This window comes from Eptesicus fuscus, chromosome 20, assembly GCF_027574615.1.
Source record: "Eptesicus fuscus isolate TK198812 chromosome 20, DD_ASM_mEF_20220401, whole genome shotgun sequence".
NCBI classification, from domain to species: Eukaryota; Metazoa; Chordata; class Mammalia; order Chiroptera; family Vespertilionidae; genus Eptesicus; species Eptesicus fuscus.
This window is the reverse complement of record NC_072492.1, coordinates 15,024,341-15,096,429: the sequence shown is the minus strand read 5'-3', so window position 1 is coordinate 15,096,429 and position 72,089 is coordinate 15,024,341. Positions and strand designations below refer to the sequence as shown.

The 72,089-nt window shown below is 44.8% G+C and overlaps 5 protein-coding genes and 2 pseudogenes across 5 annotated transcripts; 4 read left to right on the top strand and 3 right to left on the bottom strand.

Annotated features, from left to right (window-relative positions):
- The first annotated feature begins 2,177 nt into the window (after positions 1-2,177).
- On the top strand, positions 2,178-4,566 carry LOC103304439 (olfactory receptor 139-like). The gene is given in 4 exon segments (XM_008161336.3): positions 2,178-2,212; positions 3,647-3,684; positions 3,687-4,234; positions 4,237-4,566. Coding segments are annotated over 4 exon segments (951 nt in total).
- Positions 4,567-21,764: 17,198 nt separating this feature from the next.
- On the top strand, positions 21,765-23,353 carry LOC103295921 (D-3-phosphoglycerate dehydrogenase-like). The gene is given in 2 exon segments (XM_054709708.1): positions 21,765-23,322; positions 23,325-23,353. Coding segments are annotated over 2 exon segments (1,587 nt in total).
- A 13,685-nt stretch (positions 23,354-37,038) lies between these two features.
- On the top strand, positions 37,039-37,983 carry LOC103304437 (olfactory receptor 1E5). The gene has a single exon (XM_008161335.2). The coding sequence runs from the start codon at positions 37,039-37,041 to the stop codon at positions 37,981-37,983; it is 945 nt and encodes a 314-aa protein (XP_008159557.2).
- A 4,388-nt stretch (positions 37,984-42,371) lies between these two features.
- On the top strand, positions 42,372-42,958 carry LOC103304428 (N-alpha-acetyltransferase 20-like; annotated as a pseudogene).
- A 2,443-nt stretch (positions 42,959-45,401) lies between these two features.
- On the bottom strand, positions 45,402-46,352 carry LOC103304436 (olfactory receptor-like protein DTMT). The gene has a single exon (XM_008161334.2). The coding sequence runs from the start codon at positions 46,350-46,352 to the stop codon at positions 45,402-45,404; it is 951 nt and encodes a 316-aa protein (XP_008159556.2).
- Positions 46,353-54,911: 8,559 nt separating this feature from the next.
- On the bottom strand, positions 54,912-55,587 carry LOC103304435 (nascent polypeptide-associated complex subunit alpha-like; annotated as a pseudogene).
- Positions 55,588-63,479: 7,892 nt separating this feature from the next.
- On the bottom strand, positions 63,480-64,424 carry LOC103299937 (olfactory receptor 1E2). The gene has a single exon (XM_028133012.2). It carries the CDS (start codon positions 64,422-64,424, stop codon positions 63,480-63,482), a length of 945 nt encoding a protein of 314 aa, XP_027988813.2.
- Positions 64,425-72,089: the final 7,665 nt, after the last annotated feature.

Below are 72,089 nucleotides of genomic sequence, written 5' to 3'. Positions count from 1 at the left end.
GATGCCGTGTCTCCTAAAATCTCTGAAATCCATGATTCTTGTTGTGTCACTTTCTGGGTCTAATTATAGATCTAGATCTAAACTCATTCAATAAATGCTACCTGCATTGACATATCAATGGGAGCCAAACATTTCCCACACATATCAAATAATTAAAGAATAATTAAACTGCCTTCCAATTGCCCTCCCAAATTCACTCTAACTTGAGTTATAAGGTTTCACACTCTTTATTTCATACCTCCCTATCTTTGCTCAAACTGTTTATTTTATCTGGAATGTTCTCTCACTAACTACAAGTGCTCAAATTCTTTAAGATTCAACTAAAGTGTTTCTCTTCTATAAAAGTTGCCCTGATCCTTCTCCATATCAAACTCCGCTCCCTAAACTCCTGCAACACTTTACTTGTATACTTCATAGTGCTTATATCTGCTAACCTCTCTAGAGCACCCCACTAATCCTTTACCCACTCTAAGTGGTTTCAGGACAGACTTTTGCCTGACCCAGCTCTGCATTCTCAATGCTCATCATCACACTTTGCATACAGTAGGTGCTCAATATTTCTGAAATAAATAAATGGATGAACTTGGCAACTAAGACCATAAGACAAACAAGTTTTCAGTGAAAGGGAGTATCAGATTGGGCTATCAGTTAGGAAAGGCTTTCTGGATGAGCTGGCATTTATGCAAGACAATGAAGAAGTGGTATGATTTAAGGGAGGTATAATTCTGAGTAAAAGGCCAGAAGTACTGCTGTAGGACTTTCCACTGCCTTTGTCTAGATGGGGCATCAGGAATAATTCAGACAGCAGTTAAAACAATCCATCCACTGACATCTGTCTTTTTTTAAAAAACAGCCCAAAAGAATTTGGCAGCTAGGAAGGGATAGCCTCTATGAATAAATAAGTAAGGCTAGGCAAGAAGAGGACACCCCACAGAAATGCCATATAACCTCACTCTATAGAGATGAAGCTTCTAACAAGATTCTAGGGTCACCAACAAGATTCTAGGGTGACCACTGGCCTCTCATCTAAGAAGTCCATCTTAAACAAATCCCCTTGGTGAACTTAACTGAAGAGGTTACCCTAGATTACCGTTCAGATGTCCAGAATGAGCCCAGGCTGCCTGATCTGATGTTCCAGCTAAATCCTTTATACTTCTGATGATGAAGAATCAATCAGGGCCTCTGATGTAGGGTGTGGCCCACAGTTGCTACCTGAGGAATGGGTCCAGCAGGAAGGTTCAATTTGATGAATGTCCTCATACTCACTGATAAAAACAGAAAGCAGACTTCATCCAAGAATGAGAGGCATTGGCAAAGTGGTCTGGCATAGAAGCGTTCCAGCTTTTCCTCACTTGATGCATTACTCTGAGCAAGACCCTTTTCCCCTACTGAATCCTTTGTGAACTAGGTTTCACTTACTTTGTAACAACTCAAGTTCCTTCTCTAGTATTAGGGAGCTGAAGGGGGCCCTGGAGTTGACTCACCTTGTTACGGGTATAGAGCGAGAGAGGTTTCTGGTGCAGGGAAAGGAAGAGGGTGAGGCACTGTGGGGGCCTGAGCCGCAGGGAGCTAAGAAGGGCCATATGTAAGAAAATGAGTGAAAGAGAGATGAGATCATCTCTGTTGTGAGGTGCTACTCTCTACAGTACCATCGCCTGGGGACCTCAAAATTAGCCCTCTCAGGAAAAGTTGGGGGTTTGGGGAGCCACAGACCTAGAAACAACCCAGCCCTTAATGAACCCAGTAATGATGCTTCACAACTTTGTGATGCTTTTCATTTTCTCAAAAAGGCTTCACATCCAGCTTTACTCCACCTCTCATATTGGTTTCATGGGGTGACTAGGAAGTGTTATTAATCTCATTTATCTCACAAGGACAGTGCAAAGTTCATCCATATTCTCAAAGTCACCCTTGGCGCTAATAGTGGAGCTGGGACTCAACCACAGTCCAGACTGAGTGCTTTGCTCTCCCAGATTCCTGGCCCAGAGAAAGGCTCTGAGCAGATAGCAGCCCACCCCAAAGCTTCCTTGACCTGGAGATGAGAGGAGGCACAAGAAAAGAAGCCTTCTCCACAAAGTTTCCTAATGAGTCGTCAAGAATGCAATGTCTTCCCCATTAGGGCCTTGTTAGTGGGGGCCACTAGGGTTGTATCTTTGAGGGGAGGGGGGTGTCCCATAATGATTCTGGAAGTGACCGTGGAAAAACTGGGTGTGTAAGAAGGGACCATGAGATCTCCAGAGATGTCATCCCCCACTCTGATTTTCTAGTCTAGGCCCTTAGAAGTTGAGGGTCCAAGTGATGAGATTAATGAATGTATTGAGGTGTCTAGCCCTCCCTCACTGTTCTACTCCTTGATGAAACAGTTACTGCTCACCAAATACTTGTAGATCTTGTATTTCCTTAGTTGCAGAACCCTAACTTCTCATACTTTGCTAGGGCAGCTTGGTGTGATAAGAAAAGCATGGGCATGATGTATAGTTCAATTATTAATGTGTGACTTAGGACCAGATATTAAACTCCTCTGGACTTCAGTTTTCTTATCTGTGAAATGAGAACAATATCTCTGACCACACAAAATTGGTCTGAAAATTAAATTAAAACATGTTACAGTACTTGGTAGGCGCAGTGGTTGGCAAACTGTGGCTCGCGGGCCACATGTGGCTCGAGAGCCGCAGTTTGCCGCTCTGTTGACTAATGAGTTTGCCGACCACTGACCTAGATTCTCAATTCCAATAATTACAGGCTGTTGTTGTTCCTTGTGATTAAGCCCCTATCCCAGTGGTCGGCAAACTGAGGCTCTGTTGACTAATGAGTTTGCCGACCACTGGGATAGGGGCTTAATCACAAGGAACAACAACAGCCTGTAATCGGCAAACTGAGGCTCTGTTGACTAATGAGTTTGCCGACCACTGTGGTAGAGGATCAACAAATTAATAATAATAGTGATCACTTATATTTATTGTACTTTAGTGCATGATCTCACTTAGTCCTCCCAATAACTCTTTGATGTGGTTTCATTATTTGCCCCACTTTGCAGAGGAGGAAACGAGGCTCAGAGAGATTTAGTAACTCATCTGATGTACATCTAGAATGTAGCAGAGCTGGAACATTTGTGTTTCCTCTTCTGTGAACTCCTTGTTCACATCTTTTGTCTATTTTCCACTGGGTTTCTCGCATTGTTCTTATTAGTTGTAGACATTTTGGATATATTCTGGATACTCCAGGACAGCTATATGTGCTGCAAACCTCTTCTAATTTGTTGTTTTCTTTCCACTTAAAAAGTGTTGTCCTATGATGAGTAGGGGTTTTAAATTTTTAAGAGGGCAAATTTCTTATGGTTAATACTTTTTGGACTTCTTTAAGAATGATTGAACTCATAGAAGATCATGAAGATATTTCATAGATTATTTTAAAGATTTTATATCTTTATTCTTCAATGTCTGGCATGGTAGGGGCCTCCAGGAGCCTGCTAAGCTCTAGGCTGGTATCTATTCTGATTGGTAGGTGCTCAGGGCACATAATCTCAGCATTCAGTAGACACAAATTAAGTTCCACTGTGTGCCTCTCGCCCCCTTTGGCAGGTTCAAGTCGCCTCCCACTACCACTCTCAGCAGTGGCCTATGGAGCCAGGTGCCTGAGGGAACAGGACACGTGTCATTGAGTTCATCCTTCTTGGCCCAACAGAAGACTGCAACCCATCCTTTTTGCTGTCTTCCTCTTTGCCTATGTAGTCACCGTCAGGGGCAATGTTAGCATTCTGGCTGCCATCTCTGTGGAGCCCAAATTCTACACTCCCATGTACTACTTCCTGGGGAGCCTGTCTCTGCTAGACATTGAGTGCATCACTATCACCATTCCCCCAATGCTGGCATATCTCCTAGCCCACCAATGCAGAGTTCCCTATGCATCCTGCATTTCACAGCTCTTCTTTTTCCACCTTCTGGCCAGTGTGGACTGTCATCTCTTGACAGCCATGGCCTATGACCATTACCTGGCCATCTGCCAGCCCCTCATCTATAGCAGCCGCATGAGCTGTGAAATCCAGGGTGCCCTGGTGGGCATTTGCTACACCATCTCCTTCATCAATGCTCTGACGCACACAGTGGCTATGTCCATGCTTGAATTCTGCGGCCCTAACGTGGTCAACCATTTCTATTGTGACCTCCTACCTCTTTTCCAGCTCTCTTGCTCCAGCATTCACCTCAACAGGCAACTGCTTTTTTGTTGGGGGGTGGGGGTATTTTCATGGGGTTGGTCCCCATGATCCTCTTCTCAGTGTCTTATGCCCACATCCCAGCTGCTGTGCTGAGAATCCGCTCAGCTGAGGGGAGGAAGGCCTTCTTCACATGTGGCTCCCACCTCACTGTGGTCTGTATCTTTTATGGAACCAGTTTCTTCAGTTACACGCGTCTGGGCTCAGTCTCAGCCTTAGACAAGGAAAAGGGGATTGGGATCCTCAATACTATCTTCAGCCAGATGCTGAACCCAGTCATCTACAGCCTCCAGAACCCTGATGTGCAGGGTGCCCTGAAGAGGGTGCTGACAGGAAAGAGGCCCCCTGAATGAGAAGGCATTCAGACACCTCTTCCTCCTTGGACACACCCCACTTTCTTATGCTGAAAGCCTGATGTGGGCAGGGGGAATTTCAGGGGTGGGCTGAGGGATACGAGGAAGGTAGATAGTATGGGCCAGGGTAGAATATGGTTTGCCCTAGAGCAGGGAGAAAGGCTAATGCTTAAGTAAAAGCATGTATAAGTTGCTGATAGAAGATGAATTAAATACAGATGGGAGAACATTATAATGTGGGTCAGGAAATAGGACACAAGTGAACTAGTTTGTATTTTTTTAATTTAATGACTGTGCAATTGAAATATATTTGAAATCTTAATAAAAACAAATTGTTTGCCCTTCCCTTTTAAGATAAAATATATTTGTACCAGAATATGGGGTCTGGTCTTTAACCCTTTGCACTCGCTTGCTTTTTTCTCGATTCCTGTATTCTAATGCTAACCGTGTCGAGTCACACTCGACATCCGAGTGCAAAAAGTTAAAGATTGTTCTTCAGAAAATAAACATGGGCCCTGGCCAGTGTGGCTCAGTTGATTGAAGCATTGTCCCATACACCAAAAAGGTGGCAGGTTCAATTCCTGATCATACCCAGGTTTTGGGTTTGATCCCCAGTGGGGGCATGTGTGGGAGGCAATTGATCCATCTTTCTCTCTCACATCAATATTCCTCTTTCTCTCTCTCTAAAATCAATTTTTACAAAAATATATTATAAAATAAACCTGAGATTGTGGAATTAAATCGGGGTTTAACATACCTAGGAGCAGGGTACTGGGGCATGTCAGCATCTTCTTCAGAGCAATGTTATCAAATATCTGTTCCCAAAACCAATGTCCCCTTCCTGACCGATCATCAGTAAGAACACATTTTCCTTTCACTTCATGGAATGACTCTCACAACTTTCCACCAAAAACATGAGAATGTATAATCCTGTGTGTCATGAGAAGAAGCATTCAGAATAGTAAGTTTTGTTTTTATTTTTAGTGGAAAATACACTGGTTTATATTGGACATTCTGTTTAATATGTATGTATAGGTGATTACTAAAGTGGGTGGGGGGGGGGCTGTTAAGAAAAGAAAAATTGAGGGAGATATTTTTTGGAATTTACCAGTGAATAAATAGTGGAAATCAAGATTTTACCAAAAGGATGAAACTAAGGCAATCCAGAGATTTCACGTGCTTTTGAGACCGTTTCTATAATTTTTCTGAGAACCATTTCAGGCACTTCCCAGCCAAGAAGTTGGAAGTCTAAGAAGAGTGACCTTACCCAACAAGCTTATTAATTGCTTGAGGAGGGAGACATGGAACCCTTAAGGCTGCCTGAAGCCAAAGCCGAAGACATGTCTCCTTCTTGCAAAGAATCTTCTTGCAAAGAGTCTTCTGCTAACAAAGGCTGAGCATAGAGCACCAGGGTGCAAATCCTCTAATCTCCAAAGGCTGGGAGCCATTCACGTGAAGCACACTGCAGAGGTGGTACCTAAGAGTAACTGAGTGGTCACAAGTCACCACAAGGTGTTCGTCTTTCCTTAGGTCGTGTTCTGAAGTGAATGGTTTTTAACTCTGCTATGCGAATATGAGTAACTCATGTTTCATGTAAATAACTTCAGTAAAAGGTATATTTTTGTTTAAAAATAATTAAAGTGTTGACATGAAAAGGTGTATAGCACATATTGCTACCTTTAGAAAGTGATGATAATGTGGCATGTATATGTGTGGGGAGAGAAGGTCCCCAGATCAACCCCAAACTGTGGATGGATGGTGATTCTCTGTGGAGGGGAATGGCACTGGGAAGATGGGAAATGGAGAAGGTATTTTGGTTTCTACTTCATTCCCTCTTATTTGAAGTCTTTCACTGAATTCTGTAATTTGAAAAACAAAGAATAAATTTTAACAAGTGTTAATGGTGAACATATGGAGGGTGGGGGTAAGGTGACTTGACTGTAGTGTTTTCTCTCCAGCCTTCAAAGTGTCCTCTGTCACCCTCATCCTGTCCATCCAATAGAAGGCTGCTGGGTTCACTTGATCAAGAATCAGAGGCTTGGGAGAGATATAAAGCTGTCACTGGTCATCTTGTCCACCCCTTCTCTTCTGAGTTATGACCCAAACTGAGCCATCTAAGAAATTCTCCCAGTGGACCCATCCCCCTCCTTCCTCCCCTGGCCCTGAAAGTACTAATTTAAGCCTCCCTTCCACACCAACCCTCATCCTGAACCACCTGCAACATCTCTGCCCCCAACACCTTTGCCACTGTTGCTTGATTTTGAATCTTTTTTTATGTAATTCCAGTTAACGGTAGTGACTAATCTTGGTGAGGACTGATGTAGACTTTTTACAATTCCCTGTGCCACAAACATAGGTTTGTGGCCTCCTGGCACTAAAAGAAATTTCCAGCGATATTCTGGTCCAGCCACCCTGACTTCAGATAACTGGTAAAAAACAAAACAAAAAAAACAAAACAAAAACATGTGTCAATGTGTTGTATCAGTCTTCAGCACACCTGTGAACTTTTAATAAAATTTATTTTAAATTTTCAATTACAGTTGACATTCAATATTATATTAGTTTTATGGATACAGCATAGTGGTTAGACAATTATATAACTTACAAAGTGATTCCTCACCCCCCAACACACCTGTGAACCTTTGAGGACATCCAGGCTTCATATGTCAAGTTCAGTAGACACCTACATATGTCTACTTGGAGATGCCCTCATACACATCTCAACAATGCCTCCTACCCCCACATCCATTCTACCAGCTGCAGGCTTACACGTGTTCAGCACAGAGAAAGGCACTCTTATGACTGAAGATAATTATAACTAAGTATGGTTTCTCTTGTTATTCCATTAGTATTTACAAAGCACTTTGACATCTATGTTCTCATTTGAATATTGCAACTGCACAGCTGAGTGCCACCCACAACCAGGGCCAGGATTAGACAGTAAGAAGGCCAGCTTTTATTATCCTCACTTTGCAGTTAAAAAAGCAGAGGTACAGAGTGGCTGAATGATTTTTCAAAGTCTATAGAGTTAGTAGATAGGACAGCCTCCAAGGGCTGAGTCCTAGCCCAGTATTTTTGCCTCCCTGCCTGCCTGTCTCTAGTAAATCGCCAAAGAATTCTAAACTAACAGAGTAATCAATACTGACTCTGGATGCAATAAGTCTCAGAAACGAAACTCTGAAAGTAGAAATGCAATACAGTTGAGTGAAGAGGGCCTTGGACAGGACATCTGGAGACCTGAGTTCTAACCAGTCTCTTCTACTTACTAGTAAGTCTACATGAACATTTTCTCTAAGTATTAATGCCTTTATCCATAAAATTAGTCCCTTGCGTGTATCTTGAGCTTTTCTTAAAATATATTTTATTGATTTTTTACAGAGAGGAAGGGAGAGGAATAGAGAGTTAGAAACATTGATGAGAGAGAAACATCGATCAGCTGCCTCCTGCACACCCCTAATGGGGATGTGCCCGCAACCAAGGTACATGCCCTTGACCGGGACCCTTCAGTCCACAGGCTGACGCTCTATCCACTGAGCCAAACCGGTTAAGGCTATCTTGAGCTTTTTCTCATTCACCAACTACATAGTTAATACTCAATCATACAGGATACAGAAGGCTGGAGGGAAATAATGGGCCATGGGCAATTAAACAGACAGGCAATAAGGTTGCGAACAGGTTTAAACCCAGGAACGATTCATGCACAGTGGATCTCTGATGGGGAAAAGTGGGCTCTTGGGCTTTGGCAACTGGAGAGATGCCCAGACTGGAGGTGGGAGCAGTGACCCAGGCAGAGATGTGAAGGCCTGGGAGGTAATAATAATAAACTGAAAGAAGTGAGCTTGGGAAGGAAACTCGGAACATCAGCCAGAAAATATCTACCCTTGTTTTCAGAGATTAAGTTTGTAGGATCTGAGGAAATAATAGCAAGGCCTTAAAAGTCTAAACCTTTATTTGGTATTTACAGGTAGTTGTCTCAGCCAGGATATAAGGAAAAGCAAATACGAATCAAGCATCTCCTATGTGCCAGGCAGCGAGCTGAGAAGCCCATGCATTAATGCAGCTGTGGTCAAGTGCAGATGGCATTGGACTGAAGAACCGGCAGACCTGACTTGTGGGATACCAATGCTTCTGGCTAGCTGTGTGACACTGGGCAGGCATTTCCTCTCTGTGAGTTCAGTTTTCTCATCTATAAAATGGGAATCATAATATTTCAAATGATTATTCTGAGGAGTAAATGAATTGAAATGCAGAATTATTGAGTGGACAAGTATAATGTAAAAGATGTTAAACTTATGTTGGATTTCAAGTAAGATTTGCCATATTCTGGAGTTTGTGCTCTCTCTCTAATAAGGACCAAAGCATTAATTTACACACACACACACCCCACCCACCCACTCAAAACTCCACTCTTCCCGGCCAGCATTATGCCCTTTGAATCACACTGGCCCTCACTTTCCTTATCATTAGCTAGTGAAGGACTCAGATCTGTAGAAGCTGCTGCCCCACCCCTCCCTCCCATAATTAATCTCTTGGGCCCCCAAACATTTCAGTAACTTTTGGTCTGTTAGACAAGAGGCTGCTATGTGATAAACTTTGCTAACTTCCATGGCTCCACAGGGTCTCAGGAGGCACTTGCCTCCGGAAAACTTTTCTAATGAAGGTTCCCACAGTAACAGCCAGGGCCAGGATTGGGGAATGAAGTCCTTGCAAGTTCCACAAACAGAATCCTCTAATTAGCTTCCAAACGTGAGTTCAGGATAATTGGTCTAGGGGCTGGGGAGACTGGGGATTTGCTAATTGACTTTGGCATTTCTGCTAATAAGGCCAGAGGGAAGGGATGCCAGGGGGAAGAAAATTGCTTTCTTTTTGGTCCTTTAGACTGAAAGGAACTAGACCTTAGAGAGGAGAGTGTAGGAGGCCAATTAGTGATGAGTGGTTTTAATAGCATCCTTAGCAGACTCATTAGCAAACTTGTGAAGTGAGGGAATATGAGCATGCGTCTCAGCCTCCCAGCAAACACTGGGCTCCCATTTCTTCACTCTGGGTCTGATTTTTGGCTTTGTGTTCTTCCACCCTTCTTCACACCCCAGAACCCTCCTGTTCTCCCACACCTCCTCCCATCCCAGCCTAGCCTTTCTTCAATTCCATATTAAATAAACGCACCTGCTTCCTTGTTTGTGTGGCTGTATCACTATAACTGCATCAACATTTCTTTAATCAAGCCCTCCATCTGGAACCTTCAGGTTGTTCCCAGGTTTCACTATTAAAGGCAAAGCTTTGATATGTCTTTGCATAGCTATTTCCTTGAATGGACCAAATATATACATATGCATGTATATATTTTCAAGACTTTTATTGTTACAGAGATTCGGAACAATCAAACAATGCAGGAGGAGAGTTTGGAGAGACTCACTTTATTCACCGCAGTGGGCTTAGAGAAAATGAATTCAAATTCTAAGCAAAGCTACAAGCAGAATTTCCTTTTTTAGGAAATTTTAGGAAATTTTAACCCTATGTGCATTAGTGGTTATCTCACTGCTGGCCTTGAAAACAACACAGTTCTATCCAATTAAAAAGTACACCTGGCATTGCATTGAGATTATGGGCATATTTAGTGTCTGGCCTACAAGGTCAGGCAGCTAAGTTTATCTTTCTCATTATTCAAGTAGGCTAAAGCAAAGTTATTTTTTTTTTTAATTCCAAACAGTAGTTTTACAAAATAGGGGTTTTCCTTCTCATTATGAATATTGACAAATTATCAGCTAGACAGATTGAACAATTGCCTAACCCCAACCAACCTTAGTTATTATCATCTCTAAAAAATCTTTACAATGTGAATCACTATTTCTATTGCTGTTTTAGTTTGCATTTCTTTGATTGTAAGAAGACTGAGCTTTTCTTATGTTGATGCAAGTGTTAACTCTTTTTCATATATACTGCAAAGATTTTCTTTCTATGTATGTGTGTCTCATTAATACTAGTGCTGTTTTTGACATCCTCACTGTTTTATTTTATGTAACCAAGTACTAAAATATTTTACTTTATGACTTCTGTCTTTGCTGTGACACTTAAATTATTTTCCCCATCGCAACTATATAAATACTCATATATATTTTCTACTGCTTATTTTCTGATTTTATTTTATGCTTTACATTTTTGACATCCAAAATTCATTTTAGCACATGAAGTGACAAGGAATACAACATTGTGTTTATAACTCTAGAGCTTGTGTCCCAAGACCATTCCCAGTCATTTGAAGTACCTCCTTTTGTCAAACATGAAATGTTTTTATACACTTGTGTCTGTTTCTGAACTTTATATTCTGTTGTGCCTTTCTGTGTTTGTACCACAGTGCTTCAGCCACTGGAGCTTTAGAGTAAATATTCACATTTCATTCTGGAATATTCTATTCACATCCCACCCTCACAATCTCATCACCACTCTCTTTCCTCCCCCACATGTACTTGACTAGTCTCACATGTTTTCCCTGACTTTTTAACTATAGACTCATTTTTCTGATTAAAATCTTCTACCAAGGGAATTTTAATGAGAATGCATTAAATTTATAGATAATTTGAGAATAATTGACAGCTTTACAATATCAGATCCTTCCAGATAAAAACGTGGTATGGTCTGTCCATTTATTCAAGTATTACTTCTAGGGAAGAGTTTTATAGGCTTTGAAAAAGAGAGTTTCCACCTTTTTTTCCTGTCCCAATTATGCCCCAATTAATTGATTATCTGTCTAGACTTAGTGGGACAAATGCAGGTGACCGGGAGTCAGCAATAACAGCCTATCCCCCTGGTACTTCAATGTCTAGACAGCTGAGCCGAACCGGAACACATGACACACAAGACAGAATTAGTATGCAATCACACAGGGTTTATTTACCTATTCCTAGTGGGTCCTAGGCTCCAGCAAAGGCCACCCGGCGATGCACACTGAAGGACAGACAACGAAAACAGAGACAAGCAGGCGGCCACAGTTAGTTCAGGCTCACACAGCAGAGCAGTCAGGGGCTTGTCTCTCGGAGCCACGGAGCCACGTGGAGTCCTTCTCTTATCGGGCAGGAGATCTCCACTGAAGAGAGTCTCAGGGTTATATAGACAGTGGTAAAAAACAAAACAAAAAACTTGTGTCCTTATCAGTGTGGGCCAGACGGTGTGCCTTATGCTGGGAGCAGGGCGTTTACACTTAAAGGGCTCAGAGCTTTTACATCAAGATAGTGGGGTGTTCATTAATTTTGGAAGTTACAGAGTAGTGGGGGTTTCCATACAGCAAACATTTCACACAATAATTATTCATACACTAGAGGGTTACATTATTATAACATTTCCCCAATGCGTTTCTTTTATTTTGTTTTTATTATTATTTTTATTGTTGATACTATTACAGATGTCCCCCATTCCCACCATCTTTGTCCACCTCCATCCAGCCATCCCTCCCCTCCACTTGCCTTCACTAGATTTCTACCTTTTTATTAAATTTATTTCTACGTATATAATAGGGGTATTTTTACTACTATGAGTAGATTTTTAAAAATATTTTTCTTTATTTCAGAGAGGAAGGGAGAGAGAGAGAGATAGAAACATCAATGATGAGAGAGAATCATTGATTGACTGCCTCCTTCTGGGGATTGAGCCCACAACCCAGGCATGTGCCCTGACCAGGAATGGAACCATGACCTCCTGGTTCATAGGTTGATGCTCAACAGCAAGCCGGCCAGGCTGAAGTAGATATTTTAATGTGAGATATAAGTATTTTAGGACTCTAAGTACTTGTTTTTTTAAGAAACAACAGCCCCTGGTGGAGTTTAAATGGGAATTTTAGAGGTAAAATAGGACAGGTTTAGGAAATTTTATAAATTAAGGGGATCATGAAGGAAACATGGTCTATATTTCCATAGAATAGGGGAGCTGAAAGGCTGCAACAGGTACATTTCCATAGAATGAGGGAGCTGGGGACAGCAAAAGGTCTATATTTTTTTTTTAATTTCTTTATTGATTAAGGTGTCACATATTTGTCCTCATCCCCCCATTCCCATCCCACCCCTCTCCCCACGCATGCCCCAATCCCCTGTTGAACTTAACCGTTGGATAGGCTTATATGCATGCATACAGGTCCTTTGGTTGAACTCTCCCCCTCCCCCCCACCCTCCCCCTACCCTCCCCTATCCTCCCTCTGAGGCCCGATAGTCCGATCGATGCCTCCTTGCTTCTGGTTCTGTTCTTGTTCCTCAGTCTATGTTGTTCATCATTTCCCCTAGATGAGCGAGATCATATGTCACTAGATATATACTAATAAGAACTGAATGTGAGACGAGCAATAATAGTTATGCTGACAGGCAAATGAATCAATCTGTAGCGAGCTTCCCCCTGGACCAACAGTTCTTTTGAGACCCAATTTCAATGTCCAGTAGTTCCTTATGTGTACATGTCAGCACTGACCCCTCAGCTCTGGATGGTGGACAAATGGTGGTAATGGAGGTCCGACTCCCTCTGGTTTGGTCTCGGCCGAACCCAGGGGCACGGCGTCACCCGGACTAAGGGGCACGTGGCCTCACCCATACCCAAGGGGCGCGTGGTCTCACCCGGGCCTGGGACCCAGCCTCACCCGGATGGATCCAGGGGCGCATGGCCTCACCCGGACCCAGGATCTGGCTTCACCCGTACCCAGGGATGCTTGGCCTCTCCCAGACCCAGGGGCACTTGGCCTCACCCGGGCCTAGGTGCACGAGGCCTCACCTGGTTCCAGGGACACATGGTCTCTCCCGGACCCAGGGACGCTTGGCCTCTCCCAGACCCAGGGCCACTTGGGCTCACCCGGGCCTAGGTGCACGAGGCCTCATCCGGATCCAGGGACGCATGGTCTCACCCGGACCCAGGGACGCTTAGCCTCTCCCAGACCCAGGGGTACGTGGCCTCACCCGGGCCTAGGTGCACGAGGCCTCATCCGGATCCTGGGACACATGGTCGCACCTGGACCCAGGGACGCTTGGCCTCTCCCAGACCCAGGGCCACTTGGGCTCACCCGGGCCTAGGTGTACGAGGCCTCACCCGGATCCAGGGACACATGGTCTCCCCCGGACCCAGGGACGCTTGGCCTCTCCCAGACCCAGGGCCACTTGGGCTCACCCGGGCCTAGGTGCATGAGGCCTCATCCGGATCCAGGGACGCATGGTCTCACCCGGGCCCAGGGACGCTTGGCCTCTCCCAGACCCAGGGGCACGTGGCCTCACCCGGGGCCTAGGTGCACGAGGCCTCACCCGGATCCAGGGACACATGGTCTCACCCGGACCCAGGGATGCTTGGCCTCTCCCAGACCCAGGGCCACTTGGGCTCACCCGGGCCTAGGTGCACGAGGCCTCACCCGGATCCAGGGACACATGGTCTCACCCGGACCCAGGGACGCTTGGCCTCTCCCAGACCCAGGGCCACTTGGGCTCACCCGGGCCTAGGTGCACGAGGCCTCACCCGGATCCGGGGACACATGGTCTCACCCGGACCCAGGGAAGCTTGGCCTCTCCCAGACCCAGGGGCACGTGGCCTCACCCGGGCCTAGGTGCACGAGGCCTCACCCGGATCCAGGGACACATGGTCTCACCCGGATCCAGGGACGCTTGGCCTCTCCCAGACCCAGGGCCACTTGAGCTCACCCGGGCCTAGGTGCACGAGGCCTCACCCGGATCCAGGGACACATGGTCTCACCCGGACCCAGGGACGTTTGGCCTCTCCCAGACCCAGGGCCACTTGGCCTCACCCGGGCCTAGGTGCATGAGGCCTCACCCGGATCCTGGGACACATGGTCTCACCCAGACCCAGGGACGCTTGGCCTCTCCCAGACCCAGGGCCACTTGGGCTCACCCGGGCTAGGTGCACGAGGCCTCACCCGGATCCAGGGACACATGGTCTCACCCGGATCCAGGGACGCTTGGCCTCTCCCAGACCCAGGGCCACTTGGGCTCACCCGGGCCTAGGTGCACAAGGCCTCACCCGGATCCTGGGACACATGGTCTCACCCGGACCGAGGGACGCTTGGCCTCTCCCAGACCCAGGGCCACTTGGGCTCACCCGGGCCTAGGTGCACGAGGCCTCATCCGGATCCAGGGACGCATGGTCTCACCCGGACCCAGGGACGCTTGGCCTCTCCCAGACCCAGGGGCACGTGGCCTCACCTGGGCCTAGGTACACGAGGCCTCACCCGGATCCAGGGACACATGGTCTCACCCGGACCCAGGGACGCTTGGCCTCTCCCAGACCCAGGGCCACTTGGGCTCACCCGGGCCTAGGTGCACGAGGCCTCACCCGGATCCAGGGACACATGGTCTCACCCGGACCCAGGGACGCTTGGCCTCTTCCAGACCCAGGGCCACGTGGGCTCACCCGGGCCTAGGTGCACGAGGCCTCACCCGGATCCGGGGACACATGGTCTCACCCGGACCCAGGGACGCTTGGCCTCTCCCAGACCCAGGGGCACGTGGCCTCACCCGGGCCTAGGTGCACGAGGCCTCATCCGGCTCCAGGGACATATGGTCGCACCCGGACCCAGGGACGCTTGGCCTCTCCCAGACCCAGGGCCACTTGGGCTCACCCGGGTCTAGGTGCACGCGTCCTCACCCGGATCCAGGGACACATGGTCTCACCCGGACCCAGGGACGCTTGGCCTCTCAGACCCCAGGGCACGTGACCTCACCCATGCCTAGGTGCACGAGGTCTCACCCGGATCCAGGGACACACGGTCTCACCCGGACCCAGGGACGCCTGGCCTCCCCCAGACCCAGGGGCATGTGGCCTCACCCGGGCCTAGGCGCACGAGGCCTCACCCGGATCCAGGGACACACGGTCTCACCCGGACCCAGTGACGCCTGGCCTCCCCCAGACCCAGGGGCACGTGGCCTCACCCGGGCTTAGGCGCACGAGGCCTCACCCGGATCCAGGGACACACGGTCTCACCCGGATCCAGGGATGCCTGGCCTCCCCCAGACCCAGGGGCACGCGGCCCCACCCGGGCCTAGGTGCACGAGGCCCCACCCGGATCCAGGGACACATGGTCTCGCCCGGACCCAGGGACGCTTGGCCTCTCCCCGACCCAGGGGCACGTGGCCTCACCTGGACCTAGGTGCACGAAGCCACCCGGACCCAGGGGCGCGTTACCTCTCTCAGACCCCTGGTCGCGTGGTCTCACCCGGATCCAGGGGCGCACGGCCTCACCCGTACTCGGGACCCAGCCTTACCCGGATCCAGGGGCCCACGGCCTCACCCGGACCCAGGGTTCAGATTCGCCCGGACTCAGGGGCACATGGCCTCACCCGAACCCGGAATCCAGCTTCACCTGGACCCAGGGGCGCGTGGCCTCACCCAAACCCAGGGGCGTGAGACCTCACCTAGACCCAGAGGCGTGTGACCACATCTGAGCCCAGAGGCTCGCAGGCTCGCCTGGACTCGGGTCTCAGCAGGGTTTCGTCTTCTTGATCCCAATTCCTGTTGGTCAATTCCCTCTCAGCAATTCCTTCGGTCATTTTCTCAGAGCTCCAGGGCGGCTGCCGCAGAACTCGTTGGGCGGCGGGCTCGGCAAGGCTCTGGTGTGCCCGGTGCCCGGCGGTGGACTGGTCCGGTGTCGCTGCGTCGGCCCTTGGGTCTGCAACGGTGGCCAGTCGCTGAGCGTGCGCACCTGGCCACTTCGGGGCATTGAGATTCTTGAAGGACTCGGAGGTCAGCAAGCACGGAGTCTCCCTCCCCATGTCTCCCAGGGGCTCGTCTGTCTGTGCTCGGCAGCGAGTGGAGCCGTCCCCTCAGCCGGAGACCACCGGGGGAACTGCGCCGAGCACTTTCCAGGCCACCATTGTGTCGCCTGAGCCATAGTTCTTAAAGTGTGAACTTTGGGTCACCGGCATCAGCATCATCCTGCGTACCCCTCTCTTTTATTCTAGTTGTAGAGCATCTGCTCAGCCAGCCCCCCGGTCTTTCTGGCTGGTGTCTGCTCTGCTCTCCCGTCGTAGTCTCAATATTGTTGTGGTAGGCATCGATCAGGCTGCCGCCCTATGTCTCCATCTTGGTCCTCCTTTGTACAGTTAAGTCTTGATTGTTGTTGGTGTCACTGGGAGGGATTGTCCTCCAGGCCAATTGGCCGTGAGGACCCTCTTTGTCTATATAGAAAGAGTTGCTGTGCAGGAGACATGTTTGCGGGCCGGGTCTTGATGCAGCAATGCCTTGGCGCTCACTGAGTCTGCCTCTAGAATGCCTCCCTTATGCAAGTGATTGAAATCTGGTGTCATCTCCCACCAACCACTAGATGCCCTCGTTTCTGGGTCTCCAATGTAGTGTGGGTCAGCCACTACCTGAGGCACTCAGCAGGAAAAAGCTTCTGCTCAGCTTGGCTGGGGCGGAGCTACAGGGTGGAGCCTACAACCTTGGCTTCCTGTCAGCCCCGCCCTATGAGGCTCCTGTGTCTGTGTCCCTCTGTATTCCTTGCAAACACCTCTGAGAGAAACGCGCCCTGGAGTTTCGCCCACTGCCAAACAGTCCAGTCCCTCCCCTAATGAATCTGGACTCCCAGATTCTCGCCTGGAACTGGGTTTCAGTGTAGTTGGAACTGGGTCTCAGCGCAGTCTGGCGTCCCTGTCTCCTTCCCAGCAGGGCCACCCAGTGGCGCAGGCAAAAGTCCGTCCTCTGCGCACCTTCCAGTGCGCGCGTCTGGAGCCGCCGCTTCTCTGTGCCTCCGCCACCACAGCCCAAATTCATTCCCCCAGCGTGCGCCTGGCTTTTCAGGGTTTCGCCCGGAACTGGGGTTCAGTGCAGTCGGAACTGGGGTTCAGCACGGTCCTGAGCTTATGTCTCCTTCCCGCTAGGGCAGTTCAGTGGCGCAGGCAACAGTCCGTCCTTTGCGCCCCTTCCCGTGCGCGCCTCTGGAGCTCTGCCTTCCCCCGCTCCTCTGTGCCTGCGCCCCACAGCCCAGATTCATTCCCCCAGCCTGCACCTGGCTTCCCAGGGTTTCGCCCGGAACTGGCGCTCAGTGCAGTCGGAGCCGGCGCTTAGCACACTCCGGAGCCTTTATCTCCTTCCTGCCAGTGAACGCCGGCCAGGCCGTCAGCCGCCCCTTCCTCTCCGGCTCCATCCTCCCCGCAGGCGCGCGTGCTCGTGTCTCCGCCAGTTTCTCCATACCTCAGGCTTTTACGGCTCCCCCGATTGTCCCCGTGGCCTTCTCCTTCCCCCCAGCTGTGGGCATTTCAGTCCGCCAGCTCTCCTGTGGTTCTGGACGATGTCCGTTCTGACCTCTAGTTGTGCCTTTGAAATTGTTGTGCCCGGCTGCAGGTTAGGTGTTTCACCTCTGCCGCCATCTTGGTTTCTCCCAAAAGGTCTATATTTACAAAATAAAGAGAAGGAAGCCCTTCATCCAGAAGAAGAAAGCCCAAAGGGAATATGAAAACAATAAGGAAGGAGTGGGGGGAAACCCATGTGAGGTTCAATCTTTGAGCTCAGGAGTTACTACAATAACAAGTCTAAGGGAATAGTGACCAATCAAAGGGGGTATCAAGGCACCAAGATCTGTAGCCTTTATAAGCCATAGGGGAAAGGAACTCAGTGGGACTCTTTTCCCCTCCCTACATGGGAGTCTATTCTGTGGCACTCTTTCCCTCTCCCCACGTAGGAGTCTATACTTGTTCCTCAATAAATCTCCACCTTTGCTATACCACCTTCTGTCCATGGATTCATTCTTAGACTCTGGCAGACAAAGAATCGGGGTTCCAGTCCAAAAATTCTGCTTCAGAGTCACTGCCCCAGGACAGCAAACTAAGACAATTGCAGTTTCAGCTGCTCACAGGAATGAGACTTGAAGCAGTCAGTCTGGAACTTTCTGATCAATGCTGGTGAGGTAATCTGTGTGACAAGACCCTTGCCCAAAGGAAGTGACCTTGCCTGAAACAGTCCTCTCTCTTATTTTTGCTAATAACTCTAGTCCCACCCAGTTCTGCTCATAAAAACCTTCCATTTTATACAGCTTCTCAGAGCACCTCTATTTACTAGGTGGGGTGCTTGCCTAATAATTGACTTCATTCATTCATTAAAGTCAATTAGATCTTTAAATTCACTAGGTTGAATCTTTTTTAATTGAATTTATTGGGGTGACATTGGTTCACAAAACCATACAGATTTCAAGTGTACAACTCAACAAAATATCACACTGAATCGTATGCCCATCGCCCAAAGCAACGTCTCTTTCCATCCCCATTTATGTCCCCTTTGTACTGTGTTGTATCTTTATTCATCAACAATATACATTGTTGATGTGGGGGTGGAAGGATCAGAAGAGACAAACCAAAGAACTTATATACCTACTAGAGGCCCGGTGCACGGGTTCATGCACATTGAAAGAAAATTAATTAGAAGGTGGCCAGTGGGGTGGGACTGGGCGAGAAGGGCTGGACACACCCTGGAGCCAAACTCCCACTGTCCCTCCCCAGCAGGCTGCACCTGAAGCGGCACTGGGGCTCAAGGGACATCTGCAGAGTGAGCAGGGTCCCTCTGGCAGGTGGGGTCCCTCAGCCTGGCCTGCAGGGATCAGACCAAAACCAGCAGTTCGACATCCCCTGAGGGGTCCCAGAGTGCGCGAGGGCACTCTGCAAAGTTGCTGTTGCTCTGCAGCTCCTGTGTTGAGCATCTTCCCCTGGTGGTCAGTGTGTGTCATACCTACTGGCTGGTCGCTTAGGCATATATATATATATAAATTGCCCATGGACTCTGGCAATAGGATTGTGAAGATCTGGTGGGGAGGGGAGAGGGGCAAGGAGGAGGGGAATAAATGTGGGGGGGGGGGGAATGGGAGGTATCTGTAATGCTATCAACAATAAAAAATAGACATAAAAAAATACATATTTCTAAACTACTGTTAATAAAATTACAGAAAAAATTAAAAGAGAGTTTTATTCATATACTAGTAGCCCGTTTGCATGAAGATTTGTGCAATAGACCTTCATTCACCTGGCTGCCTGCACCAGTTTTCTGCCGGCACCGGGGACCCAGGCCTTGGCTGTGGCCACCGCCTTCTGCCTTCTTTCAGGGTCGGGGCTTGGCCCCGGGTGGTGGCCTTGGGCTCGGCCGCACCCAACATCCCTGCTACCGATCGCAGGAGCCGACCCCCTGTGGTTTCCTGCGATCGGCGCAGGCTCCCCGCTGGTGCCCAAGGCCGGGAAAGCCTCGGGCGGCTTTCCCGGCCTTGGGCTCCGCCACACCCCAACGTCCCTGCAACGGTTTCCTGGTGGGCGTGGCTGGTGGGCGTGGCTTGGTTGGTGGGCGTGGCTTGGGCGTAGCGAAGGTGCGGTCAATTTGCATATTTGTACATTATAAGGTAAGATGATCTGCAAATCAAGGACGTAGCCTTCAGTATGAACTGAAGACACTTTCTGGAGTGGGAGGTAGAATTAAGTTTCTAAAGGCAAAGTTGCAAGGAGCTAAAGACATGGTTTGGTAAGGGAAACAAGATCTCAAACTTATCATTCATTTTCAGTTTGGTAGGGACAATGGTCAGTTGACTCAGTGGTAAAGCAAGTGGTGTTTATGAGATGAGAACAATGGGTAATACACATATTATTAAGCATTTATGAGCATCCTAGTTTCAGCCCAGGCCTGCAGAACGAGGGCTTTTTTTTCTCTCTTTAAATCTTTATTGTTGAAAGTATTATATATGTTCCCTTCCTCCCTCTCCCTCCCCCCCCCCATTGACCTCTTCTAGCCCTCCCTGGCCTCCCACCCCAGGCCTTTACAAAATGCTTTTTTTTTTAAATAAAACAATTATAGTACAGGAAGTATTATTTATCAAGGATATAAGGAGTACAATTTCTCAAACAGCACAATCAGCATAGGGTGGGGCTGCTTGCCCTACAGGTGGTTTTGGAGACCAAAAGGGCAAAGTCATGTCTTGTAAGCAGCTTCAGAGTTCAAGTTGCAAAATCCAAATGTTGGACCATAATTTATGATACTAAAGTTTTTATAAATCTGCACTACCAACAAAAAAGTGGTAACTTAGTCCCCATTTAAAAATGATTCATGTCCATTTCACCATATCTTCACAAATACTAATTATTTTTAATCATTTCTAATTTGAGAGACAAGCATCCTATCTAATAAAAGAGTAATATGCAAACTGACCATCACTCCAACACACAAGATGGCTGCCCCCATGTGGTCAAAGATGGCTGCCCCCATGTGGACACAAAATGGCCACCACAAGATGGCCTGCAAGGGAGGGCAGTTGGAGGCAATCAGGTCTGCAGAGGAGAGCAGTTGGGGGCTATCAGGTCTTCAGGGAAGGGCAGTTAGGGGTTACCAGGCTGGCAGAAGAGGGTAGTTGAGGGGGACCCAGGCCTGGAGGGGAGGGTAGTTGGGGGCAACTAGGCCTGCAGGGGAGGGCAGTTAGAGGTGACCAGGCCTGCAGGGAAGGGCATTTTGGGGCAACCAGTCCTGCAGGGGAAGACAGTTAGGGGTGACCAGGCCAGCAGGGGAGGGCAGTTAGGGGCAATTGGGCCAGCAGAGGAGCAGTTAGGCATCAATCAGGCTGGCAGGGAGTGGTTAGGGGGTGATCAGGCTGACAAGAAGAAGCAGTTAGGGGCAATCAGGCAGGCAGGCAGGTGTGCAGTTGGGAGCCAGCAGTCCTGGATTGTGAGAAGGATGTCCGACTGCCCGTTTAGGCCCGATCCCACCAGGATCAGGCTTAAATGGGCAGTCAGACATCCCTTGAGCAGTCCCAGATTGGTGAGCTTGCAGGCTGGGCTGAGGGACACCCCCTCCACCCCCCCCCCCCGTGCACGAATTTTATGCACCAGGCCTCTAGTCTCTATAATAAAGAGCCAGGGTGTAACACCACTGGGTGTAACACTGCTTCCGCTGCAGGTGCGGTGCCCCAGCACTGACTGAGTGCTGAGGGGGCTGCGAATCAGGGCCAGAGAGAGGCCTGAAGAGAGAAGCAGGGACTGATCCATTGCCTCTGTGGCAGTTTTTGACCTGTCTGGCCAGCAACTGCGCCTCCATTTCTCTCCAGCCCTTCACCAGGGCTGCTGATCAGCCTTGCCTTTCTGATCAGACCCCTTTGATAGGCCCAGAAACACTGACTGGCATAGAAACTGACCAATCAGAACCAAATCTGGGGGCTTAGAGGTGTTTCTGTCCAGGGAGAGTGGTTGATCCCGTGGCCGGCTCCAACAATGGCCTTCACAAATCTACAGAAAGTGCTCATCACTGACAGCCTGGACCCTTGCTGCCAGAAGATCCTGCAAGATGAAGGGCTGCAGGTGGTGAAGAAGCAGAACCTGAGCAAAGAGGAGCTGATAGCCGAGCTGCATGACTGCGAAGGTCTTATCATCTGCTCTGCCACCAAGGTGACTGTGGATGTCATCAACACAGCAGAGAAGCTCCAGGTGGTGGGCAGGGCCGGAACTGGCGTGGACAATGTGGATCTGGAGGCTGCCACAAGGAAGGGCATCCTGGTCATGAACACTCCCAAAGGGAACAGTCTTAGTGCTGCGGAGCTCACCCGTGGGATGATCATGTGTCTGACCAGGCAGATTCCCCAGGCGACGGCTTAGATGAAGGATGGCAAGTGGGACCGAAAGAAGTTCATGGGAACCGAGATGAATGGAAAGACCATGGGAATTCTTGGCCTGGGGAGGATCGGGAGAGAGGTGGCCGTCCGGATGCAGTCCTTCGTGATGAAGACTGTAGGGTATGATCCCATCATCTCACCAGAGGTCTTGGCCTCCTTCAGCATTCAGCAGCCACTCCTGGAGGAGATCTGGCCCCTCTGTGACTTCATCACTGTGCACACCCCTCTCCTGCACACCATGACAGGCCTGTTGAATGACAGCACCTCTGCCCTGTGCAAGAAGGGCGGGCGCATGGTGAAATGTGCCTGTGGAGGGATCATGGATGAGGTCACCCTAATCCAGGCCCTGCAGTAGGGGCAGTGCACGGGTGCAGCACTGGACGTGTTCATGGAGGAACCACCTCGGGACAGCGCCTTGGTGGACCACGAGAACGTCATCAGCTGCCCCCACCTGGGAACCAGCACCAAGGAGGCCCAGAGCCGCTGCAGGGAGGAGATTGCTGTCCAGTTCATGGACATGGTGAAGGGGAGAGCCCTCATGGGGGTTGTGAATGCCCAGGCCCTTACCAGCTCCTTCTCTCCGCACACGAAACCTTGGATCAGTCTGGCAGAAGCTCTGGGGACTCTGATGCGAGCCTGGGCAGGGTCCCCCAAAGAGACCATCCAGGTGGTAACTCAGGGCTTATCCCTGAAGAATGCCGGGAACTGCCTGAGCCCCATAGTCATTATCGGCCTTCTCAAAGACACTTCTAATCATGCGGATGTGAACTTGGTGAATGCCAAGCTGCTGGTGAAGGAGGCCAGCCTCAATGTAACCACCTCCCATAACCCCACTATGCCAGGAGAGCAAGGATGCGGGGAAGGCCTCCTGAGCGTGGCCCCCTACCAGGCTGTGGGCTTTGTCCAGGGCACCACACCTGTGCTACAAGCACTCAACGGAGCTGCCTTCAGACCAGAAGTGACTCTCCACAGCGGTCTGCCCCTGCTCCTGTTCTGGGCTCAGCCCTCCAACCCTGCCATGCTGCCTACCATGATTGGGCTCCTGGCAGAGGCAGGCATACAGCTGCTGTCCTACCAGACCTCAGTGATGTCCAATGGGGAGACCTGGCACGTCATGGGCATCTCCTCCCTGCTGCCCAGCCTGGACACCTGGAAGCAGCATTGACTGAGGCCTTTAAGTTTCATTTCTGACCTTGGGGCTCACCAGGACCAGCCTTGGGGGCTTTGTGATCAACATTGACAGGTCATATTCCAGGGGCTGACACCACTTATAGTGGTATGACCCCTGTAATAACCACTTAATAAACTGCCCACTCCCCTCCCCCCCAAAAAAAGAACCAAATCTGGGTCAACTGTGAGGAACCAATGGCTGCCTAGGAAGAGGAGCTTTTGACACTGACTGGCATAGAAACCGACTAATCAGAACCAAATTGGTCGACAGAGGAGAGCAGTTGGGGGCAAGATCAGGCTGGCAGGAGAGGGCAGTTGGGGGCAAGATCAGGCTGGCAGAGGCAGTCAGGGGCGATCGGGTAGGTGAGCGGTTAGGAGCCAGTGGTCCCAGATTGCAAGAGGGATGTCTGACTGCTGATTTAGGCCTGATCCCTGTGGCCTGTGGGATTGGGCTTAAACTGGCAGTCAGACATCCCCCAAGGGGTCCCCAGTTGGAGAGGGTGCAGGCTGGGCTGAGGGAACCCCCCCTCTGTGCATGAATTTTGTGCACCAGGCCACTAGTATGTAATAATTTTACTTTGCTTCTTCTGCTTGCTAGTAAAGCTGAGGATTTTCTCCTGTCTGTTAACTATGTTTGCATTTTTCTCTTTTGTAAATTGCCTTTAATGTTCTTGGTTTCCTTATCCAACAAGATCTCAATGTTTTCACTTCATTTTTTTCATTTTTTTTGCATATATTTCTAATAGATAATAAATGCAGGGTAAATACATTAACCTTTTCATAGTTTCTGCAAAATTTTCTTCAAGTTTGGCTTTTAATTTGGGTAACATTTTATATGTGTTTTTTAAATGTTATGTGATACCCTAACCGGTTTGGCTCAGTGGATAGAGCCTCGGCCTGCGGACTGAAAGGTCCCAGGTTTGATTCCGGTCCCAGGTTTGATTCCAGTCAAGGGCATGTACCTTGGTTTCGGGCACATCCCCAGTAGGAGGTGTGCAGGAGGCAGCGGATCAATGTTTCTCTCTCATCCATGTTTCTAACTCTCTATCCCTTTCCCTTCCTCTCTGTAAAAAAATCAATAAAATGTATTTTTAAAAATAAATAAATAAATAAATAAAATAAAATGTTATGTGATCGAGTCTATTGATCCCTTCCTTTGTGCCTTCTTCCATTGTTTGTTTTCCTAGATTTTCTGCATCATTAATAGTTATGATAAATATTCACTTATATGTTCCCTTGGTCTTTTCAATTGTATTTAACTCTTAAATCCATGCTTAATTTGTTTTGGCACATCGTGAATATATGCATCCAAGAGGTCTTTCTTTTTCTTTTATTTAAATTTTTATTTTTTTTATATTTTTAGAAAGAGAGAATGGGGCGGGGGAGAGAAAGAGAGATATGTTGTTCCACTTATTTATGCATTCATTTGTTGATTCTTATATGTGCCCTGACCAAGAATTGAACCTGCAACTTTGGTGTATCAGGACAATGCTCTAACCAATTCAGCTATCTGGCCAGGGCCTACGAGGTCTTTATTTTTCAAATGAACAATCAATTGCCTCAACACTATTTATTAAATATTCCATTCCCTGCCCCACTGATTTGTAATGCTCAATTTCAGCACATATTAAATTAATTTAAATCAAAAAATGTATTTATGGTATGTGTCCTCCACTCAATCAATTGCATATTTCTAAATAAGTTTCAGTATGTTTTATTGTTGTTAATAATAATAATAATAATAACCACCTCTATTTATTTCCATTTATTTAGTAACTAACCAGAGACTAGGCTTTACAGATATTATCTCATTTAATTCTTATAGTTAGAATTTTTATTTTACAAACGTCAAAAGCCCCGGGCAGCGGGGGGGTAATTCTGATAGAAAATACATTGTAATATTGTCTTAATTTGTTTCCAGTTTGTTTAAGGGTACATCACCTGGCTTCTCTCAATCCCAATTGATCTTACTAGGCACCCTCAAGAATACCCACACTGCCTTTCCTGCTACACCTCTTAAATGGGTCAGGGGCCAGGTCAGCAAGAGCTGCCAAAGGGGACAATGCATAGTAAACACTAAACTGTCACCATATTCCCACCCAGATTTCCTCACCCAACTCCCTTCACAACTGGAAAAATACAAACTCACTGCCCATCCCTGCTGAAATACACAGAGCCCTCCAGTATATTTCCAGCGGAAATTTTTAAACTCTCCTTGCCAATGCTGACCTACCTTTGACCAAGAGATTTACAAAAACCATAAAAATTTAACTTACCAAAATAAACTCAGTATGCCCTACCCAATGATTCATTTTGAAGAATGCTACGCTTTAAAAATATCTTTTTATTGATTTTAGAGAGGAAGGGAGAGGGTGAGATAGAAACATCAATGATGAGAGAGAATCATTGATTGGCTGCGTCCTGCACGTCCCACACAGGGGATCAAGCCCTCAACCCAGGCATGTGCCCTGACTGGGAATCGAAACATCCTCCTGGATGCATATTATTACATGATGCTATGCTGAGCTACGCTGGCTGGGCAAGAACGCTAAGCTTTTAAGTGTGCTTCTTCTGGCTTTCATTGTCATGCATGATAGATAAAAAGAAATAAAAACCATGGCTCCTCTCTGCCTTCAAATCACATGTCATGAGGAAAACTAAGACATGCACTCAATAACCCGAGTTGAAGGTGAGGAAAATGGGATAAAGAAAGAGCGGGAAGAGAGTATTCCAGTTGTCCGTACTGTTTCGGACACTACAGCGTTCATTTGGTCAAAGCTTGCTCACAGTCCATGTTGCCCTTCTCCCTTTCTTAACAGCAATCTCATGTTCATTGTACCTCACCCACCCTGATGCAGCCCATATGCTTCAGCAGAAGATGAGCCCAGCCCCACCCAGCCCCCTTGCCTCACGATTGGTCAAGGTAACCACTCAGCACTTGAAACTCTCTCCCGTCACCACTGGCAACCTATATAATCAAAGGAGCAGAAGGAGAGGTTTCTGATCCTACTTTGTCTAGGGACCTTTTCTCATCCTTAGTCATGATTTAAAATACATCTCGGTGTTTCTTTCCTTGTTCTTTTGTTTTGTTTTCCCACTTAATATATAGGAGATCTTGCCATATCGGCACATATGCAGCTTGATTGGGGGCTGTTTCTTTTGGTAACCTGTTAGATAAATGAGACAAATATGACCTCTCGGTGGAGCCCTCTGGGTTGTTTGCTCTGTCTTCACTGCAGGCTGAGACCTGTTTGCTCAAAAGCCCCCGACATCAAACTCAAATTTTTACACATCCAATTATTTTTAAAATAAAGATGACTCTCTCCCCTGGGAGTTGCCTTGCCCTCTTACCCTTCTGAGCAGCAACTCTGGGGCTGGGGCTGTAGCCTCTGTCCAGCCTGCTGTTGTGAGGGATGACCATGCATGCAAACCTGTCAATTTTGCCCAAGTGAATTTACATGTGCTACTGCCACCTTGTGGTTATATCTTTTCCCTTGCTCAGTCCCGAAATCCCCCAAATCCTCCAAATAACCACACTTGATTTCCCTTGCGTTTCCCATGGATTTCCAACCCGTGAGTATTGGGTTGGGCTGTATCCCAGCTCTAGATATGGCCAAGCATTGTCCTCAATCCTCCAAGGTTATGGGTTTAGGGAAGGGCATGTGACCCAGGTTGGTCCAACCTGGGTGAGTCCTAGACCTCAAGCTGAGCCAAGTAGAGGGAAAGGTTCCTTGTCTCCCAAGAGACAAAATAGGGAGAGTTGCTGCAGCAGCCATCTTGCCATCCCAAGGAGAAAGCCTCTCACAGGTCCGAGGGATCAAAGTTTCTAGAACTCAGTTTCTCTCTAGGTCTTAAAACTGCCTTTTTCTATTTTGACTTCATCCTCAAATGGACTTTAAAAAAGGATTTCCTCATTCTTCACAAGAGTGAACTGTCCCTAAAAGGTAGGCAAGGGAGGATAAAATCCAGACAACAGGTAGAGAGGCGGATGCCAGGAAAGAAAGAAGGAAGGAAGGAAGAAAAGGAGGAAAGAAAGGAGGAGGAAGGGAAGGAAGGAGGGAGGGAGGGAAGATGCCATGGTGTTGATATAGTGTCAATGAAAAAAAAAAACCTGAATATTTGAAAATATTAGAAAAATTTTTATTTGTGGGCTTTGCTGAGGACTATTAGCCTGGGAGCAGAGCTTCAAGAAGCTGTGAAACAGTGCTCTAACTTCACAAAGGGGACGGGGATGCTTATATAGGCAGAGGAGTAAGCAAAAAGTCCACCTAGTAGTGTGTTAAAACGTTTCAGTTAGGGTTCATACAGTTCAGTGATGAATAGTTTTACATCAAATGGAAGGAATGAATAGAAAGATAAAGTTGAGTTGCCAAACCCCCGGTGTCAGGAAATTTTAATTAGGGTCTGGAAACAATAAAATTACTTCAAGGAGGTGATTTTTGTCAGGATGTAGAAAGAACAGGCGTAACAGAATGAAATGCTCGATTTCTCTGATTCCATCTTGTTCAAGCCTGCTTTGTTCCCATGGCCTCAGGCTAATAGCTTCTGCTTAGTCTTGCATATAGACATGCTAATCATTAGAGGATTTCTGCTTGTGGCTTGAGGAGATAAAGGAAGTATGTTGTTAAAGATTTGCAAAAACTTCGTGACTCAGACTCACATTGACTAGCACAGTCTTCTTGGATCCCTGCTGGCACCCAGATGTCTGTGGTGGTCAATCACTTTTTGCCCCTCCCATTTCCCCTTCTCTTGGCATAAAATAAGCCTGAACTCTATAGTTTATTAAAATGGATCTGAGAAACCACTAGACCTCCCATCTTCTCAGTTGATGCCTTCTCAATCAATAAACCTTTCCTTACTCCAAACTCTGACATTTTGAGTTTGGGCGTTTTTGAAGCTTAGGGAACACAGACTTTGGACCAGTGACACAGGCACTGTTATCTATAGTCACTGATCTGCAGTGTTGAAACTGTAGCAGATATACATGGTTTGTGCCTCAGTAAGAAAATTTAGGAGAGCTCATTGTTCTCTCTTGGTCACTGATTGAGTCAGAGAAGCTGAAGCACCACTTCCTTTCTCAAATAGGATGATAAATTCAGTGGAAAGATGTAGGCACAGGCAACTCATTAGATTTATTTCTCAGGAAGCTCCAAGGACAAGGACAACATAAATGCATTCCTATACCAATAGTTAGAGATCAACCAATTAAATAGGCCAGTCATGTCTATTGTCCCACTGCCTCACCCTGTCACAGAACTTCCAATCATCTTTTGGGGGCCTCTGCCTTAAGTAATGAGGACAGTCAATACATGACATGTGTGAGAAAGGAATAACAAGACAGAAAGTGCAAACAAAAGTGGAAAAACAAAAAGAAGTAACGTGGGGTGGGGGAAGAAGAAAAAGAAAACTATAATAAACATCCTTATAAAACAAAGGAGATTTTGAACCTATGAAATAAAAACAAGAGGCCTTAAAAAGGAATAGTTAGATACCAGAAAAGAGCTCTTGAGAATGTAAAATATGATCACAGAAACTCATTTAAATCAATACCAAGGGGCACATATAAAGAATATTCATAGAGCATTATTCATAATAGCACATGAAAACACAAATGTCCATCATCATTAGAATATGAAAATATACTGTGGTACATTAATATGAGAGAATGTCATACAGCAATGAGCATGCACTTAAGCAACACCTGAATACTTGGAAGAATTTCAATGCATAATTTTAAGGGAAAGAGAATATATAGATGATGTGAACTCCATATACATGTGGACCTCAGGAGTGGGTGTCCAACTGGCCTCTCTTGGATCCTGGGCCCACTCCTTAGCCAGGGAGAATCTGGCACTGGGATTCAGACCCATCAAACCTATCCACAAAGGAAGGGAGAAAAATTCCAAAAAAAAGGAAATAGAGAATTAAGGGAGAATGAATGATAAGTAGGGGGGTATCCAGTATAGTCTTCTTTATATTTTTTAATAAATTATTTCTTTTTTTTTTTTTTCTAAAATCCTTCCTACAAATTTTCTAGAACCTTGCTATTCAAAGTATGGTTGCAAAGCAGCAGCATCTGCTTTATGTGAAAGCTTGTTGGAAAGTCAGAATCACAAGTCTTCCCCAGACCTACTAAATCAACATCTGTATTTAAAAAAGATCTCCACATAATGTGAATGATGTTGGAGAAGTTATAGAAGTTGGTTTTAGAGACTTATTTCATACTAGAGGCCCGGTGCATGAAATTCGTGCACGGGGGGTGGGGAGGGGGAGGGGTGTCCTTCAGCCCAGCCTGCACCCTCTCCAATCTGGGCCTAAACAGGCAGTTGGACATCTCTCTCACAATCCAGGACTGCTGGCTCCCAACCGCTCACCTGCCTGTCTGCCTGATTGCCCCTAACTGCTTCTGCCTGCCAGCCTGATCACCCCCTAACCCAGTGGTTGGCAAACTCATTAGTCAACAGAGCCAAATATCAACAGTACAACAATTGAAATTTCTTTTGAGAGCCAAATTTTTTAAACTTAAACTTTTTCTAACACCACTTCTTCAAAATAAACTCGCCCAGGCCATGGTATTTTGTGGAAGAGCCACACTCAAGGGGCCAAAGAGCTGAATGTGTCTCGTGAGCCGCAGTTTGCCGACCACTGCCTTAACCATTCTTCTTCAAGCCTGATTGACACCTAACTGCTCCCCTGCTGGCCCGATTGCCCCTAACTGCCCTCCCCTGCCAGCCTGGTCACCCCTAACTGTCCTCCCCTACAGGCCTGGTCACCCCCAACTGCCCTCCCCTGCTGGCCCGGTCACCTCTAACTTCCCTCCCTTGCCAGCCTGGTCACCCCTAACTGCCCACCCCTGCCAGCCCGATTGCCCCTAACTGCCTCCCCTGCCAACTTGGTCGCCCCTAACTGTCCTCCCTTGCAGGCCTGGTTGCCCCCAACTGCCCTCCCCTGCAGGCCTGATCACCCCCAACTTCCCTCCCTGCAGGCTTGGGTCCACCCCAACTGTCCTCCCCTGCAGGCCTGGTCGCCCCCAACTGCCCTCCCCTGCTGGCCCAGTCACCCCTAACTTCCCTCCCTTGCCAGCCTGGTCGCCCCTAACTGCCCTCCCCTGCCAGCCCGATTGCCCCTAACTGCCTCCCCTGCCAACTTGGTTGCCCCTAATTGTCCTCCCTTGCCAGCCTGGTCGCCCACAACTGCCCTCCCCTGCTGGCCCGATTGCCCCTAACTGCCCTCCCCTGCCGGCCTGGTTGCCCCTAACTATCCTACCCTGCAGGCCTGGTTGCCCCTAACTGCCCTCCCCTGCTGGTCTGGTCACCCCCAACTGCCCTCACCTGCAGGCCTGGTCACTCCCAACTGTCCTCCCCTACAGGCCTGATCACCCCCAACTGCCCTCCCCTACAGGCCTGATCACCCCCAACTGCCCTCCCTTGCTGGCCTGATCCCTCCCAACTGCCCTCCCCTGCTGGCCTGATCACCCACAACTGCCCTCCCCTGCCGACCATCTTGTGGCGGCCATCTTGTGTCCATATAGAGGTGGCCATCTTTGACCACGTGGAAGAAGCCATCTTGTGTGTTGGAGTGATGGTCAATTTGCATATTATACCTCTTTATTATATAGGATTCTACAGTGATAACACTAATTTTTTATTTTAAAAATTGAGAAGGGGATTTTCCCAAGAACTCATTCTTGTTGAGCACCTTTCTTTACAAAGTTCTCTTGGTTTAACAAGAGAAGATCTTGCAGGACCTCATTGAGAATATGCCTTAGAACATTTTAGCCTCTCCTGTGTACCCTATTAATACTGTTCCAATGAGAACCATCTATTCAGATTATTCAACTGGGCTCTCCCTCCTCTCTGTCTACTAACCTTTCTTCATTTATTGATTCCTTCCTGTAGAAGTTCTAACTTACAGAATAGTGAGAAAGCATGAGTTCCCTAAGCTTCTGTGCAGTTTTAGGGGGTCCCAGTTGGGGTAGGGTGGTGATGAGATGTAAACAGGCTGGAAACACCTCCAATACGCAATATTGGGCCAAAAATCAAGAAAAGAAAATTAATATAGAAAACCATAATAGTATTTCACAGTCAGGAGAAGGCATGTTGAAATATTGCTGATGGTAGTGTAATTAGTAAAAATCTTGCTTGATGAATTCCTTCTCCACATTTATCATGAGTTTCAGAAATGTTTGCCTCTTTGACCCTGGATCTTAGAAAAGCTTCAAGGAAGAAAAAAAAGGTTAATTTTGACATATCTTCCTTAATAATTTCTTCAAAATTACAATGATGGTTAAATAACTTGTGGCATGTCCACAATGTAGTGCCTCTATTGCTGACCAATCTCATTTCATGTTTATAGGGGAATGGAAAGATTCAAAGTGGTTCCTTTAAAAAAAAATCCAGGTCCATAGGGTGAAAGAACAAACCCTAAAACGCACAGTAGAAACAGCCCAAGATAATAACAGTAACAGCCAACTTGTGGCCAGTGCCTGCTGTGCGCTGGTACTGTCCTAAGGGCTTCACATTCGCTAACTCATCTGGTCCTCCCCGCATCCCTGTGAAGCAGGTTCTGCTATTTTCCCATTTTACAGGTGAGACCCTGATGTGCAGATAATTTGAGCACCTTCCCCCAGGTTTCACAGCAACCAGCAAGAGCAGGATGCCAGAGTGCAGGGAAATGGACAGATGGGCCTTCTCTCCGACTGGAAACTTGTACAGGCAGCCTTTCCCTTCCTCTGTACTTCCCTGTGCCCCCTCCGCATAAAACGTGCTTCCAAGATACACTGCCCTCCCCCTCATCCAAATCTTCCCATCCTTCTCCATTTAAACCCCAATTCCTCCCAGAAGAGCTCCCTGAACACCCAAGTCACAGCTTCTCTTCTAAGACCCAAATCTCTCCCTGACCAGAATGTTGACTTCCAGGGTGCATCCTCAGAATGTCCCATCCTCCCACATGAAGGGATCATCAGACTCTGTCAGTTCATCCCTCTCCATGTACCAGTAAGGAAAGTGAAGACACAGAAGGGAAAAAAGACTCGTTCGGGCTCCCACAGCTGGCAGGACTTGAATACCTCCCTCATTCCATGACTTCTGATACTCCCTGAAGCCCAGTTGGACCAGGCACCCCGTAGTTGCTGAACAATGTTTTCAAAAGAGGCTCATCCCCTGGGATGTGGCGACCAGTTCCGTGAGCATTAAAAGACACACCAGGTAGAAGAAGGGCAGATGAGAGAGAAAGAGAGAGTAAGTAGTTGGGGGGGGCGGGGGTGATGGAGACTATCCTCAGGAGAAATTGATTAGCTTGGGAATTAGGTCTGCCCCACCAGATTCAGGAGGGCTGCTTTGCCAAGCCAGAGAGGAGGACAGAACAGTGAAAAGCTTTCAGAACAAGGAGCAGTAATCATCTTGCCCTGGCACCAACTGGGCAGGGCTGAGATACTGGCATCTCTGACCTGGGCCATGGGGAGATGGAGAATAGCACCCCTATAATCCATCAAACATAACTCCCCAAGTTATGTGCTCACCCCGACCCTGAACCCTTTCATCAACCCTTTGATCCTGCTGTCCTGGGATGAATCTTCCAGCAATTCCAGCCCCTTTTCCCTCTTTTGATTTCTGAGTAAGGTGGGACCTCTGGGCTGAGGTGAGCCTGGGGCTCAGGGAAGGGTTTGCGAAAGGGTCCATGCTGGGAGACTGGGCACCTGGGTCCCCAGCTTCACCTCCCTGCTCTGCTCACAGTGGGATCAGAAGAAAGGGCTCTTCCCTGAGCAAAGGAAGCACAGTGAAGTCGCAGCTCTAGGGGTGATGGCTACAGTTCAGCATGGGTCCAGCCAGGGAGCCCTGGCTGTGTGATCTGTAACCAGCCCTTCCCTCTTGAGCAGAAAGGGGCAGAGGAGTGATAGCATTCCCTGAGCACAGTGGGCCAGCACAGGTGGTCTAGGTTCCCAGACACCCTCATTCCCTCTAGTCCACTCAGCCTCTCTAGCAGGGTAGGAGAGAAGAAGACAGCTGGCAGAGGGAGCTAACCCTTGGTGCTAAGGCTGCAGAAGGAAGCTGGGAGCAATGATGGAAAGCTTCAGATGCCCAGCTGAACAGCTTGCACTGTACCCGACCGGGAGCCTGGCAGGGCAGTTAAGCTAGGTGGAAAGTACATGTCTCAGAATTCCCAGGGCCTTACAGCTCTGGTTTTCTCTCTCCCGAAGGCTGCTGCCCCAGCCCACAGGAAACACGCTGAAGTCTCTGGGTGGAGACAATGCAGACCTCTAGCCTGGAGGGAGACCAGCCCACACACTCTACGGACAGACTGGAGGCCTGACATGCTGCCCTGCAGGTGAGAAAACCCAACATTCCTCTGCGTCTTCTCACCTGGGTCCTATCGGCCTCCCATCCCCACCACACTCTGCCTTAGAGCGGTAAGGAAGAGGCCACATTTTAGCTCTCCCCACCCACAAAACATCATCCTCTGCCTCCACATTCTCTCCCCTGCCTGAAATGTCCTTCCCACTCCCAAGTCTCTAACTGGTGATCTCCTACTCATTCTTCCAACCCCAGTTTAAATCTCACCTCTTCTTGGGAATCCCCTCCCAATCAGCCAAGCAGAGGAAATCGCTGGTACTCTGTTCAATACAGTTAGTGTAGTGTTTATTACATTGAGCATGGCTGGAGGTCAAGGACAATGACTGACCTACCTTTTAGGTCCTGAGACCAACACAATGCCTCACCCAAAGCAGGCACTCAATAAACAAGCCTGAGGTGTAGAGCTGAACGGTTATACTGCCACCTGGGAAGTCCACACAGCCCAATTCCAGCTGGAGCACTGTGTTCAATGAAGAAAAATGCTGACAAAGCACGGGGTGACCACAATGAAAAAGGATCTGGTAATTAGGTCTTTTAAGAAAGAACGTAAGGCACCAGGGCTGCTTGGGTTGGAGAAAAGAAGACTTCCTAGACCTAGAATAAATTCTTTCCAGCACTATGTGAAAAGCTGCAGAGAAATCAGATTTGATATATACACTGAGTGGCCAGATTATTATGATCTCTGAATGCATAATAACCTGGCCACTCAGTGTGTGTGTGTGTGTGTGTGTGTGTGTGTGTGTGTGTGTGTGTGTGTATTAGAGGCCCGGTGCATGAATTCATGCATGGGTGGGGTCCGGCCAGCCTGGCCAGGGGGAGGGGACATGGGTGGTTGGCCTGCCTGCCTGCTGGTCGAACTCCTGGTTGAGGGGACAATTTGCATATTAGACTTTTATTATATAGGATATACACTGAGTGGCCAGATTATTATGCGTTCAGAGATCATAATAATCTGGCCACTCAGTGTATAGTAGCGCTCAGTTGCCGAAACTTGTAGAAGTTACAGGGAAGCAGATTTCACCTAAGACTAAGAAAAAATAGGTATATAGCCAAGCCAGTGTGGCTCAGTGGTTGAGCATCAACCCATGAGGTCACGGTTCGATTGCTGGTCAGGGCACATACCAGGTGCTGGGCTTGATCTCCAATGGGGGGTGTGCAGAAGGCAGCTGATCAATCAGTAATTCTCTCTCATCAGTGATGTTTCGCTCTCTCTCTCCCCCTCCCTTCCTCTCTCTGAAGTCAATAAAAACATTAAAAAAAAATAGGTATATAGTTATGGCCCTCCAGCAGCGCACTGGATTGCCTCCATCAAGGGAACAGGGAGAAGCCATCAGAAGTTGAGGAAAAGAGAACAAATGTCTACTGGGCATCCATTCTCTGCTCTGTGCATATACTGCATTACCTCATTTCATCTTGATGGCAACCATGTAAGAGGAATAATCCCCATTTTCTAGATGAGGAGAATGGAGATAAAATGAAGAGAGGTCCATGTTTACACGGCCAATCAGGATTTAAAACCAGATGACTCTGACTCTAAGGCCAGTGCTCTTTCCTCTCTGTCACACAGCTGCCCATTGGGGGTGGGGAGGGAGGGTCAGGGGCTCTGCAGAGGAGAACCCTGAACCCCACAGGAGGATGGATTGGAGATGTGCAAGGTTCTGGCTCTTCAACACTCCTGCCTATGATGGAGGAGAGGGAGGGATGAGGTTGGAATAAGCAGATTATTTCTCTAGGAAATCATGTCAGCCAATGGGTGGTAGTAATAGAGAGGCAGGAAAATGAAAAAAATAGGAACTAGCCAGGGCTTCTCCTGGAAAGTGACAGGAGGGGACACTGCAGTTTGCCCATAACCTCCTCATTTCCACCTTCCCTTTACCTCTGTCTTCACTCATTTCTCTTCAAAAGCTTCACTCAATGATATTTACTGCATAAACTGTGTGGACAGATCACTGGGCAAGACAGTGAGCGGCAGCTCCTTTCTGCAAGAGCTTCCCTGCTATGACAGTCCATCTCTGGGATTTCACCAAAACCTGGCCCTCTTTCCTGGCAAAGCGGGAGCAGGATAGGCTAGTAAGAGAACCTTTCTAGAAGTTTTGGAACAATGGAAGAAAAAAAAAAGTGTTTTAAGGAAGCGATTGAGTGGGGGACCAAATGAATGCATTGTTTCTGAGATCACTGAAGTCACTTGACTCAATTTGAAGTTTTCTGTCAATGAGGTCAAAGCAAAGTCAAACCTTGCCCCGTGCCATCCTGTGCCTCTAGCAATAACCTCACACAATCCCTACCCCCAGTCGGATGCCCTCCCCCTCCATACTGTGCCCGCTGGGTAAAACCCTATTTGTTTTCTAAGACCCAGTTCAAATCTTTGAATTCTTCCCAAACTCCTCCTGGCAGAATAATTTACCCTCACTTAGTTCATAAAATTAGTAAAGTATGAAATACTCTGTAAGCTATATTAGGTCAAACTGTTTGCAGGCAGAAACTAAGTCTCACTCATATCTCTATTCCCCAAGTACCTAGCACAGGAATCACCAAAGTATGTCACACTTGAGTCAATAAATTATGTCACAAAGGCCAAATCATTTACATTTTTTGTGAATAAAGTTTTATTGGAACACATCCATGGCCATTCATTTACATATCTTGATGGCTATTTTCATGGTACATCAGCAGAGTTGAGTAGCTGCAACAGAAATCATCTGACCCACAAATCTAAAATATTTACTATATGATCCTTTACAAAAAAGGTTTGCCAATTCCCAAGCTAGCTCATAATATGTGGCGAATAAATGAATTCAACAAGGTGCTTTGTGAGAAAACTTCAAAGGGTGTTCAGATGGCCTGGGGCCCAATTCTGCCCCTAACTCCTTGTTTGATTAAGCAAATGATAATGATAGATGGATAGATGATAGATAGATATATAGATAGATGATAGATATAAACACTTTTGAGTGTTTGTATATATTCAATACTATGATAAATATTTTAAATTTATTATTGACTTTATCCTCACAACCAACTCCAGGATAGCTACTACTACTTTTCTCGTTGAAAAAAGAAGAAACTGAGGCTCAAAGAGGTCCCACCACTTGAGTGGTAGAGCCTGACTCAATCTGGTCTGATCTACTCCAAAGCTTGAGACTGCCCACTAGCTTAGGACACCCTTCTGAGATTCAATTTCTTCAGAAAATTAGGATTACTGGGTGAGAGCAATGTGGTTTTCAAGCCATTTTTAGCAAGCAGAAGTTTAAAAATATTACATGGAACCGACATGCAGAAGACTACCTAGAGGTGCCAGAACTTAGCCCAGCTGCCTCCTCTCGCCCCTGGAACCCCCACCTGCCTGGCCAATGCATGGCCCTGGACAACCTCACCTCCGCCCCCGAGTTCCTCCTCCTCGGCCTGATGGACAGCACAGACCCCCACCCACTGTTGTTCCTGCTCTTCCTTGGCATCTACCTGCTCAACGCCCTGGGCAACCTGAGCATGGTGGTGGTGGTGCGGTCCGACGGGGCCCTCCGCTCCCCCATGTATTACTTCTTGGGTCACCTGAGCCTCGTGGACGTCAGCTTCACCACGGTCACGGTCCCCAGGCTGCTGGCCAGCCTGCTCCACCCGGGCCAGGCCATGCCCTTCAGGGAGTGCTTTGCCCAGATGTACTTTTTCTTGGCTCTGGGCATCACCGAGAGCTACCTCCTGGCAGCCATGTCCTACGACCGCGCGGTGGCCGTCTGCCAGCCCCTGCTCTACCCCGCGGTCCTGACGCCCGGGCGCTGCACTGCGCTGGTGGCCACGTCCTGGGCCCTGTCCCAGCTGCACGCGCTGCTGCACACGCTGCTCCTCTCGGCGCTCTCCTACCCGCGCTCCTCTCCTGTGCGCCACTTCTTCTGTGACAAGACGGTGTTGCTGAGCTTGACGACTTCGGACACGATGGCCCCGAAGGCTGCCATCTTCTCCGAGGGCCTGGCCGTGGTGCTGACCCCGCTGCTCCTCGTGTCTCTCTCCTACACGCGCATCCTCGTGGAGGTGCTGCGACTGCGGTCGGCGGGGGGCCGGCGCCGCGCCTTCTCCACCTGCGGGGCCCACCTGGTCGTGGTGTCACTCTTCTTCGGCTCTGTCGTCTCCGTCTATTTCCGGCCATCGGCTGCCTACTCGGCCCGCTACAACCGCCTGGCCAGCGTGGTCTACGCGGTGCTCACCCCGACCCTGAACCCTTTCATCTACAGCCTGCGCAACAAAGAGGTCAGGGGCGCCCTTAAAAGGATGCTCAGACGGAGGGCTGCACCCCGAGAGGTGTGAGGGCAGGTCTGTATTCTCTGGCATTTCAGTAATAATAATTACAAAAGCACTTCCCCTCCTTTTTAAGTTTTCCAAAGCACTATCCATTTTGATCCTACAGTGTCTTATTTCGTGTTAAATCAAAAATTGCATCGGAAGCAAACGTGTTTGTTCATAGGGATGGGTACATAACTATAAACTAAACTCGTTTCTGTATTGCCTGAAAGTTTGAAACAGGGTCTACTTTTTAGATTTTGGAAAAATGAAGGGGGCTCAGATAGGGGAGCCGGGAATATGCCTTGAACTGCATGGAGAGGAAGAAGGAAGAGTGTGATCAGCCAGGGGAGTCTGAGAAACAGTGCAGGTCTAAGAAGGTTATAAAGAGGTTTTATAGGGCGTGCTGCAGTGTAGCCCACACCCTTTCACACTCCTCTTTTGGAAACTCCAGGAAAGATACAGCTATCTTTGTGTTTTTAAAAAATATTCAATTCCCTAAATATCCGTCATATTCATGGTGAAAAATAAAACAGAGGTAAAGACTAAGTTCTCCTTGATTACTGCCCAATCCAACCTCCACTCCCAACCCAGTTATAAGCTCAGTACTTCCCTTTCTCTCTATCTCTGCCTCCATCGTTCCTCCCCAGTTTTGAAACATAAATAATATCATTCTCTACATATTATTCTGCAATTTCCCTTTTTCATGGAACTACATGTCTAGGAGATCTCACATCACTACAAAGAGAATGTCTTCATTTTTAACTTCACGACATAGCACCCTAGACTCTAATGTTCCACAGCTTAACCATTCCCTTATTGATAAACTAGAGGCCCGGTGCACGAAATTCATGCATGGGGTGGGGGGTCCCTCAGCCCAGCCTGGACCCTCTCAAATCCAGGACTCCTCGGGGGATGTCCGACTGCCAGTTTCAGCCCGACTGGGATCGGCCTGAAACTGGCAGTCAGACATACCTCTCACAATCTGGGACCGCTGGCTCCTAACTGCTCACCTGCCTGCCTGCCTGCCTGATCGCCCCTAACTGCTCCCCCCCTGCCTGCCTGATCGCCCCTAACTGCCCCCCCCTGCTGGCCTGGTTACCCCCAACTACCACCCCTGCCAGCCTGATTGTCCCCAACTGCCCCCCCCCCTGATGGCCTGGTTGCCCACAACTGTTCCCCCTCCCTGCTGGCCTGGTCAACCCTCACTGCTCCCCTCTGCTGGCTTGGTCTCCCCTAACTGCCCCCTCCTGCCGGTCTGATCACCCACAACTTCCCCTCCCCACCAGCCTGGTCACCCTCATCTTCCCCCACACACACACCAGCCTGGTCACCCCTTACTGCCCTCCCTGCTGGCCTGGTCGCCCCTCACTGCCATCCCTGCCAGCCTGGTCACCCCTAACTGCCCTCCCTGCCACCCTGGTCGCCCCATGCAGCTTGCTGGTCAGTCATTTGGTCATCCCTCACTAACCCCCTGCCAACCTTGTCGCCCCGCGCAGCCTGCTGTTCAGTTGTTACTGTGAGGGTGTCGTGATTAATTTGCATATTATCCTTTTATTAGTATACTTATGCTTTCCCAATGTTTCACAATGATGTAATGATATCCTTATAATCTATTCTAATATGCTAATTATGGTGGACGTATTCCAGATGTCTATCCAGACAAAGCCACAGTGGCTGCAAAGCCTGGGGCTCAGGCAACCATGGGCTCAGGCAGCTGTGGTCTCAGGCAGCCATGGGCTCAGGCAGCCGTGAGCCCCGGCAGCTGCAAGGACATCCCCTGAGGGCTCTCGGACTGTGAGAGGGGGCAGGCCGGGCTGAGGGACCACCACCCCCAGTGCACAAATTTTCGTGCACCGGGCTGCTAGTAAAAATAATAAAAGAAATCATTTAGTGAGGAATGCTCATGTGCCAGGCACTGTTCTCAGTGCTCTACACACATCTGGTTTAAACCTCACACGATTCCGGGGGAGATTATTAATCTCATCACACAGAGAGGACCTGGCTTAGAGAAACCAAGCAGCTTTCCCAAAGTCATAAGGCTAAGACATTCCTCTGCTTCAATTATTTTAGTCTGTTCAATTTTTCACCATACTGAGAAAATTTTAGTAACATTTAAGCTCTTAAAATGTAATTTTCTTCACATTTTCAATTTTTTTTTAAAGTTGCATATAGTGTTTTCATGGTTTTAAATGGCCTCTTCAGCTGTTCTTTTGCTCATTTTCCACCTCTAGAGTTTCTGTATTTATGCTTTTGCTCTTTTTTTCTTATTTTATATGCCCACATTTTATCTGTTATTAATATTTCCAAAGAACCAACATTAAATTTGTTATTATTACTCTATTGTTTCTTGATTTTCCACACTAATTTTTCACTTTTATATTTAGTAAATCCTTCCTATTTTCCTTGTGTTGATTTTGTTACATTTTTCTAAATTCTTGAGGCTTATACTATATCCTTTGACTTCAGGAGAGGGGCGGGGGAGGTGGTCTCTGCTAATGTCCACTGCTGATGCAACTTGGCATCGCTCCTTTTAGCATTAACACATGTGAGTTTTCTTTGGAGAAGGGAGCTGATGGCCTTCTCAGGGCTCTCTGCTTCTGCTGATTCTCTTAAACTCAGCCATGTCTTCCATCTGATTCTGGGCTCTGACTTCAGCTGCTGCTACAGGGTCCTTCATACCTTATTCTAGTAGCTTCTGGAGACACACTGGCCCTCAACTCCCAGCGACTGTCTGGGCTCCACCAGTGCATGTAAGAACTTTTCAGATCTTCATGGAACCAAGGTGGTCGAGAAGATTCGTGTTTGTGTGCAGGTGGAGGTGGCGTGGACTTGTAGACACTGTGACCTAGCTCAGTGCTGCCATGATGTGGCCGCCCCATGCAGTGGTGGGCTCTTCTGCAAAGCTGCCTCCTTCCAGAGAACCAGCCAACAAGCACAGAAATTTCGCTATGCCTTCCCAGTTCACCATGCCCAAAACCATTTGGAAGATTCTAGCATTCTCTCCCTTGGTTGTTGGAGAACAAAGAGCAGGGCCCCACAATAATGTTTAAATTCTCATTAGAAACATGCTTGTTTTACATTATTCTTGCAGTAGTATTCAAAGCAATTAGAAAAGAGAAAGAAAATAGCTAAATATTTGAAAGGATTATGCATACTTATCAATATTCATATTATCTTGGATTGTACATCTCCAATACCCAACCGAAAACAATAAGAGAATTCAATTAGGTGAACTGTTGCAAAGTTGATATACAAAACAATAAATAAATCTTCTAAGTACAAAAATAATTGCCTCTCTAAAAGCACAACAGTGACCACCCCAAACATTTTTTAAAATGTAAAATATCTAGGACTAAATGTAGAAGTAATATACAGATACCAGATTAAGAAATCTACAGCATTTAACTAAGAAAAAAAAAACTTGAATTAATGGAAAGATATTCCTTATTTATAGTTTGTAAGACAACTGTATAAATAGCTCACTCTCCTTCGTAAGTCAATGTAATAATTCAATGTAATTCCAGTTAACTTTCCAACAGATTTTTGTTAGTATTTAACAAGATAGATCTGAAACCTATCTGAAAATATGTATGTGTTGGGAAAGTTTTGGAAGATAAGTATATTGAGGAAGGCTTGTCACACAACGTATTTAAAATGTATAATTATGAAGGTATACCTTATATAGTACTAGTACATAAATAGGATGACATCAATATAATAGAGTCCAGAAATAGACTCAAGTATATATGAATACTTAGTAAACTATAAAGGTAGTTTTTAACGTCAGCAAAGATGGGGACAACTAACTTGCTGGGCAAGTGAAGGAGGTAGTTGCCTTTAAGCCAAATTTCAGGTGGATCAGAGATAAAGATATGGAAACTAAAATTATACAAGAACTAGAAAAAAAGTGAACTGTGGCTCAGTGGTTGAGTGTCAACCTATGAACTAGGAGGTCCTGGTTCAATTCCCAGTCAGAGCACATGCCTGGATTGTGGGCTTGATCTCCAGTAGCCGGTGTACCGGAGGCAGCTGATGAATGATCTCTCATCATTGATGTTTCTATCCTCCCTCTCTCTTCCTCCCGGAAATCAATAAAAATATATTTTTAAAAGAAATTTTAAAAAAGAATGGGATAATCTAAATTTGGTATAGAAAAGCCTGTTTTAAGCATGTCAAATAAAAAAAGATAAATCCTGAAGTGAAAATCAGCTTGTTTATCTACTTTGAATTTTACAGTCTTCAGTATAGGAAGAATACACCACCACCAAAGTCAAAACATAAATAAAAAACTGAGGGAAATGTCACCTACAAGATAAAGTGAGACTATCCATAATAAGGAAAAAGAAATCTACTCAGGACTTCCGGCGGGGAGGGCGAAGTCGCGGCGAGCCTGCTTTGGCGGCAGCGGGGTAATGACCACGCTCCGGGCCTTCACCTGTGACGACCTGTCCCGCTTCAACATTAACTTGGATCCACTTACAGAAACGTATGGAATTCCTTTTTATTTACAGTATCTTGCCCAGTGGCCAGAGTATCTCATTGTTGCAGAGGCACCTGGTGGAGAGTTAATGGGCTGTATTATGGGTAAAGCAGAAGGCTCAGTTGCTAGGGAAGAATGGCATGGGTATGTCACAGCTCTGTCTGTTGCCCCAGAATTTCACGCCTTGGTTTTGGCTGCTAAACTTATGGAGTTATTAGAGGAAATTTCAGAAAGGAAATGTGGATTTTTTGTTGATCTCTTTGTAAGAGTATCTAACCAAGTTGCAGTCAATATGTACAAACAGCTGGGCTACAGTGTATATAGGACGGTCATAGAGTACTTATTCAGCCAGCAACCGGGAGCCCGACAAGGATGCTTATGATATGAGGAAAGCACTTTCCAGGGACACTGAGAAGAAATCCATCATACCATTGCCTCATCCTGTGAGACCGGAAGACATTGAATAACCATGGGCAGTGATTCTTAGGTTGATGCTCCAGATATTTTATGGACAATATTATTTTCATTGGATGGCATTAGAGTTCTGTTAGAGAAAAGTACTCATTTAGATCTTAAAGACTTCAAGAAAATATTTTAAATTTCATTGTTTCCAGGTAGCAACATCATACCGACTAAAGCTGTCCACTGTAATAAAATTCAATCAGAAAGGCAGCTAAGTCAGGTGGAAACATTCTACTATCATAGTTCATAATATTCACTATATGCTAGGGAAAAAAAGCCCCAATCTCCTCCTAAATTCTATGCCTGAGAACCACTGCTGCATAGATAGATAGATAGATATATAGATAGATAGATAGATATATAGATAGATAGATTTCTATATATAATTATATTTATTATTATTTTGTATTGAACTATTGATTGAAGCTTTAAAACCATATATGAAATGTTAAATCTAAGATGTATAATAAAGTGCACTGTTGACTCTAAAAAAATAAAAATCTTCTCAAAGCAAAACACATGCACAATAGCACACCAAAGGCAAATGGCTAATCAATGTAAAGAGGTGTTTGACCTCATTGACACATACAGAAATTCAGTTTAGAAAAAAGTAAAATCTCGCCTAGCCGGTGTGGCTCAGTGGTTGAGCATCACCTATGAACCAAGAGGTCACTGGTTCATTTCCTGGTCAGGGCACATGCCTGGGTTGTGGGCTTGATCCCCAGTAGGAGGCATGCAGGAGGCAACCAACTGATGTTCCTCATAAATGTTTCTATCTCTCTCTCCCTACTCCCTTCCTCTCTCTTAAAAACAAACAAACAAAAACACACAATAAAAACATATTTTAAACATTTAAAAAGTAAAATCTCATTTTTTGGATATCGGGTTGATAAATACTTTGAAAGTAAAGTGTATCCAGTGTTGGAAACATCATAATAAAGCAGCTAGTCTCCTTTACTTTTGGAGGGAGTTTACCTTAGAAGAATTCCATGGAGGCAATTCGGCAATTTCTACCCAATTATAGAATGTTCATATCCTCTGATCTAGTACACCCATTTCTAAGATTATGTCCCTAGAAACACAGCACAAGTCCACCAAAAATGTATGGACCAGAAAATAAAATCTAAGCATTGCTGAAAATAATGAAAAACTGAAAACAATCCAAATGTTCATCAAGAACAGATCATTTAAATAAATTATAGTTAATGGGTCCACTCAACACACTACATACCTTCTAAAAGAGTTACATGTCCTTGTATGAAAAGACAAATTCAAAATGTATTTTATATGAAAACTATGAGAAAGTAGCATGTATAAGTTAGCCCTATTTAATTATAATATGCAATGTTAGTCTGTTCATTGAATATTTCCCAACTTTTAACTGCCTCATGAGAGGAAACAGAGTCCTCAAATTCATGAAGGACCCTCACATTCTGTCTTATTATTATTTCTTTATTGTTTGGATATTTCCCAGTGAGAATGTATTATTTTTGTAATAGAAACAATTTTTGAAGAATAAATGAAGCCAATTTTGTCATTATTAGGAAACCTTGTAAAAGGTGAGCTTTTTAAGGTATAAATTAATTTTTAAAAACTTGAAAATGCATTCAAATCAAATCAATAAATATTTATTCTATATCCAGCTGACACAGTGTACTACACAAGGCACTGTAGAGATCAGAGAGCACTTGGTAAGAAAAGAAATAAATGAAGCACCAAATAATTTCAGCATCATGTTCCAGAGGGGAAATAATCTATCTGGGATTCATAAGAGATACTAATCCTTCTGTCATTATTTGTTTTACCTTAGCCTATATAGGGGCTACCATTTAATGTCTATAACTTAAGCAATTCATAACAAAATGTAATGGTCCACTCCATAGCATATTATTTTAATTCAAAAGAGGAATTCTCTTCCAAAAATATAGATATTATCAAAAGAAGTAATTTGTCATTAACTGGCAAATGATTGGTGCAGTTAAAGAAAAAAGATCATTTTAGAATGTGATCAATAAATAGGTGAATTAAGAAAATTAAGAACCAAATAGATTAGTAAGAGGAGAAATGATGATTCTGGAGAGTGAAAATTTAAGAAGCATGCACATAATAAATTGGAAGATATTCTTCAGGGAATAGGTATGTTTGGCAGAAGTGAGGTACCAAAGTGGCAGAGTCATTTGGATTTATTGGAGAATTAGGAACTACTGTACAATTTTTAAGTACAATAAATACCAAGGTTGAGTGGTATTTCTTCAAGATTGAATAATAACCACTGAGCATCTGCTACACATCAAGCCTTGTGCTACATCACAAGTAGGATACAGTGATAAACCCAAGAGGCACAATGACCCGCCCCTAGTGACATGTGGGGGAACTCCTCTCCAGAAGTGCTCTATGAGTTGCATTAGCAGTGCCACACTTGAGTGCTGCTAGAACTTTAGAATACTAGTCCTTGTCATTATTACACCTACTGTTTGAAAACATACTTTAATCTTTAGAGTCACTGTCTCAAAGAAAAATGAATTGTCCACTTAGTAAAGATTCTTTGCAAGGCCCCCTTTATGTCCTGATTCCTCAGGCTATAGATGAAGGGGTTCAGCATGGGTGTCACCACAGTGTACATCACAGCCATGATAGTCTCCTTCACAGTAGAATTGCTGGCTGAAGGGCACAAGTAGAGGCCAATGATCGTCCCATAGAACAGTGACACCACGGAGAGGTGGGAGCCACAGGTGGAGAAGGCCTTGCGGATACCTCTAGCAGAAGGGACTTTGAGGATGGATGATACAATTCGTGCATAGGATGAAAAGATCAACAGGAATGGAACAATAATAACAAGCCCTCCCAAGATAAATATCATCATTTCATTTATCTGAATGTCAGAGCAGGCCAACTTTAGCAAAGTTGACATGTCACAGAAAAAGTGAGGGATCACATTGTCAGCACAGAAAGACAGCCGAGCCATAAGCAAGGTGTGCAACAAAGAGATGGAAGTCGTCAGCACCCAGGACAGTACCACCAGGGAGAGACAGAGCTTGGGGCTCATGATGGTGGTGTAGTGCAGGGGGAAGCAGATGGCCACATAGCGGTCATAGGCCATGGCCACAAGGAGGAAGCTCTCCAGGTCTGCAAAAAGCAGGAAGAAGTACATCTGGGTCAGACAGCCTGCATAGGGGATGGATGGGACTTGGCTCTGCATGTTGTGCAAAAATTTGGGAATGGTCACTGAAGAGAAGCAGAGGTCAGAGAAAGATAAATTGCTGAGAAACAAATACATGGGTGTGTGGAGGTGGGAGTCCAGGTGAATGAGCACGATGATGAGGAGGTTCCCCAGGACGGTGGTAAGATACATGGCCAGGAACAGGACATAGAACAGGACTTGTTGATCTGGTTCAATGGGCAGGCCCAGGAGGAGGAATTCTGAAATGATACTTTGGTTTCCCATTTTCATGTTGCATTTGTTTTACCTTTTCAAAATTAAGAATAATTTGTATTTCAGTATTAATATTTATACAGATTTCAGTACTTTCAAAAAGATATTTTTTAAATCAAATACCCCAAAAGTCATAAGGTTGAGTATTTTATTTGTCCTCTCCCAAATATATATATATTAGAGGCCCAGTGCAAGAAATTCATGCACAGGGGGTGTCCCTCAGCCCAGCCTGCACCCTCTCCAATCTGGGACCCCTCGAAGGATGTCCTACTGCAGTTTACAGGGATCAGGCCTAAACCGGCAGTTGGACATCCCTCTCGCAATCCGTGACTGCTGGCTCCTAACCGCTCACCTGACTGCCTGCCTGCCTGATTGCCCCTAACCACTCTGACTGCTGGCCTGCTCACCCCCAAATACCCCCCCACCAGCCTGATTACCCCCAACTGTCCCCCGTGCCAGTGTGCTTGCCCCCACCTTCCCCCCACACTGGCCTGCTCACCCCCAACTGCCCCCCTGCTGGCCTGCTCACTCCAAACTGCCCCTCCCCCGCTGTCCTGATCACCCCCAACTGACCCCCACCGACGGCCTGCTTGCCCCCAACTGGCCCCCCTCCTGGTCTGCTCACCCCTAACTGCACCCCCCACAGGCCTGATCACCCCCAGTGCCCCCCCCCATTGGCCTGATCACCCACAACTGCCATCCCATCCTGGTCTGATCACCCACAACTGTCCTCCCCTCTTGGCCTCTAACCACCTCTACCTTGGCCCCGCCACCATGGCTTTGTCCAGAAGAATGTCGGGAAGGTCTCCTGGAAGGTCTCCCAGTCTAATTAGTATATTACCCTTTTATTAGTATAGATAGAGGCCTGGTGCATGGGTGGGGGCCGGCTCGTTTGCCCTGAAGGGTGTCCCGGATCAGGGTGGGGGTTTCCTTGGGGTGTGGGGTGGCCTGGGCAAAGGGCCTGTGGTGGTTTGCAGGCTAGCCATGCCCCCATGGGGTGAGGGTCCTTGCTAGGGGGGCATGGCCAGCCTGGGTGAGGGGCTGAGGGCTGTTTTCAAGCTGGCCACACCCCCTTCAGGGTGGGGGTGTCCCACTGGGGTGCCTGGCCAGCCTGGGTGAGGGGCTGATGGCTGTTTGCAGGCTGGCCAAGCCCCCCAGCAGGGACCCTCACTCCATGGGGGTGTGGCCAGCCTGGGTAAGGGGCTTTTTTAATTTTTTTTTTTATTTTCAGCACCTCCTTGAGCAGAGGCCAGGGCCAGCTGGAAGCAGGTATCTGGGATTTATTTATCTTCTATAATTGAAACTTTGTAGCCTTGAGCGGAGGCCAGGGCCAGTCAGGGTGTGTGGGAAGCTTGGCTTCCTCCATCGCCAGGGGCAACCCAAGCCTCTTGCTCACTCCAGCTCCATGGCCACCGCCATCTTCGTTGGGTTGATTTTCATACTTGCTCCTGATTGGCTGGTGGGTGTAGTGGAGTGATGGTTAATTTGCATGTTTCTCTTTATTAGTGTAGATATATATATATCTATATATCTACACTAATAAAAGGGTACTATGCTAATTAGACTGATTTGACTGGACATCTTCTGGTAGTCCTTCTGGACAAAGCCACAGTGGTAGGGGCCAAGGCAGAGGTGGTTAGGGGTGATCAGGCTGCCAGGGGAGCAGTTTGGGGGATCAGGCAGGCAGGCAGGTGAGCAGTTAGGAGCCAACGGTCCCAGATTGCGAGAGGGATGTCCAACTGCCGGTTTAGGACCAATCCCTGTAAACCGGCAGTAGGACATCCTTCGAGGGGTCCCAGATTGGAGAGGGTGCAGGCCGGGCTGAGGGATCCCCCCTCTCCTGCACAAATTTCATGCACCGGGCCTTTAGTGTATATATGAAAGCCTAAGCAACCGGTGGAGCAGTCTCTATGGTGCGCACTGATCACTCAAGGGAAAGACGCTCAATGCAGGAGCTGCCCCCAGTGGTCAGTGCACTCCCACAGTCAAACCTTCCTCAACCCCTCCCCCCAGCCAACCTCTCGCAGCCCCTATGGGTCCCGATCACCAGTCAGGTCAAGGGAACCCACCTGTGCACGATTTCGTGCACCAGGCCTCTAGTATAAAAATTAAAAAACCTATAAAAGCATGTGAAGTTGTAGGTCAAACTCAACCATATTTCATAATTCTAGAAGAATGTTCCATAATTGCACCATGGCCACCCATGAAAGTAAGCAGGAAGCAGTCTAACACTTCTATATCCCTCTAGCTTCGGATTGCATCATAGAAGAAGAAAAATCTATGCTAGTCTTTACTAATAAACTAGGAAAAAAATGAATAAAGTATTAAACTGAAAAGGGAAGAAAAAGAGTGGCAAAAATTCAAATTAATGGGGCTAAATGACTGATAGAGCTAGAAGCATATACTAAAAAATTGGAAAATATAAAAGCTGTAAAATCATAAAAATTATTTGAGTTCTGTTTTCAAAAGATGAACAAAATAGACAAAACTGGCCAATTTAATTTTTAAAAGATAAAACTAAGTATTAGAACATTAGGAATAAGAAAAAGGATATAGCCCTGCCTGGCTTGGTTCAGTGGATTGAGTGTCGGCCTGCGGACTGAAGGGTCCAGAGTTCCATTCCAGTCAAGGGCACATACATACCCTGGTTGCAAGCTCCTCTCTGGCCCAGGCCCAGGTTGGGGCGAATGCAGGAGGCAACCAATCGATGTGTGTTTTTCTTTCACATTGATGTTTCTCTCTGTCTTTCCCTCTCTCTTCTACTCTCTCTAAAAGATCATTGAAAAAATATCCTCGGGTGAGGATTAACAAAATAAAATAAAAGAAAAATGGGGGGAAGGGATATAGTAACAAAAGGATATTGTAAAGACAAATTTTTAAACTTCCTAAAACTTCTCAAATAAATTTGAAAATCTGGATAAGACATTTTCTAAGCAAAAACAAATAGAAAAAAAAGCTCAATTATATAGATCATTAAAATAAATATTTTAAAAGTAGAAAACATTGAAGAGCAATAAATATGAAATAAACTTAAAAATAAAAATTATCTCTAATAAAAGTCCTTAGGTCAACAACAAGTATATTAGAAAATGGTCAACATTATTATCCATCAGGGAAATGCAAATTAAAATTTTAAGATACCACTACACACCCACTAGATTGGCTAAAATGAAAAAGTGACAATATCAAATGTTAGCAAGGATGTGGAGCAACTAACACTCTCATACATCACTAGTAAGAATATACAATGGTAAGAATGCAGTTTCTTCAAGTTTAACATTTACTTGCAGAAATTTCACTTCCAAAATACTCAAACTAAATAAAAACAAATGTCCCCAAAGTGGTGTGTCATAGGATTTTCCACAGAAGTTTTAGTCATAGTAGCTATAATTGAAAAACCCAAATGTTTATCAGCAGAAGAATGGATAAACAAATTGTGGCATATTCATTTCAATGACATACTATATAGCAATGACAAAGAATGAACTATTATGATTCAAACAACCACATGGATAAATCTCAAAAACCTGTATGTTGAGTAAAAAGAACTGAAATTCGAAAAGTGTTGTATGATTACATCCATATAAAGTTAATGAGCCAACAAATCTAATCTATGGTGATAGAAACCAGAATAGTGGTTACCTCTGGACACATATGGGTTATTGACTAGAGAGGGCATAAGGGAAATTTCCGCAGTAATATAAATGCCCTACATCTTGATCTGTGCAGTGTGTACACATGGGTGTAAAATTCAGTGAGCTGTACACTTAAGATTTGTGTACTATATGCAAATTATAGTGCAATTTTTAAAAATCCTTGGACCAGGGAACTTTCTAGATTTGTAAACTTTCAAGAAACAAATAATCCCTAGGTTCTGCTTAAGGCATTCTAGATGCCTAAAATTAAATTTTTAAAAAGCTACATAACTTACTGAAAAAGGAAAAAAGACATAAAGCATAAAATTATAGACCAATTTCACCTATGGAAGTCAATATGAAAATCTAGGGTCAAACAGTTAATAATTCCAGCTTATCATATTTGAAATTACACTAACAACACTGGGTGGCTGTTGGCATTGGGACAGCTTCACTCACAGCAGACCTTATGGGCATCCCAACATCCTCTCCTTTTACCTTGCTTAGGACACTGATAGGACAAGTCGGTAAATGTCATTTAAATCAAAGGAAGTTTGAACAAGGGATGTGCACTCTGCCTAGTGTCTTGCCTCATTGCAGATATGAAGCCTAGTCCTTGGAGGAGGCATGGAGACATTGGTGACCTCATGTAATTACGATCGCTGATCAGTTCTGACTAATTTAAGAAAAAGCATCATAATTAAGGAGGGTGTCTCAGGCCCCACAGAGGGCTTTTTTCTGAAAATTTCCCAATAGGCATAATAAAAAGAACTATCTTACCAAGAGTCAAAATTACACGTAGTGGTGAAAAATTTAAACTATCAAAATTTTGGAGGCTATCAAAATGAAGCATGTTGATTCGTCTAAGACAGCACTATCCACTAGCAATAAAATACAAGCCACGGAAGTGAGCCACATGTGTAATTTTTAATTTTTAATAAGCATATTTGAAAAGGCCAAAAGAAACAGGTGAAATTAATGTTAATTGGATTTTATTTAAGCCAATATATTTGTGGCACCATCATTGCTACACATAATCAATATAAAAAATATTAATGATATACGTATAAGAGTAAACCAACTGATGTTTCTCTCCTTTCCTCTCTCTCTAAACAATAAATAAAAACATACCCCCTCAGGTGATGGTAGATCTCGCACAATCAACCTACTGCTGAGTTCTGAGGCCCTGAAGCTGTTTGAACAGTTGGAAATTTCTTGCTGGGAGCAATGTGGGTCATGTCTGCTATTATAGTTAATGGGGATTAAAGGGAGAGCAAAATCCTTTAAATCTTTATGAGTCCTGTGATTTCCATTTCACTACAATCTAGAGAATGAAAGTATGCCCATCTACTTGTCTACCCACCCAGCTTATTGCATCCGTCAGCCACCCACCTCAGAGGATATGGGGAAGTGATGATGGTGAGCCCAAAGCTGGTTCTAGCCCATGTTCCATGCCTGGAGGCTGTTTAGACCCACAGGGGCTGCTCAAACTGCAGGACAACATGAAGGCCTGAGTTGCTGAAGATTAGAAGGCAGCAGAAAGTCTCTCACCATCTACAGGCACTAAAGCCCATCCCCAAAGCTCTGGATCCACTTCCTGACACTGGAACTACTGGGAATATAGCTCCTCCACTTTTATTTCTTTGTTACTTAAATTAATACTATCCCAACACACAGAAAAATCTTGTCTTTTTTCTCTTTTAAGACTTTATTGACCCAGGGAACATTAGTCAGGGAAGTAAGAGTTAGAGGGAAATAGAATTGAGGTGAACATTCTGGAGACACCAGGATAAGCAGCTGAGATGGGATGACCCTGGTGTGGCATACACAGTATTTAAGTGCTAGGACCCTGGAGCCAGTCAGCCTGGGTTTACCTTACTACACCTACAGCAGCTTCATGAACTCGGCCAAGGAACTTAACTTTCCTTCATGTGAATTCTTTCATCAGCTAAATAGGAATATAAGTATCTAATTTTTCACATCAAAGGAAGGCAAAAAATTAAACAGTACATGTAAAAAAAACTTGCCATATGTGAGACAAAGTATGGCATTAATCAGACTTAGTATTGCCATCATTTCATTCTGTGATGAAGAGGCAGTATTTTCCCAAGTACTCCTGCCCAACTCCGCACCCCTTCAATGAGCCCTGCACTTGGTGCCAGTGGGGAAGGTGTGGAGGAGCACTGTCAGTTGGAAGAAGCTCCTGGCCCTGAAGGAACAGACTAGAACCCAATAGTGAGGATCTCCTCTCAACTTATGATAAGCTAAACCTATACCTAGAAATTTATATTATTAGAACTGCGAGGATGAGAACTTCTAAATTATCCTACAGAGAGTTGCACTATAGATTTATAGAAACCTAATATCTGTTAAAGAGGATTTTAGAATTACTATCTCTTCCGAACTTCCTCCCAGCTTACCTAGCTTATCTGAGCGTGGCTTCAGAGCCTGCCTCCTGTTTGCTACTTCCATGTCATGCATTTCCAACCGGAGTCCCTGCCATTGTATTTTGGCTCCTATCTTCTATAAGGACCTGCCCCCTGGGATCCCTGGGTCCCAAAGAAACCTATTAGTACATACCCAGTGCTTTCCCCCAACACTGCCTTCCTCACTCAGGTTTCTGAATGAATCATGTCCAGAGACAGAATTCTGGATTCACCCCAAGTCTGACCTTCACAGGGAAGCTTTCCCTGACCATCACAGCCCATGCTAATATCCCCCTTCTCCATCTTCTGCAGTGTCTGGCCTTCAATATTTTTTTAATACATATATTTTTACTGACTTCAGAGAGAAAGGGAGAGGGAGAGAGAGGAACATCAATGATGAGAGGGAATCATTGATCAGCTGCCTCCTGCACTCCCCCTACTGGGGATCAAATGGACAACCTGGACATGTGCCCTGACCAGGAATTGAACCGTGACCTCCTGGTTCATAGGTCGGCGCTCAACCACTGGGCCTGGCCTTCAATATTTAATGAGCAACTACCATGTGCAGTTATCAGAACCAAATACTATAGCACTTGATCACCATTGCCTTATGCTGTCCAATGATTGCTTCTATATATGCCAATCATCTCTCCTCACTGGGACTTTAAGCCCTATGATAGCAAGTAATGTGTTGACCAATTCACCCAAAAAATACATAATCCATTAGTTCATTAATGCATTCCTTCAAGAAATATTTAATGAGCAACTACCATGTGCTGTGGGAAAACTATGGTTAGGTAGATATGGTCCCTGCCCTCAGATAGCTTACAATCTAACTGGAACACATGACAACTAGATAAGCTACTACCAAGTATCACAAATGCTGTCTGAGGGGAAATGCAGGATGTGATAAGAGTAAGAACACCTAACCTCATCCTAAAGGTCGGACATTTTTTTTATCCCATAAGAAGCTATAATTTTATTAATAACTGGGAGCCCAGTGCACGAAATCGCGCTACCCGCCCACCCACCCGTTGCCCTGCCTTGACACCTGAACATCTCCATGCAGGGCTCCAGCATGCCTGGCCCAGCCCCCCAACCCCTCTGGCCTTCTCTGGCCGCTTCAAGCCCTGCCCTCAGTCCCTCGTGTAACCTCGGGCTGGTCCTGCCTTCTACGGGTGCCTCCCCACTTCTGCCCCATCTCTGGAGCAATGCGGTGGCTCTGCTCTGTCATGGCACTGGAGGGGAGTGTGGAACCTGCTGTGCTGTGCTCCTTCCTCAGGCAGGTGAGCGGTGGGATCCTCTGAGTGTGAGCGGTGGGTGGTGAAGGACTGGTGAGGTGGGCACTACAGGCTCTCACCCCCGCCCTTCCAGGCATGGGACTCCTCCGGGCACTTCCACCCCAACTCCAGGAGCAATGCCCCGCTGCACACATGCAAGCAGCCTCCTCCTTAGTGGTCGTGACTGTGACACTGTTAGGACCAATTAGCATATTACCTCTTAGAAACAGTACAAATTTTAAACCAAGCTACAGTACTCTTTTGTACATTTTTAATTTCATAACAGCATTTATAATATCACTAGTGGCCCAGTGCATGAAATTCATGCACATTAAAAGGGGATTAATTAGAGAAAATAATTTAATATTGCTATTTGCCCTTTCTCTATAATAGAAGTGTCAGGGATGAAAGAAAATTAGTAAATTGTATATGAAAACCTTCCTCTTGTCAGAGTCTGGGGCTCACCATGGGACCCAGAGTCAAGTCCCCGCCCACCCACATGTGCCTCAAAATCACATGAGACCCAGACCCAGCCGGTGCCCCCCCCCCAATTGGGCTAGATCCAGACCCGGCCAGTCCCACCCCTGTCAAGCCCCGCCAGGCAGGGGGACACAGCCTCAGGTCCCCTGGCCTGGCGCCGGGGCGGGGGTCGTGGCCTGAGGTCCCCGGCCTGGCACTCAGGCAGGGGTGAGGCCTGAGGTCCCCGTCAAGCCCCTCTGGGCAGGGGGTGCGGTCTTAAGTCCCCCAGCCTGGTGCCAGGGTGGGGGGCGTGGCCTGGAATCCCTTGTCAAGCCCTTCCAGGTAGGGGGCACAGCCTGAGGTCCCCCAGCCTGGCGCTGGGGCGGGGAGAGCAGCCTGAGGTTCCCTAGCCCAGAACCAGGACAGGAAGCACACTTTGAGGTCCCCCGTCAAGCCCTGTCAGATAGAGGGTGTGGCCTGAAGTCCCCTATCAAGCCCCACCAAATGGGAGGAGCAGCCTGAGGTCCCCTAGCCCAGCACCAGGACGGGAAGTGCACCTTGAGGTCCCCTGTCAAACCCTGCCAGGTCAGGGGCGAAGCCTGAGGTCCCCTGTCAAGCCCCACGGGGGTGGGGGAGGGTGTAGCCTCAGGTCGTGCTGATTGCTCGTTAAGGCTACTTATGGGAACTTGGCCTCAGCTGTGGGTGCAGCCATCTTTGTGATGGAGTGATGGTCAATTAGCATATTTCCTCTTTATTGGATAGGATTACCGTTTTTCTTCAGGGCTCAGACTGACTTTGTTCTTGACACATTTGCTTGTGCCTGACCAATTCTATGTCCTTCATTTTCATGCCTGTTACATCAGCCTCTTCCTCTTCACTCTGCTCTGGTACAGTTGGAGTCTGTGTGTTTTCTTGAAGGTTTGAGACAGCTTCACCTTGAACTTTTGAATTTCTCAGCAGATGCTAACTGTGCTTGCTGAGATAAATCCTCAATCTTGTCTTCTCCAAAAACTAGGTAGGTATCTGAAGCTGGGCTCTTGTAGACATCTGCTTTTGTGCTGGCAAAGACAATATTCTTAAATTTCCAGATAGTGACCCTAGAAACCCCTGTAAACTGTCAAAGACCCAGTTTGGACACAGCCTTCCACGCCCTCTTTTCACTCCCGCTGTTTTGCTTTACTGACTGGTTCTGCATCAATTTCAGCTGCGGCTGCCAGCTGGGCCTGCTGCAGTTGCCTGTGTGGAGTCTTGTTCCTGCAGCTCTGGTGCTGCTTCCTCACTGTCAGATTCTGGTCCAGACCCTGGCTCAGCCTGGGGCCAGCAACTCCTGCTCTGTAGCAGGGCTGGCTTCTGCAGCTTCGCTGGGCACTTTGTGCAGGGAAGTGGAACCAGAAAGGTGGCAGAAAGAGAGTGAGGAGCATGGGGCCCACGCCTGCTGTAGAAGGCAAAACATCTTTTTTTTTCCCTCTCTCAATAAAGTTTAAGAGGAATGTAAGGAGTCTTCTAGGGAAGAATGAAAGTATCCAGAGAGAAGAAAGTGTATGGAAAAGCCCAGAGATGAGGGAGCCTGGAGCTTTTCACCAGTTCTGGAAGGAGGGCAGAGGATGGGGGAGGGTCATTGGGAGACGGGGGAAGGTGAACTATATAGTTTAGTGATTCCTCAAAAAGGGAAACATAGGATTACCATATCGCTCAGCAATTACACCCCTAGGAACACACCTAAAAAAGCAGAGGTGCTCAACAAATATTTGTACGTGAATATTCATAGCAGCACTATTCACAATAGGCCCAAAGAGCAAATAAACATGCATTGATGACTGGATAAATAAAATGTGGTGTACTGTCAGAATGGCTACCATCAACAAATCAACAAATGACAAGGACTGGAGAGGGTGTAGAGATAAGGGAACCCTGGTATACTGTTGATGGGCATGCTGACTGGTGCAGCCATTATGGAAAACAGTATGGAGTTTCCTCAAAAAAATTAAATATGCATCTGCCATTTGACCCAGTGATTCCACTTCTAGGAATATATCCTGAGAGACCCGAAACACCAATCAGAAAGAATGCATGCACCCCTATGTTCATAGCAGCACAATTTACAATAGCTAAGATCTAGAAATAGTCCAAGTGCCCATCAGTAGATTAGTGGATAAAAAAGCTGTGGTACATGTATACCCTGGAATACTATACAGCATTAAAAAAGAAGAATCTCTTACCCACTGAGACTGCATGGAGGGACCTGGAGAGTATTATGCTAAGTGAAAATAAGTCAGTCAGAGAAAGACAAGTATCACATGATCTCACTCTTATGTGGAATTTAAGTAACAAAACAAACTGATGAACAGAATGGATCCAGAGACATGGAAGCATGGAACAGAGTGCGGAAACTCGGAGGAAACAGGGGGGAGGGTGGCCGGGTGGGAGGTAATCAACCAAAGGCCTTATATGCATACTAGAGGCCTAGTGCACGAAATTCGTGCACAGGGGGTGGAGGTGGGGGCCCTCAGCCCAGCCTTCACCCTCTCCAATATAGGACCCCTCGGGGGATGTCCGACTGCCGGTTTAGGTCCAATCCTTGGGATCGGACCTAAACCGGCAGTTGGACATTCCTCTCACAATCCTGGACTGCTGGCTCCTAATCGCTCACCTGCCTGCATGCCGGCCTGATTGCCCCTAACTGCCCCCCCTGCTGGCCTGGTCACCCCGAACTGCCCTCCACTGCCAGCCAGGTCGCCCCCAACTGTCCCCTCCCTGCGGCCTGGTCGGTCCTAATTGCCCTCTCCCACCAGCCTGGTCATGCCTTACTGCTGCCCCTGCTGGCCTGGTCACCCCCAACTGCCCCCCCCCCCGCCAGCCTGGTTGCCCCCAACTGCACCCACCACCTGCTGGCCAGGTCGCCCCTAACTGCTCCCCCGCCCCCGCCAGCCTAGTCACCTCTTCCTGACCGCCCCCCACCCCCCGTCGGCCTGGTCGTCCCTCACTAATCCCCCTGCTGGCCTGGTTGTAGGCAGCCTTCTTGTGAGGGTGTGAGGCTTAATTTGCATATTATCTCTTTATTATATAGGATTATATAAGATATGCATAACCCAATGATGCAATCCTTTATTATATAGGATTATATAAGATATGCATAACCCATTGATACAGCATGGTTCACATTTATAATTCCTTCTTTCACCACACATTCTATGTTCTCCTTGGCCATAATCTAAGCTGGATGGGGTTCTTTACATAGTGATGTCATATAAATCTTCATTTTCAGGGAATCTGCATCCTCATTAATTGTACCTTTATTAGGTTGTTATAATTTTCATTAACATGTATTATTAGACATGAAAATATGAAGTGTCACCCATAGCATATCAAATAATTTCAGATATGGTGTTCTCTGATTCATTTGTGTAGAGCATCCTTGTTTTTCATCCATAATAAATATCACCACCCTGATCTTTATCTATTGGTTCACATAAGAACTACAAAATGTCCAGGTGGTAGGCACAACTTATCTATCAATGAAACCATTGTTAGAAGCACTTCTCCCTTGAGAAATATATGAGACATTTCTTGTGTGCCATTTTTAATTCTCTCAGACTTATCTCTTCTTCCAGCCACAGCTGCAGTAACCAACTCTGCACTGACTTTGACTAACTTTAGAGGATGCAACCTAAGAGCACTTCACCTCCTTTTTGCTCTACACCCTCCTGACTTCCTGCTCTCAGACTTCTCTGACAACATGAAACAGGATGTCATGGAGAACTTGCTAGGTACACATAAAAATATTTTGGTATCTGATCCATGTTGAGTGAATTGTATAGAGTGTGAGATACGAATTGATATTCTTTTTTGCATATGAAAGTCCAATCTTTCAAGTACTGATGGTTGAAAAGACTATTTTCCACTGAATTGTCTTTACATTTTTGTCAGTGATCAATGGGTGATACATGAGTCTATCTATTTCTGAGCTCCATATGCTCTTCTATATTTTCTATACCTATTTTTTCTCTTTTCTCTAATACCACAATTTCCTGATGATTTTACTTAACAGTAAGTCTGAAAACCAGGGCAATATGAGTCCTCCTACTTGGCTCTTTGTTTCTAAAATCAACTTTGCTTTTTAGTTTCTTGCCTTCACATATAAATTATATAATCAGATTGTCTATTAGTAAAAATTCTAATGGAATTGTGTTGAATCTCTAGATCAGTATCAGAAATTTCCATATTCTTTTTTAAAATATGTTTTTATTAATGTCAGAGAGGAAGAGAGAGAAACATCAATGATGAATATCAATGAACAGCTGCCCCCTGCTCGCCTCCTACTGGGGATTGAGCCCAAAATCTAACCATGTGTCCTTAGCAGGAATTGAACCATGACCTCCTGGTTCATAGGTGATGCTCAACCACTAAGCCACACTGGCCAGGCAAATATCCATATCTTAACAATTGTATGGAATCTTCCAATATCTCCCATTATATTTAACAATTTTTCAGATCATCTGTGATTTCTTTAATCAATGTTTTATGATTGTCAAGATATAAATCTTTGCATATATTGTGTATGATATATACCTAAGTATTTGTGTAGTGCTGTTGTAAATGGTATTTTAAAGTGTTTCTTCATTGTTAGTTGATATTAATATAAATTTTAATGTGTTAATACTTATATACAGAATAAAAACTTTCATAAATTTGTGGACCTTGATCTTAGAGAGGTTTTTATTACTTTGATCCTAAAGTAAAGGCAAAAATAATGAATGTCACTTTATCAAATTAAGAAGCTTCCGCACAGCGAAAACAATAACAAACAAACAACAACAAAAAACAAACAAAAGGGCCAAAAACTGAATGGGAGAAAATATTTTCAAACAACAACTTTGAAAAGGGGTTAATATCCAAAATATATAAAGAACTCACAACTCAACACCAAACAAATGAACAATCCAATTAAAAAATGGGCAGCGGACCTGAATAGACTCTTTTTTCCAAGAAGACATACAAAAGACCAACATATACGTATATGAAAAGATGCTCAACTTCATTAGCTGTTAGGGAAATGAGAATCAAAACTACAATGACATTTCATATCAATGAGACAATAATAACTGTTGAAGAGGTTGTGGAGAAAAACAAACCCTCGTTCACTATTGGTGGGAATGTAAACTGGTGCTGCCATATGGAAAACAGTATGGAGGCTCCTCAAAAAATTAAGAATAAAGTTACCATATGACCCAGTAACCCCTCTTCTGGCATCTACCCAAAAAATTTTACATTTATTGGCAAAGATACATGCACCCCTATGTTCATTGTAGCATTATTCACAGTGGCCAAGACATGGAGACAACCAAAGTGTCCTTCAATAGAGGATTGGATAAAGAAGATATGGTACATACTGTATATACAATAGAATACTACTCAGCCATAAGAAAAGATGAAATACTGCCACTTTCAACAATATGGATGGATCTTTACAATATCATGCTAAAATCAGTAAGTCGGGCAGAAAAAGTCAAGAACCATATGATTTTACTCATATGTGGGGTATAACACTAAAAGCCACAAATGGACAAATAAGAAAAAAACCAACAACTCATAGATGCAGACAACAGTATGGTTGTTAAGAGGGAACTGCGCTGGGGATAGTAAAGGGTACAGAGGGTCAAATATATGGTGACGGAAGAAAATCTGACTCTGGGTGATGGGCACACAATGCAATATTCAGATGATGTATCATAGAATTATACCCTTGAAGGCTATATAATTTTATTAACCACTGTCACCCAATAAATTTATTTTTTTAAGTTTTCTCCCTGTTTTCTTCAAAGAATTCTACAGTTACTGATCTTGCCTTTAAGTCCTTAATCTATTTTTTAATTGATTTTTGTATATGGTAAAAGATAGAGGTCCAGCTTCATTCTTTTTCTTGTAGATACCAAATTTTCCCAGCTCCATTTGTTGAAGAGACTTTCGTTTCCCCAGTGCATGTTCTTGGCACCTTTGTCAAAGATCAGTTGATCGCATATAAACATGCATGTATTTCTGGGTTCTCTATTCTGTTCCATTGTCTATATGTCCATCTCTATGCCAGTATCTTACAGTTCTAATTACTATAACTTTGTAATATGCAGGGTGGGGCAAAAGTAGGTTTATAGTTGTTTATATGGGAAATAACGGAATAATAAATAAATAATAATACAAGAATAAACTCACATACTCACAACTGTAAGCCTACATTTGCCCCACCCTGTAGTTTGAAATAAGGCAGTGTGATGCCTATAGTTTTGTTTTCTTCCTCAAGAATCCTTGGCTTTGTGATGTCTAATGTGGTTCCATATGAATTTTAGAATTTTTTCTATTTTGTTTTAAAAAATGTAATTGGGATTGTGATAAGGATGGCAGTGAATCTATATATCACTTTGGGAATATGGATGTTTTAGTATATTAATTTTCCAAATCCATGAACATGTCATGTTTGTACATTTATTTATGTCTGCTTTAAATTCTTTCCGCAGTATACAAGTCTTTCACATCTTGGTTAGGTTTATTCCTAAGTACTAATTGGTGCTACATCAAACTTAAGAGCTTCTGTACAGCAAAGAAAACAATACACTGAAAAGGTCTCCTGCAGAATAAGAGAAAAATATTTGCAAACCATCTACCTGATGAGGAGGTAATGTTCAAAACATAGGAGATTCTCCCAGAACTCAATAGCAAAAAAATAATTATCCCTCTTAAAAAAGGGAAAAGTGCTTCTCCAAAGAAGACATGCATAGGTCTCCAGATATTTGAAAAAGAAGCTAAATATTACCAATCTTAAGAGATGCAAATCAAAATCACAATGAGATATAACCTTACACCTGTTTGGATGGATTGATATTATTTTTAAAAGATGAGTGCGGGAGAACATGTGGGGGAAAGTAAACACATATACACTGGTGGTGGGAACATAGAATGGTGTAGTCACTATGGAAAACAGTAGGGAAGTTTCTCAAAAAATAAAAACAAAACTACCATATGATCCAAAAATCTCAATTCTGGGATGAGTATATACACTGAGTGGCCATATTATTATGATCTCTGAACGCATAATAATCTGGCCACTCAGTGTATTTGTATCTCAAATGGGTACCAAAGTATTCTAGACTTTTGCTAGAGATCAACCACCTATTTGCCCTGAGCTTTCTATCAGCCAGTGCAAAGGGGAAAACTGATCAGGTGCATGATTTATAGTATCTTTGATATCAAATAAATGAGGTACTCCAGAGAAGTACACTGAGTGGCCAGATTATTATGCATTCAGAGATCATAATAATCTGGCCACTCAGTGTATATATCCAAAGAAAATGCAATCATGATCTCAAAGAGATATCTGCACTCCTCTGTTCACAATAGCCAAGATGTGGAAACAACCCAAATGCCCATCAATACATGAATGAATAAAATAATGTGGCAGATGCATGCAGACAGTGGAATATTGCCCAACTTTTTAAAAATGACCTTGACATCTGTGACAACATGGATGAATATTATGTTAAGTAACATAACTCTTTTACAGAAAACAGATACTACATGATTCCACCTATATGAGGTATTTAAATTAATCAAAATCATAAAAGGGCAGAATAAAGTGGTGGGTGTCAGGGACTGAAATAAGGGGGAAATTAGAAAGATTTATCAATAGGTAACAAAATAAAGATTCTTTTGGTTAAGATGAGTAACTTCTAAGATCTGTTGTACAATATAGTACCTATGGCTAATATTACGGTATTGTGCACTCTAAAATATGTTAAAAGGATAGAACTCATGTTAAGTATTCTTAAAAAATAAAGAAAGACCCACAAAAGTATACAGGAAAATTCTTGGAAGTGATGGATATGTTTAGTTGTGCTATATATTGGGTGTATGTACAGTATATATCCAAATTCATTAAGATGTATACTTTAATGTGTAAAATTTTTTATAAACTTTACCTTAATAAAGCTGAAAATGGAATATAAAAAACAAAATTGATGAAATATAAAGAATTCATTTTAGCATATTAAGATTAAGGTGTTTCTAGAGTACTTGAAGTGGAAATAACTACTATGAAGATGAAAATAAAAATTAAGAAATGGGAAGGTCTAGACTGCAGATAGAGATGTGGAGGTAAGAATACATGAGAGGATTCAAATTATGGGTTTAGATGCTACCACTTAGAGGGGAGAATACGGAAAAATAGACCCAGTTGTAAACCTAGACAGTGCCATACATGGAGCTCAAGTTGAAAAATGAAGGCCTGCTCCCCTTATTTCTGAGGTGGGAGGAAATAAGAAACCCTAAATTCAGATATACTGGGATATTAAATAAGCTCAATACTAACCCACTCTGGGACCCTAGCAAGTCATCAAATTCCATTTTTAAATCTTTTAAATGGTGGTAAATTCCATTAAAAGGAGCAGAATTCATCACAAGATAAAAGTTGTTGATAAATTCCAAAATATTAAACAAGAGTGAGGTATCCTTAAATACTAACCTCCTTCCCCAGAACTGAGGAAGGAACATTTAGGATTTGAGGTATGAGCTAGCTCCCAGGTAAAGACAAACTAAACTATGTAGCACGGGATATAGATAATCCATTTATGTTAACTTCAATTCAAAAGAAAGGAAAGTAAATCAGATGACTCATGTTTAAAAGACAGGATATTGTGAACACTTGCTGAGGAAAACATAAGTTAAGAATTTGTAGTCAACAAGAAAAAGTCCAGTTCAGCAGAGGTAATCAAGAAAGTGAGAAATTTGAACTTTATTCAATAGTGACAAATATTTTAAAAAAATAGTTTGGTTCAAAAAAACACATGACAAATTACTTTTTTAATAACTGGAGACATATAGATTGGTTCAAAGTTTTTAAAACTTTGGTTCAGTATCACATGGGATAATAAAGAGGAAGACTTTGCTAACAAGTAACTGAGATTCCCTTTCCGAGTTTAACTATGCACCTCCACTTCATCTCTTCCACTTACTATACCAGTGGTCGGCAAACTGCGGCTCGCGAACCACATGCGGCTTTGGGCCCCTTGAGTTTTTAGCAAAGGCCAGCTTAGGAGTACCCTAATTAAGTTAATAACAATGTACCTACCAATATAGTTTTAGTTTTAAAAATTTGGCTCTCAAAAGAAATTTCAATCCTTGTACTGTTGATATTTGGCTCTGTTGACTAATGAGTTTGCCGACCACTGTACTATACAATTGTTTAGAATGTAATTTTTAAAAGATCAATAGGAAGAAAAAAAAGTGTGACTTGATATCCACATATTAATATCAATATGACTACTAAATAAAGTAATTCAAAAATACTAAGTTTTACCATCATACAGAAAAGGGAGTTTTCCTTTTACAAAAGACTCTTCCCAGGGCTCCCTTTATGTCTCTGTTCCTCAGGCTGTAGATGAAGGGGTTCAGCATGGGAGTCACCACAGTGTACATCATAGCCATGACCATCTCCTTCACAGTAGAATTGTCAGCTGATGGGCATAAATATAGGCCAATAACTGTCCCATAGAACAGCGACACCACAGACAGGTGGGAGCCACAGGTGGAGAAGGCCTTGCGGATACCTCTAGCAGAAGGGACCTTGAGACTAGATGACACAATTCGTGCATAGGACATGATGATGAGTAGGAACGGGATGATGACAGTAAGGCCTCCCATGATAAATATTACCAAGTCATTGACTCGAGTGTCAGAGCAGGACAGCTTCAGCAGAGCAGACATGTCACAGAAAAAGTGAGGAATCACATTGTTGGCACAAAAACATAACCTGGCCATGAGCAGAGTGTGTAACAGGGCATGGAACGTGGTCAGCCCCCAGGACAGCGCCACCAGGGAGAGACAGAGCTTGGGGCTCATGATGAAGGTGTAGTGCAGGGGGAAGCAGATGGCCACATAGCGGTCATAGGCCATGGCCACAAGGAGGAAGCTCTCCATGCTTCCAAAAAATAGGAAGAAGTACATCTGGGTCAGGCAGCCTGCGTAGGGGATGGATGGGACTTGGCTCTGCATGTTCTGCAGCAACTTGGGCATTGTGACAGAGGAGAAGCAGAGGTCAGAGAAGGACAAGTTACTGAGAAACAAATACATGGGCGTGTGGAGCTGAGAGTCCAGGCGAATCAGGAAAATTATAAGGAGGTTCCCAAGGACGGTGGTAAGATACATGACCAGGAACAGGGCATAAAACAGGTTTTTCTGCTCTGACTCGATGGGCAGGCCCTGGAGGAGGAACTCTGTGATGGCAGTTTGATTCCTTCCAGTCATATCTGTCTGCAGTACTTTGAGGAAGATATAATAGTATCCATTAACACCTGAATTTAAAAATGAACACATTTTTATAATACATGATGTTGTAGGTACTTTACAAAACTATTTTATATCACCTTTTCACAATAATTACAATCTCTGCATTCCAAAACTCTATTGAAAACCTCTATGATAAAAAAAAGATTTATTTTTTTTTTACTTCTCTTCAATACATAATAATGTTCCAACTTTTCTAAAACACTCTCATCCATTACCATCTGAGACACATAATGTATCAGTTTTCCTCATACCAGCCTGGCCAGACAGCCTCAGTAACTGTAACTGCCTTCTGCTAAATGGAAATCATGTTTATTTTAATATATAATTTTTATTGATTTCAGAGAGGAAGAGAGAGGGAGAGAGATAGAAACATCAACGATGAGCGAGAATCATTGATCAACTGCCTCCTGCACACCCCTTACTGGTGATTGAGCCTGCAACCCGGGCATGTGTCCTTGACTGGAAATTAACCTGGGACCCTTCAGTCCACAGGCTGATGCTCTATCCACTGAGCCAAACCGGCTAGGGCTCAGTTAAAATCTTACATGAGATGTTCCTCAGGGCTTTTTCCTAAACACTGTTCTCTTATAATCCTACATACATTAGCATGAAACACTGTTCTACTTCAAAGGCTTTGATTACCATTTAAACTTCAGATATATATGTCTCTCTAATCTATAAAGGAGTATATGCAATGATTTTCTTTCCTTAGATGTATCACAGCATTTTAAACTCAATAGATCCCAAAAGCAAATCATGACCCTACCCTGCTCTTCTTCCATTCTCTTCCTCCTCTGATTCCCCACACCTCATTAAAAGAGGTCCAGGCTCTCCTGCCATAAACCTGAGGGTTTTCTTTCATTCCCACCTTTCTCCCATCATCAACATCCACTCCTTCCACAAGCCTGATAGATTCTGCCACTTAATTCCCATTCATCCATTCCTTTTCTCCACTTTCACTCCCCTAAACCAACTGACCTCTTATCTTGTTTATACTATTGAATCAGCCTCTTAATTCCCATCCCTGCTTCGGACAATATCTTTCAGTCTCACTGAAAATCTGATCATTATTCTCCCTAAGATCTTCATGAATCCCCATTGTTCTTAAGATAAATGCAAGATTTCTTTCCAAAAAATGCTTCATCTTTTTCACCCGTCCATTAAAGGGAAATATAGGCAATAACACTGGGATAACTGTGCATGGTGACAGATGCTTAAATAGAGGTATTGTGGTGATCACATTGTAAGGTATATAAATGTCAAATCACTATAATGTACACCTGAAACTAATATAATATTTTATGCCACATATATTTAAATTAAGAAGTGCTCACATCCTGACTCTTTCTACCTCTACAGTTTCATCTGGACCCACAATTACACTTCCATTCCTCTCTCCATCAATGCTGGACATCAATGTCACCACTTCTTGCCTCCAGCCTTTTGCACTTGCTGTTCCTCTTGCTTATATTTTTCCTCCCTCTGCTCTCTCTTCACCTGGCTAGCCCTTAATTACTCTCCAGGTATATTACATGTCTCTTACTCTGTCACTTACTCAGCTAAACCTTCCCTGTCTCCCCAGACCAGGTGAGGATCACTGCTGTGTTTCACAGCACAATGTGCTTGTCTCCATAGCACTCAGCGCCTTTGATATTAATGCTTTATAGCTGTCTTCCATGTGGCTGATGTTTCATGAATATTTATGGTTTGTGTTTCAGGCTGAGACATGCATTCCTCCAACTTTAAAGACAGCAGAAGTCCTTTAAGTAAGAGCCACTACTCCTACTAAACTTTCACAGAGTGAGAAGTCTCTAACCTCAACCATTTAACACTGAATATGACACTTTATTATATAATTTATGAATGTGATTTTTGTGCCCATGGACAATGTTAGGGTACCTGAGATTCACTACTCTTGTCACTAATACAGATGATAAAGGTAATAGAGATACATACCTATCTATTTATAGAGACAGATGATAGATAGATAGATAGATAGATAGATAGATAGATAGATAGATAGATAGATAGATCTACTATTGGTTCTATTTCTCTGGAGTATCCTGACTGAGACACCTTAAAGTGCCCCCAAAGCAGACAAAGAAAGCAGAGAAGAAACATTAAGAGATGTGGGAAACTCCTTCAATAATGACATCAATGAGTCCAATTCCTGGGATTTCCACCCCTTGATGCTGTTTGATCCAGCCACATTAACAGTTTTTACACTTGGACACTATGCACTGACAATACAGTGGGGGGAAATATCAGGTGAATCACACACTTGGTTTCTCTGAATTTTGTTTCCCAGGTAAATTAATGGGACCTGACTCTTATGTCAGTCGTACAACTGGGATGACAAAACAAGAGACAGAGCTTTCAGATGATACCACTGGTGACACAATGAGCCTCTCATATTCTTCACCCACTTAATCAGTAGCTCTCAGCTTGGATAGCACCTAAAAATCTCCTAGAGCAATGCTTCTGAAATTAATGTCCATGCAAATCACCTGGGAGTTCTAATAAAATCTGATTCTGACTCAGTAGGAAAGCAGATACTTTTTAAATTAGCATTCTGGTGATGCCCATCCTTGTCCACCAAATACACAGTAAACTGCAAGTAACTATGATGCTATTAAAAATAAAGATTACTGGTCTCCCTAAGACAGATTTAATCACAATATCTGAGAGAGGTCCTGTGCCAAGGTTTTTAAAACTCAAGGTAATTCTAGAATAAATCAAGTGCTAGAACTATTTCATTAAAGCCTGCCTCAAAAGTTGTCATTATATTACATTGTGGGAATACATTCCATAGGAAGTAATGGATGCTATTATTGTAAAAAGGGATTGAAACTGTTAGACATTCATGGAAATATTTTAGAATTTGAGGAAGTCTTGGAGGCTGAGAGGTGGAGAAGAGGAGGGTCATCATACCTGAAAATACTGCAGCAGAACATCACACAACCTGAGAAATCAAGACCGTCCTGTTAGAAGGGCTCTAAGAAACCAAGTCATACATCCATTCATCCACTGCCCAACTTAACCAGTTTGTTTGAGAGTGATTGCTTGGCTGAGATTTTGCTCCTCTTTATACACTAAGGCATGTGAAGTAACAGCCTCTGTAGTCATCACCTGTGCCTGCAACATCCCTTCTCACATCTCCCATCCTAAAGAAAAGGCCCTAGATCCCAGAGGAATCTAGATCCTAGAGGAACTCATTAAGTACAAAGTAATTACCTAGGACTGCTCTAGCACCATGCTCTCAGAGTCCTGGAACAGCGACTGTTTATAGTCACTGATCACACCTGACTATAGTTTGGGGGAAGCTGAGAAAGGAGAGAAGCTCATGTATGGACGATTTAACACTATCTGTTTAACGGACATTAGGACTATGGGGCTGAAGCCTACATTTTCAGAGGTGAAGGAAAATGGTTGGAGAAGCCAACTAGCAGGGACCAGAGAGTGAATATCCTAAAATATATTAGGAGTGTAGGAGGCTTGACTTGGTGGACAATTAGAAGTAATCAATATTCTTTGAGCAAAATGCCATGAAAGATACATATTTTGGAAAGATTCTCAGGGTGGTAGAATCTTCCACTACACCCCAAGTCCTCATAAGCATACCCAATGGGAGAAATATATCAGCAGCTAACACGCATTAGATCTCTATAAACCAACCATATGCAAGTATGTGGAAAACATAGAGTAAGAGAAAAGATAAACTCTCCCAGATCTTCTTCAATCTTCCTCAACCAAGATTGAAAAGGAAATCTAGTTTTAATCCCATTGAGGTACCTGCATCTCCTTACTTCTTTAAGAAAACCTTAATACACCAGCCACTATCGTTATCTCTACTACTGTACACGTATGTCAGATTAACTCCTAGTCTCCACATCTTCCCTTTGTTGCAATTGATCACAAGACCATGGTTGACTTTTATAACTCCTTCTTTCATCACACATTCCATGTTCTCCTTGACCATCATCTCAGCTGGATAGAGTTCTTTACATAGTGATGTTATGCAGACCTTCGTTTCTTGGATATCTGCATCCTCGTTGACCCTGCTTTTATTTGGTTGCTATAATCTTCATAATATTCATTATTAGACATGACAATAGTAAGCTATAACAAAAGAATTTCACAGTATTTCAGACATGGTCTTCTCTGATCCATTTGTGTAAAGTTTCCTAGTTTTCCATCTGCAATAATTATTGTCACCCTAAGCAGAATAACAATATTGCTCTTTGTCTATTGGTTCACATAAGAACTTCAAAATGTCCAGGTGGTAGGCTCAACTTCTCAATCAATGAAACCATTGTTATAAGCACTTTTCTCTTGAGAACTATATGAAACACTTCTTGTGTGCCATTTTTAATTCTCTCAGCCTCATCACTTCTTCCAGCCACAGGTGCAGTAACCAATTCTGCACTGACTTTGACTAGCTTTAGAGGATGCAACCTAAAACCACTTCACCTCATTTATGCTCTACATGATCCTGACTTCCTGCTCTCTGACTTCTCTGACTCCGTGACACAGGATGTCCTGGAGGAACTTCCTCAGTTCACATTAAAATCTTTAAGTATCTGCCCCATGTTGAGTGAATTGTATGGAGTGCGAGCTATGGATTTTGATTCTTTTTTGCATATGGAAATTCAATCTCTCAAGTACCAATGATTAAAAAGACTATCTTCCATTGAATTGTCTTTAGATTTTTGTCAGTGATCAATGAATGATACATGAGTGGATCTATTTCTGGACTCTATAAGCTAGTCTATAGTCTCTATACCTATCTATATTTCCAGATTTAACTTAAAATCTGGAAACCAGAGCAATATGAGTCCTCCTACTTTGTTTCCAAAATCAACTTTGCTTTTTTATTTTCTTTCCTTCACATATAAATTTTATAATTAGATTGTCTATTTGTGAACCCCTTGAAATTCTAATGGAATTGTGTTGAATCTCTAGATTAGTTTCAGAAATGGCCATATATTAAAAATAGTATTGAACCTTCCAATATCTCCCATTATATTTATCCATTTCTTCAGATCATCTGTAATTTCTTTGATCAGTGTTTTGTGATTATCAAGATATAAATCTTTGCACATATTGTGTGAGATTTATAGCTAAGAATTTAATTGTTTAGTACTATAGTAAATGGTACTTTAAAGTGTTTTTTCACTTTTTACATATTCATTACTAGTTGATATTAATATAAATTGTAATGTGTTAATATTTTTATATTTACATACAGAATAAAAACTTAATATATGGGAAAGTTTAAAACTGATGGCAGAGTAAGTAGATGCTGCATGGACATGCTCCCAGGAACAAACTGGAATTACAACTAAAATACAGAAAACTTCCTGAATAATCAATGGAAGACTTGTAGGAGAGAACCCTGATACCCAAGGACCGAAAGTGGAGACTGCATAGAGATTGGTATGAGGGGCGGAGGCACTAAAAGGCTGGCTGGGCACCCACAGACAGCAATTGATGTTTCAGAGAGATATCTCAGCTGTGGGGGGTTGCCACTAAGTACTCTGGGATCTAATCCACAAGTTGGACCCCCAACAGAGAGCAACACAACTGAGATGAGTACCCACATAACACTTGGCTGTGAAAAGCATAGGGTTGTTGTCTGCCAGGGAATGACAGCAGAAAGTTCAGGTCCCCTCTTTAAGGGCCAACACACAAAATTCCCTGTGGAGACCCCTCTCTTCCCCCATCCCCATGCTCTGAGAGGGAGCGTGGAATGTACTGGAGTTGTGTGAGAAGGAGGCAGGTTTTGGGGACTTGGGGGTTAGAGCTCAGAAGGCAGACACCTCCAGTTTCCTGTGCTGAGTCATTCCCTCACAGCAGAGGACATATTTCCCACACTGACATTTGCCTTGCCTGGGGGGAAGACAGCTGACCCACCCTATTGAAAAACACCTTGACCTGAGGCCACTTAAGAAACTAAAAATAACAATTAGCCTCCAGGCAGAAGCAACAGTTTAAAAAAACTTTCCCCACACTTGGAGACGATTACCTGAGGCCATCCAAGTTGGAATCCTATCAGTCTATAAGCAGAGACTGTCTCTGGAGGCTTTGAGTCTTTGCCTGATCTAATTAGTATAAAACAGAGTTTGACACTGTCCTGCACTAAAGATTGAGAGGTGCAGAGGATCTACCTAATACATAGTCACAAACCCAAACAGACAGCCAAAATGAGGAGACAAAGAAACAACCCCCAAATGAAAGAACATTTCAAATGAAAAAACAAGACAATTCTCCAGAAGAAGAGATAAATAAAGCAGAGATAAGAAATTTGTCTGAAACAGAGGTCAGAGTAATGATGGTAAAGATGCTCAACAACATGAAAAAATATATAGTAACTATGAAAAAAGAACAGTTGGAATTAAAGAATGACATAACACAATTAAAGAATGACATAACACAAAACATTGGAAGTAATACACAGCAGATTAGGGGAAGCTGAGGATCAAATCAGTGAATTAGAAGACACAGTTGAAAAAAACCACTCAATCAAAGAACTAAAAAGAAAGAAAACAATTAAAAAACAGGAGGACAGCTTAAGGGAACTGTGGGACAATGTGAAACATAACAATATTAAGATAGCAGGTGTGCCAGAAGAGGAAAAAAGGGAAAAAGGGAAAGAGAATGTGTTTGAAGAAATAATGTCAGAAAACTTCCCTAACCTGGTAAAGGAAAATGTCACACAAGTTCAGACGGCACAGAAAAACTCCAAAAAAGAAGAACCAAAACAGGCCTACACCCAGACACATCATAATTAAAATGCCAAAAATTAAAGACAAAGAGAGAATCTTAAAGGCAGCAAGAGAAAATCAAACTGTTACCTGGCAAGGAACTCCCATAAGGCCAACACCTGATTTCTCATTGGGCCAGAAAAGAATGGCATGAAGTACTCAAGGTAATGGAAAGCAAGGATCTGAAAACAAGATTACTCCCCCCCATAAGTCTATCATTCAAAATAGATTGTCAAATAAAGAACTTCCAGCCGAAACCGGTTTGGCTCAGTGGATACAGCATCGGCCTGTGGACTCAAGGGTCCCAGGTTCGATTCCAGTCAAGGGCATGTACCTTGGTTGCGGGCACATCCCCAGTGGGGACTGTGCAAGAGGCGGCTGATAGATGTTTCTCTCTCATCGATGTTTCTAACTCTCTATCATCTCTCTTCCTCTCTGTAAAAAATCAATAAAATATATATTTTTAAAAAAGATTCTTTAAAAAAAAAAAAGAACTTCCAAGACAAAATAAAAGTTTAAAGGATTATATCACCAGCAAGACTGCATTACAAGAAATGCTAAAGGGACTCTTGTAATGAGAAGAACAGAGAGAGAAACCTAGGCATACAGAATTAAATTGGCAATAAATAAGTACCTATCAATAATAACCCTAAATGTAAATGGATTAAATGCTCCAATCAAAAGGCATAGGGTAACTGAATGGATACAAAAACATGACCCAACTATATGCTGTCTACAAGAGACCCATCACAGAACTAAAGACACACACAGGATGAGAATGAAGGGATGGAAAAAACTTTCCATGCAAATGAAGAGGAAAAAAGAGCTGGAATAGCAATACTCATATCTGACAAAGTAG

Bases quoted from the DNA above. Each gene is read 5' to 3' on its own strand.
- LOC103299937 (XM_028133012.2), bottom strand. From the start codon at position 64,424: ATGACTGGAAGGAATCAAACTGCCATCACAGAGTTCCTCCTCCAGGGC.
- LOC103304436 (XM_008161334.2), bottom strand. From the start codon at position 46,352: ATGAAAATGGGAAACCAAAGTATCATTTCAGAATTCCTCCTCCTGGGC.
- LOC103304437 (XM_008161335.2), top strand. From the start codon at position 37,039: ATGGCCCTGGACAACCTCACCTCCGCCCCCGAGTTCCTCCTCCTCGGC.